The 71,673-nt window shown below is 44.0% G+C and overlaps 3 protein-coding genes, 1 long non-coding RNA gene and 1 pseudogene across 5 annotated transcripts; 4 read left to right on the top strand and 1 right to left on the bottom strand.

The window, feature by feature from the left end:
• Positions 1 to 1,626: 1,626 nt before the first annotated feature.
• Positions 1,627 to 6,573, top strand: LOC109780616 (MLO-like protein 1). 2 transcript variants are annotated; one of them, XM_073498353.1, is made up of 15 exons: positions 1,629 to 1,847; positions 1,944 to 2,407; positions 2,541 to 2,598; positions 2,951 to 3,189; positions 3,914 to 4,030; positions 4,119 to 4,173; positions 4,353 to 4,444; positions 4,631 to 4,705; positions 4,782 to 4,870; positions 4,976 to 5,025; positions 5,440 to 5,480; positions 5,568 to 5,777; positions 5,875 to 5,942; positions 6,039 to 6,099; positions 6,191 to 6,573. In XM_073498353.1, the coding sequence occupies exons 2-15, from the start codon at positions 2,279 to 2,281 to the stop codon at positions 6,404 to 6,406; spliced, it is 1,500 nt and encodes a 499-aa protein (XP_073354454.1). In that variant the 5' UTR covers positions 1,629 to 1,847; positions 1,944 to 2,278; the 3' UTR covers positions 6,407 to 6,573. The 2 variants fall into 2 exon arrangements, with proteins under 2 accessions (XP_020194785.1, XP_073354454.1); XM_020339196.3 differs by having other exon boundaries at positions 1,627 to 2,407.
• Positions 6,574 to 34,808: 28,235 nt separating this feature from the next.
• Positions 34,809 to 37,698, top strand: LOC109780610 (MLO-like protein 1; annotated as a pseudogene).
• A 3,250-nt stretch (positions 37,699 to 40,948) lies between these two features.
• LOC109780614 (GDSL esterase/lipase 7) lies at positions 40,949 to 44,826 on the top strand. The gene is made up of 5 exons (XM_020339193.3): positions 40,949 to 41,339; positions 41,632 to 41,789; positions 41,951 to 42,190; positions 43,891 to 44,146; positions 44,267 to 44,826. The coding sequence occupies exons 1-5, from the start codon at positions 41,048 to 41,050 to the stop codon at positions 44,494 to 44,496; spliced, it is 1,176 nt and encodes a 391-aa protein (XP_020194782.1). The 5' UTR covers positions 40,949 to 41,047; the 3' UTR covers positions 44,497 to 44,826.
• LOC109780615 (calcineurin B-like protein 7) lies at positions 44,776 to 47,021 on the bottom strand. Its single transcript, XM_020339194.4, has 9 exons — positions 46,836 to 47,021; positions 46,546 to 46,702; positions 46,349 to 46,431; positions 46,199 to 46,258; positions 45,903 to 46,011; positions 45,661 to 45,713; positions 45,319 to 45,399; positions 45,119 to 45,231; positions 44,776 to 45,033 (listed from the first exon to the last, which is right to left on the bottom strand). The coding sequence occupies exons 2-9, from the start codon at positions 46,622 to 46,624 to the stop codon at positions 44,970 to 44,972; spliced, it is 642 nt and encodes a 213-aa protein (XP_020194783.1). The 5' UTR covers positions 46,625 to 46,702; positions 46,836 to 47,021; the 3' UTR covers positions 44,776 to 44,969.
• Positions 45,208 to 45,674, top strand: LOC120962916 (uncharacterized). The gene is made up of 2 exons (XR_005754212.1): positions 45,208 to 45,420; positions 45,504 to 45,674. It is a non-coding gene; the product is annotated as an uncharacterized lncRNA (long non-coding RNA).
• Positions 47,022 to 71,673: the final 24,652 nt, after the last annotated feature.

Below are 71,673 nucleotides of genomic sequence, written 5' to 3'. Positions count from 1 at the left end.
TAATAAACCAAGGTGTACATTAAGATTTTTTAATAGAAATGTTGCATATTTGAGGGAATTTCCTATGTTGACGTTTTTACAATTAAATCATACATGTTTTTTAATGATTCATTTGCACCGACGGCTCCTAAAATCGCTAATCACCGTATCAATTGTATACTTTATAAGGGATTTTTGTCCTAATTATTAGTTTGACTACAATTTAGAGAAACTTATCCTTCCACTCATATCTATTGATAAAAATATTTTGCTTCCGCTCGGCTTTCTGTTAATTATCTTGGCAATTCTTTTCTGTTTAATTAATCGATGACGCAAATCTTTCGTCTCCATTTAAAAAAATAAGAATTGATGTGGACAAAATCATGTTGGATGCCAATTGGTGTGACACTGCCATCATGTGTTTTGACTATTGCTGCACTTTTTGTAACCTCAAAAATATTGTAATCTTTAGAAGCTTATTCGATGTGGATCCTTATTTCTTAAATCCTCATCCACATGGCATCGGTTATCATAACGCGCAACCAAAACATCTCGTACAAAACCGCAAAATGGACGTGGTCTCTAGTCCTTTGAGAATCCCAAACGTTGTGCTTTGCCAATTGGCACTAAACCAAGCCCCGCAAATGCTGGCACGGTCAGAATATGGCCATGCCAGCGATGAAGTGCTCCAAAGCAACAAATGGAGCGTCAGGAGGAGTACGTAAGGGCATGTCCAACGCAGGCGCTAAGGGAGAGGCGCCAGGATTAATTTCCCTGTTAATTGGCAGTTACCACGGCTATTCCCAGCGCCTGATGCCACATCGATGCAAACAAAGGCATGGAGCGCTTGGCTATTTTCCTACCGCGCGAGTAGAGAAACGAACGCCGGGCCTCCGTATATTTAGAGCCCGTGATTAGCGCCTGGCGTTGAAGGATATAAAGCGCCTAGCTCTTTTTCAATTTTCTGCTATTTATTTTTTCACTGTAAGCGCCTGCTTAAGAGTCTACCAGTGTAGATGCCCTAAGTTTCGAAACGGAGCGCCTTTTATTTCTGCTTTTCTGTCGTCGTATACAAATCACAAAGCGGGCCGCTCCGCCGCGAGCCGGTCCAACCCGCGGCCGCCACGCGCCCTGGCCGGCGGGCGTCCAGTCCAGTCCAGCCACACACCAGCGGCGGTGGACTGGTCTTGTCTCTGGTGGTGGTAGTAACAGCGATCGGCTGGGCGTTGCCTGCCAACATCTGTTCCGCTCGGCGTGTCCCCGGTCGCACGCTCGACGGTCCGTGACGCTGGCCGGACGCGTGCCTGTCAACCATCCCGTCCCGTGTGTCGCGTGCACGCGTCGCTGCTTCTGCCCTGCGCACGCTGACGCTGCCGCTCCGTCCCCACCCGGCCAGACGGCTGCCCCCCATCCACTCGCTCCGTTGAATGACTCGGGGGTGTTTGGTTCACGGACTTTTTAGTCCCAAAGACTAAAAAAGTCTCAAAAAAGTCCCTAGGAATCAAACGGGAGGGACTTTTTTACAAGGACTAGAAAAAGACTCTACTAGAGAGTCTTTTTTGATTAGTCCCTGGGACTAGAAAAAGTCCTAGGACTTCTGAACCAAACACCCCCCTCTACTACCGGCGGTGATCGATCAACACATCTGAGGAGGCCGCAACTGGCTCAGCCGAGAGCTACGTTGCCAGTCGCCGGCCCCGTCGGCACGGCAGGGTCACGCGCGCAGCGACAGCCGCAGGTTGCTGTCTCGCGCGGACTAGACTAGCACCACCACTCCAATTCAAATCAACGTGTCCATCCACGGCGTGGCCTGCCCAGCTCGTTCCACTGATTTTCCACTGACTCCTACCTCGAGCAGGTTTAGGAAGGTAATGAAGGCATACCTTTGACGTTAAGCTTCAGCAGTTCAGCCTCAGGCGTGTGGCACACTGTTTTTCTCGCTAACTTTAGCCACGAGCATGCAGATTCAGGAAGGAATTGAAGGCATATCTTTTAATGGCATCCACGGTAGTACCACTATACGTATCATGCGAACTGAAGAATTAATGGCGGAAACGCCTACCGCCAGCGCTTAAGAGCTAAGCAAACGACGGCTACCTCCCCCATCCCTCCCCACCCCCACCCCCACCACCACCCCGCCGCGCCCAGCCTCCTATCGGAGACAAACTGCTGCCGTGCCACCGCTATAATAAACTACAGGACGCGGCGCCCCTCCCCCAGCCCAGCTTCTTCCAGTACTTTCTCTAACGTCTCTCTCTCTTTCCTCCGTCGCCGTCGCGGAGGGTGTGGGGGGCGGATCATGGCGGAGCACGGCGAGGAGGAGGCGGCGACGCTCGAGTTCACGCCCACGTGGATCGTCGCGCTCGTCTGCTCCATCATCGTGCTCATCTCCCTCCTCGCCGAGCGATGCCTCCACTACCTCGGCAAGGTAACCCGTCACCCATCAGGCGCCCGTTCGCCTGCTTTTATCACCTTCCGCCGTTCCGCTGCCATTCCGCCCCCTTCGATCTCCTCGTACCGGCCGTGCTCGTCCATTGACTGCTCCGCGTTCTTGGTTGCAGACGTTCAAGAGGAAGAACCAGAAGCCGCTCTACGAGGCCATCCTCAAGGTCAAAGAAGGTAATTAATCTCTTCCCCCCGCCCGCCATGGCCCGCATGCATCCTGCTTCATTCGATTGCCAAGAACTGATCTGGAGAATGTCCCACTCAAAAAAGAAGAAGAAAATCTGGAGAAAGTACTGGTATGTCAACAAAATTGTGGTGGTGCGGTCTGTGCAAAAAGCGCATCTCTCTGCATCATGGGTAATTGGGTGGGGTTGCTCTCGGTAGGGACGGTCTCCAACTGTTCCCCTGAAAAATAGCCAAAAGGCTACTAATCATTTTATCTGTCTTCTCTTTTTGAATTTGACGTTTGGTTGTACTACCTGTCTTCCATGTTGGGTATGATCAACTGCTCCTTGGTGCAATGCAGAGCTGATGCTTCTCGGGTTCATCTCGCTGCTGCTGACGGTGTGCCAGGGGAAGATCCAGAACATCTGCATTCGTCCTAGCTGGACACTCCACATGCTGCCATGCCAGGGGGAGGACGAGGTTCGGGCCGGTGAGGCGGCGCCGACAAAGGAGCATCTTGTTACAGCCCAGATCATCGGCAGAATCGGGAGGCGGCTGCTCAGTGGCGGCGCGGCGGAAGTCGACGTCTGCCGATCCAAGGTGATTGGGCCAGGCCACCATTGCAATCAGTACATACTTTGATTTCTTGCCAACCGTGGCGCTCTTTTTTTGCGGGGTGGGGGGAGCTACTGTGCCATTGAGTTGGTTGAATGAGCAGTTGGAGTTAGGTACCATTGGGATTTTTGAGCATGCAAACACTTAAATTTTCTTAGGACTTCGTAGCTAGTTTGGTACAGGGTTATTTGGACCAAACAGACAGAGCCACGGGGCCACCCTTTTTGCCATTCCTGTGATGTTGTCAATCTTAGGATGTGATGAAGCGACGTTGTTCTGTTTTGCTTGTACATTTGCGCTGACTATGATATGAAATGGGAACACTAGACACTAGCATGTGGAAGGAGTGGGCATCACAACTGGGTACCATAAAGCCACAGACAGAAATGGATGGCCGGTTTAATCACATTCTTTAAGATTAGGTCGGCTAACCATATTGTATGGATAGTCATGTCACTGTGATGATTAACTTACAGAGAGAAATTGATATATAACTTAATTTGGTTGGAACATTCAAATGGCTCCGCTCGATGTCTCTGTACAGCATGTTCAATTTTTTCTATGATAATGTATTGCTTCTATGTTCCATTTATCCTTTCCACTCCTTCAGTCTTAAATAATGTTTAGTTTCTCACCATGTGTAAATTGAACAATCTTCAGATTTCCTTTTAATCTATGCTGTTATGAACTCTAGTGTTTGTTTTGACAGGGAAAAGCTCCGTTGATGTCCCTTGAAGCTATACATCAGTTGCATATTTTCATATTTGTGCTGGCTATTACACATGTTGTATTCAGTGTTTTGACGATGCTTTTAGGAGGTGCAAAGGTAAGCCACTTATCAGTTACGGCGCTGCGCATTAGCCACGGAATACCGCATGCTATGGTAAGCTGATTTTGCATATTCTCTTACTCAGATACATCAATGGAAACTGTGGGAGGATGCAATTCAGAAAGACACCGCAGGAAACGGTATTTGAGCCTTTCTTGTTGTTCATATTTATCACAATGCCAGTGATATACTTGTGGGTTAACAGCAGTTTTTCCCCCCTCTTGTGCACTGAAAATCAATATATGTGTCTGATGAAGAAGCAACATTGTTTAGAGCCACTACATTTGTAACAGGATGATTATTCCATAATAAACTGCAGGGCCCAAGAAGGTGAACAATGTACACAATTTCGAATTTATCAGGGAGCATTTTAAGGGTATTGGCAAAGATTCTAGAATATTGAGTTGGCTGGTAAGCAATCATGAGGTCTTCTATCAGACTTAATTTATGCTGCAAAATTGCATGGACTAGTAAAGTTTTCTATGAGATATGCAACCTTTTAGTCTGGTTATGCCTTATAGGAAAGGCTTTATTTTTATTTTAATACTGAAAGTGTGTACTGACGAACTAATTAGCCCGTTTCCATTTCCCATGCAGCATTCTTTTTTCAAGCAGTTCTATGGATCAGTAAGTAAAACCGACTATACCACAATGCGTCTTGGTTTTATCATGGTAAGCATAGCTTGTAATAAGCTGGCCTTGAGTGCTTTCCTCGTATGTGAAAATGAGTTTCATTTTTGGATTGCAGACCCACTGCCGTGGAAACTTGAAATTCGATTTCCATAAATACATGCTGCGGGTTTTAGAGTCTGATTTTAAGAAGGTGGTTGGCATAAGGTGAGCTAAGAGTATCACACAAGTTTCTACTTTTCTATATATAGTGTGCCAAGCTGGTTTTCTATGCAAGTTAGCTCAACTCATGCCGTGTTTATTCTCCTTTAGCTGGTACTTGTGGGTCTTCGTGGTGATCTTTCTGTTGCTGAATGTTAATGGTAAGTTGCAGTCCATCTTTTCTGAACAGCACTTGTATGTTCTGTAATTGCTTTTGCCTCCCTATCACTTAGTTTTTGAAATTTCAGACTGAAGTTCAATATTTTCAAAATATCATATGCGAACATGTTGGGATACACTATAAATCTGCAGAGTTTCATGGAAAGTTGTTCAGTTTGTGGAATACAGAGTAAAGATAAAATGTTGTAATCTAGCAAACGGTAATGGTAAAATGTTTACAAATTCCAAATTTGAATTAGATTCTTTAGCAGTTACGCTGGTAACGTGTGAAAAAACCAGAACCTGTCATGAGAACTGTTTTGTTCTGCAAGATGGTTAACTAAACCTTGTCGGTAATATATTTCATTATTTAAGCTTCTTGAAGCTATCTTACACCACATTTTGCCAATCTGCAGGGTGGCACACGTACTTTTGGATTGCATTCATTCCCCTTATTGTAAGTGCATATATAATGATGTGTTATTTTAAACATTAACTATGGGCCTCTTATACCGCCCTTACTCACTCTCTGTTTTCCCTGCAGCTTCTGCTAGCCGTGGGCACCAAGTTGGAGCACGTCATAGCTCAGTTAGCTCAGGATGTAGCTGAGAAGCACTCCGCAGTCGAGGGCGATTTGATCGTGAAGCCATCGGATGACCACTTCTGGTTCGGGCGGCCGAGGATCATCCTGTTCCTGATCCACTTCATCCTCTTCCAGAACGCCTTTGAGATTGCATTCTTCTTCTGGATACTGGTAAGCATCTTGAGGGGGCCCCAGTTTCAAATTTAAATTACGTTCGGTGAAGATCTAATGACTTATCGAAACATCGTTTGCCCCATTTCTGTTGTAGACCACCTATGGGTTCAACTCCTGCATCATGGGGCAAGTTGGCTTCATTGTGCCGAGGCTTGTTATTGGGTACCTCACACACATCTCCAACTTCTTTTCCCATAGGAAAAAGCGAACATGACCTTTTTCTTGAACTCATGCATCCATGTGTCCTTCTACTTGCAGGCTCATTATTCAGCTTCTCTGCAGCTACAGCACCCTGCCTCTGTATGCAATTGTAACACAGGTGCGACCATTTTTTCGACGTCGTAAAATGTTTCTAGTGTCGTCGACACCGATTATTGACGCATGTTCTATCTCCTCTGTTGTGTGCAAAGATGGGAAGCTTCTACAAGAAGGAGATCTTCAATGAGCATGTGCAGCAGGGTGTCCTGGGTTGGGCTCAGAAGGCTAAGATGAAGAAAGGGTTCAAGAAGAGCAATGGCGCGGCCCAATCGACGAGCCCCGTCGATTCTGTGGGGCCTTCTACTAAGGTTGAAATGGTGAGACGACCGGCGCGGGAAGGCAACGATGCTGGTGAAAGCATAGAATGATGTAGTATGGGTAGTGAGTAGTGTTGTCTAGAGCAATGGCGTCTATGATGTCTATTTTGGCGCTGCAATGAAAGCACTTCAGCATGTGCTACCATTATGCAGAAGTTCTTGCAGCCGTAAAACATTGTGCTGGCAAGGGGTAAAAAGAAATTGGGTCCAGATAGAAATAGTTTATCTCTCACAGCGTCGGTGCCTAAAACTGTCGCTGCTTCTGCCGGTTCTTCTTTTTTCCACTCAAAATGTAACATCAAGCGAATACAAACACGACGATGAACACGTGGTCTTAGCTATGCTAAGATGCACATAGTCAAACAACAAGACAAAAGAGAAAGTTAAATAAAGACAAAAAAATACCGACATAGTGGCAAAAGCAAAGCCATATACCACCAAAACTATGCGTAAGTCAAAGGAGGTGGTGGACCGGTCCGAAGATTATGCCGCCATCCGTATTGGGTAAAAGCCTCTCGGGTCATCCGCTTCAACCGCATACACACTGCCTTGAACAGCGATTGGTAATCCATTCGATGTAGTGTAGACCACGTACGAAGCCAGTGCATACAACGGAAAATAACCTCCAAAGGAGTAGAGTTTAGTGCACTAAAAACAAAATCATTTCTATATAGCCAAAGCGACCATAATAAGGCGGATGCTCCCACCCTTATTAGCATTTTAAACCTATTTAAAATTTTATCCAACCAGTGACCATAAATATTGGCAACACTTGTGGGTGGATACAAATTGGATGCTATTTGGATGACTGACCATGTAGAGCGTGCAGTCTTGCAGTGAAAAAGAGGTGTTTGATTGTCTCATCATGAGTACAAAAACTACACATCTTACTTCCATGCCAATTGCTCCTCTCCGAGGATACCAAAAAAACTTTTAGTGAAATCTTCGACTTCCAAATTTTCTTATTATTATCCATCGGGATATCTGAATGCGTAAGTGCATGGTACATAGAGTCAACCGTGAAGGACCAGATGGTATTTGAGCCTTTGTCTTGTTGTTAATATTTATCACAATTCACAATGCCAGTGATATACCTGTGGCTTAACAGCAGTTATCTTTTTCCCTCTTGTGCACTGAAAATCAATATATGTGTCTCATGAACAAGCATCATTGTTTACAGCCACTATATTTGTAACAGGATGATGATTCCATAATAAACTGCAGGGCCCAAGAAGGTGACCCATGTGTCAAGATGGGTAAAGCGTCTCAACTCCCAACAGGGGAGCCCACATGAGTTTATATTGATCTGGTCGTGGTGATTACAGAAGGGTTTCGGTTAGGACTCCTAACCGAGAGAGAGAGAGAGAGAGAGAGAGAGAGAGAGAGAGAGAGAGAGAGAGAGAGGGAGGGAGGGAGGGAGGGAGAGAGGAGATCTTACAGGAGGGAGATAGAGATAAACCAACTAAATAGCAATAAATGATCCTATCTCTACCAGAACGTGATATACAGGTAATGCGCCATAATATTACTTTAACACCCTCCCTTAATCTAAACTTCTCAAGTTAAGATTACGCTTGAATTCCTCAAACGGTCTTGTGTCCAAGGCTTTTCTGAAGCCGTCTGCAACCTGGTATTTTGAATGAACAAACCAAACTACAACTCCTTGTTAGCAACTCTTTCCCTCATAAAATGATAGTCAATCTCTATGTGTTTGGTTCTTGCATGAAAAATGGGATTAGCAGACAAGGATGCAGCACCAAGATTGTCACACCAAAGACATGGGGTTGGTGTGTGACATATGCCATGTTCCTTAAGCATGGACTTGACCCATATAATCTCTGATGTTGTGTTTGCCAATGCTTTGTATTCTGCCTCAGTACTAGACCTCGAAACTGTGGCCTGTTTCTTTGCACACCATGAGATTAAATTAGGTCCAAAGAAGCTGCAAATCCACCTGTTGACCTTCTGTCATCTATGCAACCTGCCCAGTCAGAATCAGAAAAAGCACTAACAAGTGCGGATGATGACTTGCTGAAGGTTAGGCCAACACTGAAAGTATTTCTCACATATCTCAGTATGTGTTTGGCAGCATTCCAATGAGCTGTAGTTGGTGCATGAAGAAACTGACAAACCTTATTAACAACAAAGGAAATGTCAGGTAACTTCTGAAGGAAATATGCCCTAGAGGCAATAATAAAGTTGTTGTTTATATTTCCTTATATCATGATAAATGTTTATTATTCATGCTAGAATTGTATTAACCGGAAACTTGATACATGTGTGAATACATATATAGACAAAACAGAGTGTCCCTAGTATGCCTCTACTTGACTAGCTCGTTAATCAAAGATGGTTAAGTTTCCTAGCCATAGACATGTGTTGTCATTTGATGAACGGGATCACATCATTAGAGAATGATGTGATGGACAAGACCCATCCGTTAGCTTAGCATCATGATCGTTAAGTTTTATTGCTATTGCTTTCTTCATGACTTATACATGTTCCTCTGACTATGAGATTATGCAACTCCCGAATACCTGAGGAACACCTTGTGCGCTATCAAACATCACAACATAACTGGGTGATTATAAAGATGCTCTACAGGTGTCTCCGATGGTGTTTGTTGAGTTGGCATAGATCGAGATTAGGATTTGTCACTCCGTGAATCGGAGAGGTATCTCTGGGCCTTCTCGGTAATGCACATCACTATAAGCCTTGCAAGCAATGTGACTAATAAGTTACGGGATGATGCATTACGGAACGAGTAAAGTGACTTGCCGGTAACGAGATTGAACTAGGTATGAGGATACCGACGATCGAATCTCGGGCAAGTAACATACCGATGACAAAGGGAACAACGTATGTTGTTATGCGGTTTGACCGACATAGATCTTCGTAGAATATGTAGGAGCCAATATGAGCATCCAGGTTCCGCTATTGGTTATTGACCAGAGATGTGTCTCGGTCATGCCTGCATAGTTCTCGAACCCGTAGGGTCCGCACGCTTAACGTTCGATGACGATTTGTATTATGAGTTATGTGATTTGATGACCGAAGTTTGTTTGGAGTCCCAGATGAGATCACGGACATGACGAGGAGTCTCGAAATGATCAAGAGGTAAAGATTCATATATTGGAAGGCTATATTCGGACATCGGAAAGGTTCCGACTGATTCGGGTATTTTTCGGAGTACCGGGGAGTTACGGGAATTCGCCGGGAGAAGTAATGGGCCTTATTGGGCTTCAGTGGAGAGAGGGGAGAAGGGCCAAGAGGTGGCGCGCGCCTCCCCCCTGCCCAAACCGAATTGGACAAGGGGTGGGGGCGCGGCCCCCCTTTCCCTCTCCCTCTCCCTCTCTTTCCTTCTCTCCTACTCCGAATAGGAAAGGGAATCCTACTAGGACTTGAGAGTCCTAGTAGGACTCCCTATGCTTGGCCCGCCCCTTAGGCCGGCCGCCTCCTCCCTCCCTCCCTCCTTTATATACGGGGGAGGGGAGCACCCCAAAGGACTCAAGATTTGTCTTAGCCGTGTGCGGTGCCCCCCTCCACAGTTACACACCTCGGTCATATCGTCGTAGTGCTTAGGCGAAGCCCTACGCCCGTAACTTCATCATCACCGTCACCACGCCGTCGTGCTGACGGAACTCTCCTTCGGCCTCAACTGGATCAAGAGCCCGAGGGACGTCATCGAGCTGAACGTGTGCTGAACGCGGAGGTGCCATACGTTCGGTACTTGGATCGGTTGGATCATGAAGACGTTCGACTACATCAACCGCGTTACTAAACGCTTCCGCTTTCGGTCTACGAGGGTATGTAGACACACTCTCCCCGCTCGTTGCTATGCATCTCCTAGATAGATCTTGCGTGATTGTAGGTAATTTTTTTGAAATACTGCGTTCCCCAATGGTGGTATCAGAGCCAGGTCTATGCGTAGATGTTATATGCACAAGTAGAACACAAAGAGTTGTGGGCAATAACAGTCATACTGCTTACCAGCATGTCATACTTTGATACGACGGTATTGTTGGATGAAGCGGCCCAGACCGACATTACATGACCGCGTTCATGAGACTGGTTCTACCACCATGATTCGCACACAGGTGGCTAGTGGGTGTCTGTTTCTCCAACTTTAGTTGAATCGAGTGTGACTATGCCCGGTCCTTGTTGAAGGTTAAAACATCACACTTGACGAAAAATCGTTGTGGTTTTGATGCGTAGGTAAGAACGGTTCTTGCTAAGCCCATAGCAGCCACGTAAAACTTGCAACAACAAAGTAGAGGACGTCTAACTTGTTTTTGCAGGGCATGTTGTGATGTGATATGGTCAAGACGTGATGAGATATAAATTGTTATATGATGATCATGTTTTTGAAATTGTCGGCAACTGGCAGGAGCCTTATTGTTGTCTCTTTATTGCATAAGATGCAAGCGCCATGTAATTGCTTTACTTTATCGCTATGCGATAGCAATAGTTGGCGAGACGACCATATGACGACACATTGATAGAGATCAAGATGATAGAGATCATGGTGTCATGCCGGTGATGATAGAAATCATGACGGTACTTTGGAGATGGAGATCAAAGGCACAAGATGATGGTGGCCATATCATGTCACATATTATGATTGCATGTGATGTTTATCTTTTATACATCTTATTTTGCTTAGTTCGGCGGTAGCTTTATAAGATGATCCCTTACTAAAATTTCAAGGTATAAGTGTTCTCCCTGAGTATGCACCGTTGCGACAGTTATTCGTGCTGAGACACCACGTGATGATCGGGTGTGATAAGCTCTACGTTCACATACAATGGGTGCAAGCCAGTTTTGCACATGCAGAATACTCGGGTTAAACTTGACGAGCCTAGCATATGCAGATATGGCCTCGGAACACTGAGACCGAAAGGTCGAACGTGAATCATATAGTAGATATGATCAACATAGTGATGTTCACCATTGAAAGCTACTCCATCTCACGTGATGATTGGACATGGTTTAGTTGATATGGATCACATGATCATTTAGATGACTAGAGGGATGTCTATCTAAGTGGGAGTTCTTAAGTAATATGATTAATTGAACTTAAATTTATCATGAACTTAGTCCTGATAGTATTTGCATATCTATGTTGTAGATCAATTGCTCGCGTATAGCTTCCCCGTTTTATTTTTGATATGTTCCTAGAGAAAACTAAGTTGAAAGATGATAGTAGCAATGATGCGGACTAGGTCCGTGATCTGAGGATTATCCTCATTGCTACACAGAAGAATTATGTCCTTGATGCACCGCTAGGTGACAGACCTATTGCAGGAGCAGATGCAGATGTTATGAGCATTTGGCAAAGCTCGGTATGATGACTACTTGATAGTTTAGTGCACCATGCTTTACGGCTTAGAACCGTGACTTCAAAAATGTTTTGAAACGCCACGGAACATATAAGATGTACCAAGAGCTGAAATTTGTATTTCAGACTCATGCCCGAGTCGAGAGGTATGAGACCTCTGACAAGTATTTTGCCTAAAAGATGGAGGAGAATAGCTCAACCAGTGAGCATGTGCTCAGAATGTCTGAGTAGTACAATCGCTTGAATCAAGTGGGAGTTAATCTTCCAGATAAGATAGTGATTGACAGAGTTCTCTAGTCACTGTCACCAAGTTACTAGAACTTCGTGATGAACTATAATATGTAAGGGATGACGAAAATGATTCCCGAGCTCTTCGCGATGCTGAAATCAGCAAAGGTAGAAATCAATAAAAGCATCAAGTGTTGATGGTTGACAAGACCAAGAAAGGGAACTTCAAGAAGAATGGAAAGCAAGTTGCCACTCCCATGAAGAAGCCCAAAGCTAGACCCAGCCTGAAACTGAGTGCTTCTACTGCAAAGGAAATGGTCACTGGAAGTGGAACTGCCCTAGATACTTGGCGGATAAGAAGGATGGCAAAGTGAACAAAGGTATATTTGATATACATGTTATTGATGTGTACTTTACTAGTGTTTATAGCAACCCCTCGGTATTTGATATTGGTTCAGTTGCTAAGAGTAGTAACTCGAAATAGAGTTGCAAAATAAACAGAGACTAGTTAAGGACGAAGTGACGATGTGTGTTGGAAGTGATTCCAAGGTTGATAAGATCACCATTGCACACTCCCTTTACCTTCGGGACTAGTGTTGAACCTAAAATAAATGTTATTTGGTGTTTGCGTTGAGCATGAATATGATTGGATCATGTTTATTGCAATACGGTTATTCATTTAAGTCAAAGAATAATTGTTGTTCTATTTACATGAATAAAACCTTCTATGGTCATACACTCAATATAAATGGTTTATTGAATCTCGATCGTAGTGATACACATATTCATAATATTGAAGCCAAAAGATGCAAAGTTAATAATGATAGTGCCACTTATATGTGGCACTGCCATTTAGGTCATATTGGTGTAAAGCGCATGAAGAAACTCCATGCTGATGGATTTTTGGAATCACTTGATTATGAATCACTTGATGCTTGCGAACCATGCCTCATGGGAAAGATGACTAAGACTCCGTTCTCTGGAACAATGGAGCGAGCAACTGACTTATTGGAAATAATACATACTGATGTATGCGGTCTGATGAGTGTTGAGGCTCGTGGTGGGTATCGTTATTTTCTAACCTTCACAGATGATTTGAGCAGATAAGGGTATATCTACTTGATGAAACATAAATCTGAAACATTTGAAAAGTTCAAAAAAATTCAGAGTGAAGTGGAGAATCATCGTAACAAGAAAATAAAGTTTCTATGATCTGATCACAGAGGCGAATATTTGAGTTACGAGTTTGGTCTTCAATTAGAAGAATGTGGAATAGTTTCACAAATTCATGCCACCTGGAACACCACAGCATAATGGTGTGTCCGAACGTCGTAACCGTACTTTATTGGATATGGTGCGATCTATGATGTCTCTTACCGATTTACCATTATCATTTTGGGGTTATGCATTAGAGACAGCTGCATTCACGTTAAATAGGGCATCATCTAAATCCGTTGAGACAACACCATATGAACTGTGGTTTAGCAAGAAACCTAAGATGTCGTTTCTTAAAGTTTGGGACTGCGATGCTTATGTGAAAAAGCTTCAACCTGATAAGCTCGAACCCAAATCGAAGAAATGCGTCTTCATAGGATACCCAAAGGAAACTGTTGGGTACACCTTCTATCACAGATCCGAAGGCAAGATCTTTGTTGCTAAGAGTGGATCCTTTCTAGAGAAGGAGTTTCTCTTGAAAGAAGTGAGTGGGAGGAAAGTAGAACTTGATGAGGTAATTGTACCTTCTCTCGAATTGGAATGTAGCTCATCACTGAAATCAGTTCCAGTGATGCCTACACCAATTAGTGAGGAAGTTAATGATGATGATCATGAAACTTCAGATCAAGTTACTACCAAACCTCGTAGGTCAACCAGAGTACGATCCGCATCAGAGTGGTACAGTAATCCTGTTCTGGAAGTCATGTTACTTGACCATGACGAACCTACGAACTATGAGGAAGCGATGATGAGCCCAGATTTCGCGAAATGGCCTGAGGCCATGAAATCTGAGATAGAATCCATGTGAATAAAGTATGGACTTTGGTTGACTTGCCCGATGATCGGCGAGCCATTGGGAATAAATGGATCTTCAAGAGGAAGACGGACGATGATGGTAGTATTACTATCTACTCGAATTGTCACAAAAATGTTTTCGACAAGTTCAAGGTGTTGACTACGATGAGATTTTCTCACTCGTAGCGATGCTTAAAAGTCTGTCTGAATCATGTTAACAATTGCCGCATTTTATGAAATTTGGCAAATGGATGTCAAACCTGCATTCCTTAATGGATTTCTTAAAATAAGAGTTGTATATGATGCAACCAGAAGGTTTTGTCGATCCTAAAGGTGCTAACAAAGTGTGCAAACTCCAGCGATCCATCTATGGACTGGTGCAAGCATCTCGGAGTTGGAATATACGCTTTGATAGTATGATCAAAGCATATGGTTTTATACAGACTTGCGGTGAAGCCTGTATTTACAAGAAAGTGAGTGGGAGCACTACATCCTTTATGATAAGTATATGTGAATGATATATTGTTGATCGGAAATGATGTAGAATTTTCTGGAAAGCATAAAGGAGTGTTTGAAAGGAGTTTTTCAAAGAAAGACCTCGGTGAAGCTCCTTACATATTGAGCATCAAGATCTATAGAGATAGATCAAGACGCTTGATAAGTTTTTACAATGAATACATACCTTGACAAGTTTTTGAAGTAGTTCAAAATGGAACAGTCAAAGAAGGAGTTCTTGCCTATGTTGCAAGGTGTGAATTTGAGTAAGACTCAAAGCCCGACCACGGCAGAAGATAGAGAGAATGAAAGTCATTCCCTATGCCTCAGCCATAGGTTCTATAAAGTATGTCATGCTGTGTACCAGACCTATTGTATACCCTGCCCTGAGTTTGGCAAGGGAGTACAATAGTGATCTAGGAGTAGATCACTGGACAGCGGTCAAAATTATCCTTAGAGGACTAAGGAAATATTTCTCGGTTATGGAGGTGATAAAGAGTTCGTCGTAAAGAGTTACGTCGATGCAAGCTTTGACACCGATCTGGATGACTCTGAGTCTCGATCTGGATACATATTGAAAGTGGGAACATTTAGCTAGAGTAGCTCCGTGCAGAGCATTGTAGACATAGAAATTTACAAAATACACACGGATCTGAATGTGGCAGACCCATTGACTAAACCTCTCTCACAAGCAAAACATGATCACACCTTAGTACTCTTTGGGTGTTAATCACATGGCGATGTGAACTAGCTTATTGACTCTAGTAACCCTTTAGGTATTGGTCACATGGCGATGTGAACTATAGACTGTTAAATCACATGACGATGTGAACTATTGGTGTTAAATCACATGGCGATGTGAACTAGATTATTGACTCTAGTGCAAGTGGGAGACTGAAGGAAATATGCCCTAGAGGCAATAATAAAGTTGTTATTTATATTTCCTTATATCATGATAAATGTTTATTATTCATGCTAGAATTGTATTAACCGGAAACTTTATACATGTGTGAATACATAGACAAAACAGAGTGTCCCTAGTATGCCTCTACTTGACTAGCTCATTAATCAAAGATGGTTAAGTTTACTAGCCATAGACATGTGTTGTCATTTGATGAACGGGATCACATCATTAGAGAATGATGTGATGGACAAAACCCATCCGTTAGCTTAGCATTATGATCGTTAAGTTTTATTGCTATTGCTTTCTTCATGACTTATACATGTTCCTATGACTATGAGATTATGCAACTCCCGAATACCGGAGGAACACCTTGTGTGCTATCAAACGTCACAACATAACTGGGTGATTATAAAGATGCTCTACAGGTGTCTCCGATGGTGTTTGTTGAGTTGGCATAGATCGAGATTAGGATTTGTCACTCCGTGAATCGGAGAGGTATCTCTGGGCCTTCTCGGTAATGCACATCACTATAAGCCTTGCAAGCAATGTGACTGTGTTTGGCGCGCCCCTTAGGCCGGCCGCCTCCTCCCTCCCTCCTTTATATACAGGGGAGGGGAGCACCCCAAAGGACTCAAGATTTGTCTTAGCCGTGTGCGGTGCCCCCCTCCATAGTTACACACCTCGGTCATATCGTCGTAGTGCTTAGGCGAAGCCCTGCGCCGGTAACTTCATCATCACCATCACCACGCCGCCGTGCTGACGGAACTCTCCTTCGGCCTCAACTGGATCAAGAGCCCGAGGGACGTCATCGAGCTGAACGTGTGCTGAACGCGGAGGTGCCGTACGTTCGGTACTTGGATCGGTTGGATCGCGATGACGTTCAACTACATCAACCACGTTACTAAACGCTTCTGCTTTCGGTCTACGAGGGTATGTAGACACACTCTCCCCGCTCGTTGCTATGCATCTCCTAGATAGATCTTGCGTGATCGTAGGTAAATTTTTTGAAATACTGTGTTCCCCAACAACTTCAATGCCAAGGAAGTAATGCAAGTCACCTAGATCCTTGAGAGCAAATTCTGAATTCAAACCCTGTAACAATGCAGTTACTGCCTCATTTGATGAGCTTGTGACAATGATATCATCAACATATATAAGCACAAATATGGATGTTTTGAACTTGTTGTAAATAAACAGTGATGTGTCAGATTTAGAAGGAACAAAACCAAGTGTTTGCAATTTGGAACTTAGACGTGAGTACCATGCTCTGCGGGCTGCTTCAACCCATAGAGAGATTTATCAAGCCTGCACACATGGAAAAGTTTGTTCTTATCTTTAAACCCAGGAGGTTGTTTCATATACACTTCCTCTTCCAGAAAACCATGAAGAAACACATTCTGCCCATCTAGCTGTTTGAGACTCCATCCTCTGGATACGACAATAGACAAAACAAGACGAATACTGGCAGCTTTAACAACAGGACTGAATGTATCCTCATAATCTATGCCATACCTCTGTATGAATCCTTTAGCAACAAGCCTAGCCTTGTAACGATCTATGGTACCATCTGACTTCCTCTCAATCCTGATCACCCTCAATTATTTATTTTTACCTTGGTGTGAAGGAACTAGATGTCATGTATTGTTTTTCTGAAGTGCTTGGAATTCATCTTCCATAGCCTTCCTCCACCAGGGATCCACACTTGCTTCTAGAAAGGTGCTAGGTTCTCCTGTTGAACATGCCAAACCAAATTTAATTTTATAATTCACAGGCTGAATTACCCCTGCTCATAGTCTTGTATGTGGCGGTGTAGTTTGTTGTTGAATTGTTGTTGACGATCCAGGCTCAGGCATAGAAGATCCCGCAGACTGTTCCTGGACAGAGGATCCAGACAATCCCGAGACTGCTGTTGTGACATCTACCGCCGCCGGATCTTCTGTGGCCATGTGTTCGGGCGAAGCTTCAATGGATGGCGCAGAAAATCCAAGCGAGCTAGCCGGATCAAGCTGGGGTCCCATGCCCGCAGCGGGCTAGTGCGCCGCCCGTCTAACGTAGACGCGTAGGGTCGGGCCAAACCACGTGGTCGGCCGGTCCCCTGATGGTGACGCCCGCGAGTGGGAGGATGGCCCCCCAGGCGAGCACATGTCGGGTGGGAGTTGGCAAGCCACCGCGCTTGGCATAGATTCGGTGTTGCAGCGCTCCGACCCTACAGTGGATCGCGCCTGCGCTGACACCGCCTATCCCAAGGCGGATTCGGGGCCAACTCTATCACATAGTGAAGGACACATGAAATATTGGCTGTTTTGGCCATTTTCTTCACCATTTGATGCCAATTTTTTCTGTTGTTGCACCACTGTTCCTGCATCATCACAAGTCTCATGTGCACGGTTAGAAGAGTTAGTCAGGTGGTCAGTACAATTGTTGTCCCCGTGATGAAAACCAGACAAATGATGCGGTAGTAGAAGGATTTCTTGGCGAAGTAGGTCACCGACGTTAGGATGTAGATGTCCGAAAGGAAAAATAGTTTCATAGAAGACCACATCACGAGAAATAAATACTCGACTGGTAGGAAAATCATGGCACTTGACACCTTTATGTTGTGCATTATAACCCAAGAAAACACATTGTTTTGAGCGAAACATGAGTTTGTGAGTATTGTAGGGACGAAGGTTAGGCCAACAAGCGCATCCAAAAACACGAACAGAGTTATAGTTTGGGTGAGTATGAAGGAGTCATTGCATGGGTGTTTCATTGTTGATAACACGACTGGGTAGCATATTGATAAGATGAACTGCAGTAAGAAATGCCTCATCCCAAAATTTGAGACGCATGGAGGCACCTGCCAGGAGAGCAAGTCCTACCTCAACTATATGCCTATGTTTACGTTCGGCGGATTCGTTTTGTTGGTGGGCATGAGGGCATGAAACATGATGCATGCTACTTGTGATATTGCGTTGGTTTTTCGCTTGAAGAGGAAAGGCCGATGCAGCACAACAACAGTAAGTATTTCCCTCAGTTATGAAACCAAGGTATCAATCCAGTAGGAGGATCCACCCAAACTATGTAAGCAGTACCTTCACACAAATAACAAAAACTTGCAGCCCAACACGTAAGAGGGGTTGTCAATCCCTCCTCGGTATTGAGATAGACTAAATTGTATAAGATTGGATAAATAGATCTAACAAAAATACAAAATAAAAGAAGTAAAGAAAAAGTGCAGCAAGGTATTTTTGGATTAATAGGTCTGAAAACAATATGATAGGAAATAGACCCGGGCCCGTAGATTTCACTAGAGGCTTCTCTCAAGAAAATAGCATATGGTGGGTAAACAAATTACTGTTGGGCAATTGATAGAAGAGCAAATAATTATGACGATATCCAAGGCAATGATCATGTATATAGGCATCACGTCCAAGATTAGTAGACCGACTCCTGCCTGCATCTACTACTCTTACTCCACACACCGGCCGCTATCCAGCATGCATCTAGTGTATTAAGTTCATGGAGAAATGAAGTAATGCAATAAGAACGATGACATGATGTAGACAAGATCTATTCATGTAGGAATAGACCCCATCTTTTTATCCTTAATGGCAACAATACAAGTGTGCCTCGCTACCCCTTCTGTCGTTGGGTGAGGACACCGCAAGATCGAACCCATCAAAAGCACCTCTTCCCATTGCAAGAAAAGTCAATATAGTTGGCCAAACCAAACCAAAGTTTCGAAGAAGAAATATGAGGCTATATATTAAACATGCATAAGAGAGTTCAATAAATACTCATATAATATTCGTAGATAGATCTGATCATAAACTTGCAATTCATCGGATCCGAACAAACACACTAATACGTCCATTTTGATTCATGTTTACCTACTGTTATTTATAATGTTTTTATGCATAATAATGCTTTTTGGAGTAATTGTAATGCATTTTCTCTCATAATATGCAAGGTTCACACAAAGAGGGAGAATTCCGGCAGCTGGAAATCTGGACCCGAAAAAGCTACATCAAGCTACCTATTCTGCACAACTCCAAATGAGTTGAAACTTTACGAGCAATTTTTATGGAATAAATAAGAAATAATGGAGCAAATAACTACCGGAGGGGGGCCACCTGGTGAACATAAGACACCAGGGCGCGCCAGGCCCCCCAGGCGCGCCCTGGTGGGTTGTGCTCAACCCAACCCACCTCCGGTGCCCATCTTCTGGTATATAAGTCATTTTGACCTAGAAAAAAAATAAGGGGAGGAATTTCGGGATGAAGCGCCGCCGTCTCGAGGCGGAACTTGGGCAGGAGCACTTTTGCCCTCCGTCAGAGTGATTCTGCCGGGGGAACTTCCCTCCCGGAGGGGGAAATCATCGTCATCATCATCACCAACAACTCTCCCATATTGGGGAGGGCAATCTCCATCAACATCTTGAACAACACCATCTCCTCTCAAACCTTAGTTCATCTCTTGTGTTCACTCTTTGTACCGGAACTATAGATTGGTACTTGTGGGTGAGTAGTAGTGTTGATTACATCTTGTAGTTGATTACTATATGGTTTATTTGGTGGAAGATTATATGTTCAGATCCAATATGCTATTTAATACCCCTCTGATCTTGAGCATGATTATCATTTATGAGTAGTTACTTTTGTTCTTGAGGTCACGGGAGAAGTTGCAAGTAATCATGTGAACTTTATATGTGTTTGATATTTTGATAGTATGTATGTTGTGATTCCCTTAGTGGTGTCATGTGAACATCGACTACATGACACTTCACCATATTTGGGCCTAAGGGAATGCATTGTGGAGTAGTTATTAGATGATGGGTTGCGAGAGTGACAGAAGCTTAAACCCTAATTTATGCGCTATTCCTTAAGGGACCGATTGGATCCAAAAGTTTAATGCTATGATTAGAATTTATTCTTAATACTTTTCTCGTAGTTGCGGATGCTTGCGAGGGGGTTAATCATAAGTAGGAGGTTTGTTCAAGTAAGAATAGCACCTAAGCACCGGTCCACCCACATATAAAATTATCAAAGTAGCGAACACGAATCGAACCAACATGATGAAAGTGACTAGATGAAATTCCCGTGTACCCTCAAGAACGCTTTGCTTATCATAAGAGACCGTTTTGGCATGTCTTTTGCCTCAAAAGGATTGGGCTACCTTCCTGCACTTTTGCTACTACTATCGTTACTTGCTCGTTACAAAATATCTTGCTATCAAACTACTCGTTACTTATAATTTCAGTGCTTGCAGAGAATACCTTGCTGAAAACCACTTGTCATTTCCTTCTGCTCCTTTTTTTGACTATAAACAGTAGGGTAACACCCCACTACAACTTTTATTAAAATAATAAGGCAGAAACAAAGAAGGAGTCTGAAAGGCTTGAGCTAAGCCCAAAGAAAAGAAAAGAAAGAAGAAAGAAACTAAAAAAAGAGCTAAGAAAAGAGCTAAAACAACCTAGAAAAGGAAAAATAATACCCTAGAAAAAGAACAGCTAGAAAAATAATTACAACAAGGTATCCAGCCAAGCAGAGAATTGCATTTTATATTTCTTCTTTATCCTGATTTAAGAAGTTTGAGCTCCTCTGTGAATATGAATTCCCAGCCTCGAAAAGATGGCCTGATATTCTCAAAGATTTTGTTGTTTCTAGATATCCAGATGGCCCATGATCCCAATATGATGATCTCCATGAAGAAAGGGTAGTTGAGCTTATCTTGGTTTCCTTCTGCTCCTCGCCGGGTTTGACACTCTTACTTATTGAAAGGACTACGATTGATCCCCTATACTTGTGGGTCATCAAGGATCTTTTCTGGCGCCGTTGCCGGGGAGTGAAGCGCTCTTGGTAAGGAAAAATTATTACTACGTGCTGAAATTTATTGTCGCTTGTTACTATGGAGAACAATCCTTTGAGGGGTTTGTTCGGGGTATCTTCACCTTGACCGGAACCATAATTAGTTACCCCTCAACCTACTGCACCTACTGAAAATATTGAATATGAAATTCCTTCGGGTATGATAGAACGACTGCTAGCTAATCCTTATGCAGGAGATGGAACCGAACATCCTGATATGCACTTGATATATGTGGAAGAAATTTGTGGATTATTTAAGATTGCAGGTTTACCCGGAGATGAGACTAATAAAAAGGTTTTCCCTTTATCTTTGAAGGGAAAAGCATTGGCATGGTATAGGCTATGCGATGATATTGGATCTTGGAATTGGAATCGATTGAAATTGGAGTTTCACTAAAAAAATATCCTATGCATCTAGTTCATCGTGATCGGAATTATATATATAATTTTTGGCTCGTGATGGAGAAAGTATCACTCTAGCTTGGGGGAGGCTTAAGTCAATGTTATATTCATGCCCCAACCATGAGCTCTCAAGGGAAATTATTATTCAGAATTTTTATGCTCGGCTTTCTCATAATGATCGATCCATGCTCGATACTTCTTATACTGGTTCCTTTATGAAGAAGACTATTGAATTCCGGTGGGATCTTTTAGAAAGAATTAAACACAACTCTGAAGGTTGGGAACTCGACAAAGGTAAAGAGTCAGGTATTAAGCTTAAGTTTGATTGTGTTAAACCTTTTATGAATACCGATGCTTTTGAAAAGTTTAGCACTAAATATGGACTTGACTCTGAGATAGTAGCCTCCTTTTGTGAATCTTTTGCTACTCATGTTGATCTCCCTAAGGAGAAGTGGTTTAAATATCACCCCCCTATTAAGGAAGAAATTAAAGAACCAGTAATAGCTAAAGAGGAAACTATTGTTTATAATGTTGATCCAGTTGTTCCTACTGCTTATATTGAAAACCCACCTTTCCCTGTTAGGATGAAGGAACATGCTAAAGTTTCACCTGTGATCAATACAAGTTATATTAGAACACCTAAACCAGCTGAACAAATCAAAGTAGAACCTAGTGTTGCTATGGTTAAGGATCTCCTGGTTGAAAATATAGATGGGCATGTTATTTACTTCTGTGATGAAGCTGCTAGAATTGCCAAACCCGATGAATAAACATAGACCCGTTGTTGGCATGCCTGTTGTCTTAGTTAAAATAGGAGATCATTGTTATCATGGTTTATGTGCATAGGTGCTAGCATGAGTGCTATTCCCTTTACCTTATATCAAGAAATTATGAATGACATAGCACATGCTGAGATAGAAGACATAGATGTTATTATTAAACTTGCTAACAGAGACACCGTCACACCACTTGGGATTGTTAGAGATGTTGAAGTCTTGTGTGGGAAAATAAAATACCCTACTGATTTTTTTGTTCTTGGTTCCCCACAAGATGACTTTTGTCCCATTATCTTCGGTAGACCTTTCTTGAACACTGTTAATGCTAAAATAGATTGTGAGAAACAAACTGTCGGTGTTAGCTTTGCTGGTGAGTCTCATGAGTTTAATTTTTCCAAGTTTAGTAGAAAGCATCATAAGAAAGAATTGCCTAGTAAGGATGAAATTAGTCTTGCTTCTATTGCTGTACCTCCTACTGATCCTTTAGAACAATATTTGCTAGACCATGAGAATGATATACATATGCATGAAAGAAATGAAATAGATAATATTTTCTTTGAACAACGTCCTCTGCTTAAACACAATTTGTCTATTGAAACTCTAGGAGGTCCTCCTCCACCTAAAGGTGATCCTGTGTTTGAATTGAAACAGTTACCTGGAACTTGAAATATGCTTATCTTGATGAGAAGAAGATATATCCTATTATTATTAGTGCTAACCTTTCAGAACATGAAGAACAAAGATTATTGAAAGTTTTAAGGAAGCACTGAGCTGCTATTGGATATACTCTTGATGATTTAAAGGGCATTAGTCCCACTCTATGCCAGCACAAGATTAATATGGAACCTGATGCTAAACCCGTTGTTGATCACCAACGGCGGTTAAATCCGAAGATGAAAGAAGTGGTAAGAACGGAAATACTAAAACTTCTGGAAGCAGGTATAATCTATCCTATAGCTGATAGTAGATGGGTAAGTCCTGTCCATTGTGTCCCTAAGAAATGAGGTATTACTGTTGTTCCTAATGATAAGAATGAACTTATTCCACAAAGAATTGTTACAGGCTATAGAATGGTAATTGATTTTAGAAAATTCAACAAAGCAACTAGAAAAGATCATTACCCTATGCCTTTTATTGATCAAATGCTAGAAAGATTATCTAAGCACACACATTTTTTCTTCCTTGATGGATATTCTGGTTTCTCAAAAATACCTGTTTCTCAACCTGATCAAGAAAAGACCACTTTTCCTTGTCTTTTTGGAACTTATGCTTATAGACATATGCCTTTTGGTTTATGCAATGCACCTGCTACCTTTGAAAGATGTATGACTGCTATATTCTCTGACTTTTGTGAAAAGATTGTTGAGGTTTTCATGGATGATTTTTCTATTTATAGGAAGTCTTTTGATGATTGTTTAAGCAATCTTGATCGAGTTTTACAGAGATGTGAGCAAACAAATCTTGTCTTGAATTGGGAGAAGTGCCACTTTATGGTTAACGAAGGTATTGTTCTGGGCCATACAATTTCTGAAAGAGGTATTGAGGTGGACAAAGCTAAGGTTGATGCAATTGAGAAAATGCCATGTCCTAAAGATATCAAAGGTATTCGTAGTTTCCTTGGTCATGCTGGTTTCTATAGGAGATTTATCAAAGACTTCTCTAAAATTTCTAGGCCTCTTACAAATCTCTTGCAAAAGGATATTTATTTTGTCTTTGATGATGATTGTTTAGAAGCCTTCGAAACACTCAAGAAAGCCTTAATTTCTGCACCTATTGTTCAACCACCTGATTGGAACTTACCTTTTGAAATTATGTGTGATGCTAGTGATTATGTTGTTGGTGCTGTTCTAGGACAAAGAGTTGATAAGAAACTGAATGTTATTCACTACGCAAGTAAAACTCTAGCAGTGCACAAAGAAATTATGCTACTACTGAAAAAGAATTTCTAGCAGTTGTGTTTGCTTGTGATAAATTTAGATCCTATATTGTAGATTCAAAAGTAATTGTTCACACTGATCATGCTGCAATAAAGAATGTTATGGAAAAGAAAGATGCCAAACCTAGGCTTATTCGATGGGTTCTTTTGATACAAGAATTTGATTTGCATATCACTAATAGAAAAGGAGTGGAGAACCCCGTGGCTGATAACTTGTCTAGGCTTGAAAATATTCTTGACGACCCACAACCTATTAATGATAGTTTTCCTGATGAGCAGTTAGCTGCAATAAATGTTTCTCATCACACTCCTTGGTATGTTGACTATGCTAATTACATTGTTGTTAAATACTTACCACCTAGTTTCACATACCAACAAAAGAAAAAATTCTTCTATGATTTAAGACATTACTTTTGGGATGACCCACATCTTTATAAAGAAGGAGTAGATGATATTATTAGACATTGTGTACCTGAGCATGAACAGGGACAAATCCTATGAAAATGTCACTCCAAAGCTTATGGAGGACATCATGCGGGAGACAGAACTGCTCACAAGGTATTGAAATCTGGGTTTTATTGGCCTACTCTCTTCAAGGATGCCTGTAAGTTCGTCTTATCTTATGATGAATGTCAAAGAATAGGTAATACCAGTAAGCGTCAAGAAATGCCTATGAATTATTCACTTGCTGTTGAACCATTTGATGTTTGGGGATTTGATTACATGGGACCTTTTCCTTCCTCTAATGGTTATACTCATATTTTGGTTGCTGTTGATTATGTTACTAAGTGGGTAGAAGCTATTCCAACTAGTAGTGCTGATCACAACACCTCTATTAAAATGCTTAAGGAAGTTACTTTCCCAAGGTTTGGAGTCCCTAGATATTTAATGACTGATGGTGGTTCACACTTTATTCATGGTGCTTTCCGTAAAATGCTTGCCAAGTATGATGTTAACCATAGAATTGCATCACCCTATCATCCCCAGTCTAGCGGTCAAGTTGAACTTAGCAATAGAGAAATAAAATTAATTTTGCAAAAGACTATTAATAGGTCCTGGAAGAATTGGTCTAAAAAATTAGATGATGCACTTTGGGCTTATAGAACATCATATAAAAATCCTATGGGTTTGTCTCCTTATAAAATGGTTTATGGAAAAGCTTGTCATTTGCCTCTTGAGTTAGAACATAAATCTTATTGGGCAATTAAAGAACTCAACCATTATTTCAAACTTGCCGGTGAAAATAGGTTATTTGATATTAGCTCATTAGATGAATGGAGAACCCAAGCTTATGAAAATGCCAAGTTATTTAAAGAAAAAGTTAAAAGATGGCATGATAAAAGAATCCAAAAGCGTGAGTTCAAAGTTGGAGGATATGTTCTTTTGTACAACTCTCGTTTCAGATTCTTTGCAGGAAAACTCCTCTCCAAATGGGAAGGACCCTATGTTATCGAGGAGGTTTATCGATCTGGAGCTATCAAAATAAATAATGCCGAAGGTACTAACCCGAAGGTTGTTAATGGGCAACGAATAAAACATTATATCTCACGTACGCCTATTAATGTTGAAAGCAATATTATCCAAATTATGACACCGGAAGAACACCTAAAAGAAACCTTCTGGAACACTCCAGAATCATGAAAAAGAGGAGGTACGTGATACGGTAAGTAAACGGACTCCGAAAAATCTGCAAAAATATTTTCTGTCCGTTTTGGAATATAACAAAAATTAGGAAAATAGGAAACAACCAAGAAGGCACCTCTGGTGGGCACAAGACACCAGGGCGCGGGCGCGCCCAGGTGGGTTGTGCCCATCTCGGGTACCTTCCGGACTCCGTTTTTCTTCCGTTTGCTTGTTTCCCAAGATAAAAGTCTTTATATAGCCCCCGAACCTATTGACCTCCGTATCGCGGAGAAATCTTCTGTTTTCTTTTCTCGCTATTTTTGGTCAGATCTGTTAAGCCAGGCATCATGTCTTCTCCCTCCTCCAATAACATAGAAGAGGATGCTTGGTTGATGAAGATCAAGCTGAAGAGAGAGGAGCCCGAAGAACCTCTCGAAGGGAGCAAGAGCAAGGAGGCCATCAGAGACCAAGCGCCGGTAGTCGAGCAAGCCTTGCCAGCCGAGGAGGAAGAAGAAGATATCCTTAAACCTTACTATGATCATCTTAGCCCCACTGAGATTGAAGCCTTTCGGATCATTGAAACGGTTTGTGTGCAAAATAAATATCTCACTCGTGAAAATATTCTGTTGCAAGAGCACATCACCTTCCTCCGGAGCGTCGTCCGTAGACTGGAGAATCTTTTGATCATGAAGGATAAGATCGCTACTTCATCACCACCACCTCCTTCTTCATCACCAAAAGAAAATTGAGTATCAGGTATGGGCACTCCCCTTGGCTTGCGCCAAGCTTGGGGGAGGTGCCCTGGTATCGTATCACCTCCACTATCTTCTGCCTTTGCTTATCTTAGTTCGATCCATAGTTATCTTTTGCTTTAGATGAATAAAAGTTTAGTTTGATCCTTTCTTTTTGAGAGTTTGCTTAGTGATCTATCCTTGTAATTTTGTGCGAGATATATAATAAAGTTTAGTTTGAGGTTTGCTTTCTTTAATTTCATGTTTCAAAAATAAGAAAGAAAATAAATGAAAAGGATCATATGCTAATCTTATGGTAAGTAATGACATCACATAAGGAAAAGTATAAGTAGGAAATTTTATTGGATATTTACAAACATAACATTGGTCAATGATGCAATTCATGAAAGAATTAATAAGGGAAGAGAAGATTCACATGCAAATACACTATCTTGGAAATCTTTTGTGATTGTGAGCCCCCATCCAAATATTATATGCCAAAATTGTTGACGTTGGACAAGGAATACAACTTAATGATTATGTTTGTTCATATTCACATAGAAGTTATATTGTCATAGGTCCTTCAACATGCGGTGCTTGCACCCATATTTTCTAGCCAAAAATTCCGCACCAAGTAGAGATACTACTTGTGCATCCAAAAACCCTTAAACCCAAATCTTATTTTCAAGAGTCCACCATAACTACCTATGGATTGAGTAAGATCCTTCAAGTAAGTTGTCATCGGTGTAATAAGGCAATAAAATTTGCTTCTAAAAGTGTTAGATCATTTAGTGTAAGAGAAAATTGAGCGTTGTACGAACTTGTGATGGCAAAGAATAAAAGCGAGAGACTGCATAATAAAGGTTGCTATCATAAGGGGCAATATAACGTGACGTTCTTTTGCACTAAAGGATTGAGCATACAAGCAAAAAGCGCATGGCAACCTCTGCTTCCCTCTACGAAGGGCCTATCTTTTACTTTCATGTATTTACTTTTATGCAAGAGTCAAAGTTTTTCTCTCTATTCCTTTTCATTTTTCTCTTTTGGCAAGCATCATGTGGTGAGGAAAAATCTAGGCACATATATCCAGTGTGATATGGATAGCATGAGTTATTATTGTTGACATCACCCTTGAGGTGAATACGTTGGGAGGCGAAATTGTAAGCCCCTATCTTTCTATGTGTCCGGTTGAAACATTTTGCTCATGTGTATGCGGTGAGTGTTAGCAATCATAGAAGACTATATGATGGTTGAGTATGTGAGCTTGCCAAAAGGCTCCGATACGTGACCCTTCCTGAAAAGATGACGAATTATAGTCGCAAAGTTGATTGATAATATAGTTTGTTGGTTTCCAATAGAGTTTATGCTTTATACTTTGATGTTGTGAAGGATTGTTACTTATTCATGAGAAGTCTATGATAAAAGTTCTATGATAAAAGTTCTATGTTTAAGTTTGTTGTTGTTATAATAATTCACATGATGCTTCTATGTCTGTATTTTGTTTTTATCGACACCTCTCTCTCTCTAAGCATGTGGACATGTTTTTCGATTTCGGTTTTCGCTTGAGGACAAGCGAGGTCTAAGCTTGGGGAGTTGATACGTCCATTTTGCATCATGTTTACCTATTGTAATTTATAATATTTTTATGCATAATAATTCTTTTTGGAGTAATTGTAAAGCCTTTTCTCTTATAATATGCAAGATTCACACAAAGAGGGAGAATTCCGGCAGCTGGAAATCTGGACCTGAAAAAGCTACGTCAAGCTACCTATTCTGCACAATTCCAAATGAGCTGAAACTTCACGAGGAATTTTTATGGGATAAATAATAAATACTAGAGAAAATAACTACCGGAGGGGGCCACCTGGTGAGCACAAGACACCAGCGCGCGCCAGGCCTCCCAGGCGCGCCCTGGTGGGTTGTGCTCAGCCCAACCCACCTCTGGTGCCCATCTTCTGGTATATAAGTCATTTGACCTAGAAAAAAATAAGGAGAGGACTTTCGGGATGAAGCGCCACCGTCTTGAGGCGGAACTTGGGCAGGAGCACTTTTGCCCTCCGGCGGAGCGATTCCGCCGGGGGAACTTCCCTCCCGGAGGGGGAAATCATCGTCATCATCATCACCAACAACTCTCCCATCTTGGGGAGGGCAATCTCCATCAACATCTTCAACAACACCATCCCCTCTCAAACCCTAGTTCATCTCTTGTGTTCAATCTTTGTACCAGAACTATAGATTGGTACTTGTGGGTGACTAGTAGTGTTGATTACATCTTGTAGTTGATTACTATATGGTTTATTTGGTGGAAGATTATATGTTCAGATCCAATATGCTATTTAATAGCCCTCTGATCTTGAGCATGATTATCATTTGTGAGTAGTTACTTTTGTTCTTGAGGCCACGGGAGAAATCTTGTAACAAGTAATTATGTGAATTTTATATGTGTTCGATATTTTGATAGTATGTATGTTGTGATTCCCTTAGTGGTGTCATGTGAACGTCAACTACGTGACACTTCACCATATTTGGGCCTAAGGGAATGCATTGTGGAGTATGGGTTGAGAGAGTGACAGAAGCTTAAACCCTAGTTTATGCGCTATTCCATAAGGGACCGATTGGATCCAAGTTTAATGTTATGGTCAGAATTTATTCTTAATACTTTTCTCATAGTTGCGGATGCTTGCGAGGGGGTTAATCATAAGTAGGAGGTTTGTTCAAGTAAGAACAACGCCTAAGCACCAGTCCACCCACATATCAAATTATCAAAGTATCGAACACGAATCAAACCAACATGATGAAAGTGACTAGATGAAATTCCCGTGTACCCTCAAGAATGCTTTGCTTATCATAAGAGACCATTTTGGCCTGTCCTTTGCCTCAAAAGGATTGGGCTAACTTGCTGCACTTTTGTTACTACTATCGTTACTTGCTCGTTACAAATTATCTTGCTATCAAACTACTCGTTACTTATAATTTCAGTGCTGGCAGAGAATACCTTGCTGAAAACCACTTGTCATTTCCTTCTGCTCCTCGCTGGGTTCGACACTCTTACTTACCGAAAGGACTACGATTGATCCCGTATACTTGTGGGTCATCACACACCGCAAAAAAGAGTTACATCAAATAGATCTCCTAGAACATCAAGGAAAACATTGTATTGAAGATCAAAAAGAGAGAAGAAGCCATCTAGCTACTGCCTACGGACCCGTAGGTCTGTGGTAAACTACTCATGCATCATCGGAGGGGCAAGGGTGTTGATGAAGAACCCCTCCGTGATCGTTGGCCCCTCCGGCAAGGTGCCGGAAAAGGCCTCTAGATTGGATCTCGTGGTTCTGGAACTTCCAGCAGTGGAAACTCTGATCTCTCTGCTCCCCCAGGGTTTTGGGGATTTTAGAGTATTTATAGAGCTGATAGGCGGTGGAGAGGGGGCCTGTGGGCCCCACTACCCACTAGGGCGCGCTGGTGCCTTGTGGGCCCCATGGGCCTCCCCTTAGGCACTTCCTTGGCTCCCAGGTAGTCTTTTGTCCAGAAAAAAAATCGCCAAAAAGTTTCGTGGCATTTGGACTTCATTTGGTACTGATATTCTGCGAAGTAAAAAACAAGCTAAAACAGCAACTGGCACTGGGCACTATGTCAATAGGTTAGTCCCAAAAAATGATATAAAGTTGCTATAAAATAAATATAAAACATCCAAGATTGATAATATAAAAGCATGGAACAATAAAAAATTATAGATACGTTGGAGGCGTATCAATGCAAAATACCGGACTTTGGGAAAAGGGAAAACAAGTTTAACTTCTCATATTTGCCACCCCAATCAGATTGGACAACAAGGATTTTAGTGTCAAATTGGCGTTCAACAAGTGCTTGGAAATTATTAAAAACTTGGAAAACGTCAGAACATTTTTGAAGAAAGTAGATCCAAGTGAATTTATTGTAGTCGTCTATGAAACTAACATAGTAAGTATGTCTATCAACAAAGGAGGGAGCTGGACCCCATACATCCGAAAAAACAAGTTGCAATGGCTTGGTAGAAATACTAGTGGAAACAGGATAGGGTAATTGATGAGCTATTACTCTTTGATAAGAACCAAAAATAGTTTCAAGACTACGCTCACCAACACATGGGAGCCGATTATTTCTAAGCACTTGTTGAACAATAACAGAAGAAGGATGTCCTAAGCATGCATGCCACCATTCCGATGAAATTTTGATGACACCACACACTTGTTTATTGAATCTTCTGAACCGAGGAATCAAAGGGTAGAACCCATGCACTCTTCTACCTCGGTAATGAATTTTCCTCGTGGCCTAATCACGAATCAAAAAGAAGTTGGGGTGAAACTCAAGAAAAACTTTGTTGTCTATGGCAATGCGATGAGCAGAAAGAAGATTTTTCTTAGTTTGTGGAACATGTAAGATATTTCTAAGATGAACACTGCGATGAGGGGTATTGGCAATTGCATGACCAACATGATCTATCTTCATACCTTCACCGTTTGCGTTGTGGACTTGATCATGGCCATGGTACTTCTCGTGCATGGCCACCTTTTCAAGCTCATTGGTGATCTCATTGTGGCTCCAGATTCAGCGTACCAATTAGTATCAACTCCATAAAATGTATCTGCAACTGCTGCAACTTTCTTGCGTTGAGAATTGTTCTCGGCATAGCACCAATCACAATCCTTTGCAATATTGTTATTTTTTTGCAAATTTGACATTTATTCTCATACTCATCATGTGGAGCATCACGAAGAGATCAAGTGGAGCATCATGAAGAGATCAAATGCTTGAAACTTGCCATCAATTGTGGTGACAATGGACTTGTGAAGATGTTCGAAAGAGTGGCTCACCCATAGTGGAGTATGGGGGAGCAATCAACTAGTCTTCATCGAGCCAACACAATCAAGAAAGGTGGTCCAACTTGAGGGAGTCAAGATCGTCATCATCTAGCTCAAGTGGACCATGTGCAAGGCAAATGTTTGCCCTTGATAGATTTTCTATTTTATCAGTCTGATGGTGGTAGTTGGGAGACCGGGTTATAGGATCGATTGCCGTACTATCAAGGGGGGCTCTCGATGAGTAGCTTGATCGTATCATTCATAGAAAGCTCAAACCATTGCATCATTGCATCATCTTTCTTGGTTCTTGTTTGGTTCTCTTTGTGAGTCTTAGATCTTTTGGTCATCTTGATGACAAGCTCGAGTTCATTGAAAACGGAGTTCACATGCATCTTCTATGATGTTTTCGATGTTGGAGGTTATGCTGGTTATTCTCTGTTGGAGAGTTCACTCCTATATATGTTAGGCATACCTCCCCTGCCTCTTCTTACTATAACCATTCATCGTTTTGATGCTACTAGTCGTCTTGTTTCCAACAATCTTGAGTTTGCTCGACTCAGAGCTCATTTGCAGAAGTTATGGCAGTTCTGGTTTTCCTTGGAGTTTACTTGTTTTCGTGGTAGTGGCATATGGATGGTGCCAGCGGTAGTACCGCTGGGTCAGAGCGGCAGTACCGCGTATCGCCACAAGCGGTAGTACCGCTGTCTCACAGCGGTAGTACCGCCCATGGCCATAAGCGGTAGTACGGCTCCGGTTCCGCGCTGGTACCGCCTTGACTTGAGATGTGGTTTTCTCATGTCGGGTTCAGCAGCAGTAGTAGCGGCAGTAGGAGCGGTAGTACCACTCGTGTGCAGTAGTACCGCGACTACCACCGCCCCTAGTGCCGCTCAATGGACCTCCTCCCTGTGCTCGTGGTAGGCGTTGTGCGCGGTCCCAGCGATAGTACCGCTGGGCCAAGCAGCAGTACCGCTGCGGCCAACGGTAGTACCGCTGGCTCCAGTGGTAGTGCCGCTCATACGGCTATGCCTCGCCCTCTGTTTTGCTCTGCTCTCTGTGTTCTACCGCCCGGGCGGTAGTACCGCTCCCCTGAGCGGTAGTACCGCTCGTGCGCGGACTGAGCACATAACGGTTGGATTCGGGAGCTCCTATAAAAGGGGGTCTTCTTCCCCATTGAGCCTTATCCTTTGAGCTAGTGTTCTTCCCCCATTGTTGACCTTCTTCAAGCTTGCTAACTCTCAATCCCTCCATGGATTCTTGCTAGTTTTTGAGGGAAAAGAGAGAGGAGATCTAGATCCACATTTCCACCAATCACTTTCTCCTCTATGTGAGGGGAACCCCTAGGATATAGATCTTGGAGTTCTCCTTCTTGTTATTCCTCTCATTTTCCTCCCTAGAATTAGTTGCTTCGGTGGGATTTGAGAGAGAAGGACCCGGGCACTCAGTGTGCCCTTGCCATTGCATTTGGTGCATCGGTTTGAGTTCTCCACGTGATACGTGGAAGTTACAAGTTGAGAAGCTTGTTACTCTTGGGTGCTTGGTACCCTTGAGCTTGTTCCTCTTGGGTGCTTGGGCGCCCTAGACGGTTGGTGGTGTTCGGAGCTCAATCATCGTGGTGTAAAGCTCCGGGCAAGCATCGGGGTCTCCAATTAGGTTGTGGAGATCGCCCTGAGCAATTTGACAGGTACCAGTGACCGCCCCCAAGGGTTGCCAAAGTGTACGGGTTCGGTGACCGCCCCCAAGGGTTGCCATTTGTACAGGTTCGGTGACCGCCCAAGGGCCCCTTAGTGGAATCACGGGATCTTGCATTGTGCGAGGGCGTGAGGAGATTACGGTGGCCCTAGTGGCTCCTTGGGGAGCATTGTGCCTCCACACCGCTCCAAACGGAGATTAGCATCCGCAAGGGTGTGAACTTCGGGATACATCGTCGTCTCCGCGTGCCTCGGTTATATTGTTTCTTGTCATATATCTTGCTATCTCATAGTTGTTTATCTTGCTTAGCATAAGTTGTTGGTGCACATAGGTGAGCCTAGTTGTTGTAGGTTTTGTGCTTGACAAATTAACCGCTAGGTTTTTTCTGCATTTGTTCAAGCCTAAACCGTAATTATTTTAGAGCGCCTATTCACCCCCCTCTAGGCGACATCCTCGATCTTTCAGTAGTAGTAGTTGTTGTGGTAGTGGCCACCGCCACGGCCGGTGTGGTAGTTATTGCCGCTGTTGTTGTTGAAGTTGTTGACGCCGCCAATGTTGTAGTTGTTGTCGCTGTTGTTCCCGCCATAGTCGCCGCTGCCGCGACCACCACGGCACCACCCTTGCGGTAGCCCTTGGGAGACCCGCCACGGCCTCTGCAGTGAGGTTGGCAGAAGATTTGAAGGCACCTTCCCTCGTTCCTTGGAACATCTCGACGCGCTAGTCGAAAATTTGAGACCATGCCGAAGAGATCATCCACGGTCAGAGGCTCCACACGGACATCCATATCGAGCCCCCCAATGATGAAGGAGAAAAGCTCGTCATCCTTGATGGGTTTTCCAGCTGCAACGAGCTCATCAGAGAGGGCTCGCATGTGACCAAAGTAAGTAGTCGCACTCTGCGAGCCTTTTTGGGCGTTTGAGAGGGCGATGCGGCAATTGTTGGTGTGGGAGTGGGATTGGGCGGCGAACATGTTCGCGAGTGCTAACTAGATCGCGTGAGACTTTCCTAGGGATGCGACTTCAACGAGAACTTCCTTGGAGAAGTTTTGGGGGAGATAGGCAACGATCTGCTAGTCCTGGACAAGCCAGGGATTGTAGCCGGGGTTGGGAACGATCTGTTCTTTCTCGTCGGAACTCTTGGTTATGATGGTCTGGGTGGGTTCGGGTGTGGATTGATCGATATACCCATATAGCCATGCCCCATTGATTTGGGAGCAAATTTGGGCTTTCCAAAGGACAAAGTTGGTTCGATTCATAGGTTCGGATGTGGTGTAGTTGAGGCCATGGGAAGAGACTTGGGTGGAGGAGGACATTGCGGATCAAGGCGGAAGATGAAGGATGATGATTGTTGCGATGGTGAGGGGCTTGCTAGATGTGATGGAAGAAGGAGGCTCTGTATACCATGTCAAGATGGGTAAAGCGTCCCAACTCCCAATAGGGGAGCCCGCATGAGTTTATATTGATCTAGTCGTGGTGATTACAGAAGGGTTTCGGTTAGGAATCCTAACCGAGAGAGAGAGGAGATCTTATAGGAGGGATATAGAGATAAACCAACTAAATAACAATAAAGGTTCCTATCCCTACCAGAACGTGGTATACAAGTAATGCACCATAATATTACTTTAACACCATGTACGCAATTTCGAATTCATCAGGGAGCATTTTAAGGGTATTGGCAAAGATTCTATAATATTGAGTTGGTTGGTAAGCAATCATGAGGTGTTGTAACAAACTTGATTTATGTTGTGAAATTGCATGGACTAGTAAAGTTTCTATGACATATGAAAACTTTTAGTCTAGTTATGCCTTATAGGAAAGGCTTTATTTTTATCTAGTACTGAAAGTGTACACGACAAACTAATTACCCCCCTTTTTCCATTTCCCATGCATCATTCTTTTTTCAAGCAGTTCTATGGATTGGTAAGTAAAACCGACTACACTACAATGCGTCTTGGTTTAATCATGGTAAGCGTAGCTTTTTGGATTGCAGAACCATTGCCGCGGAAACCTGAAATTCAATTTCCATAAATACATGTTGTGGGTTTTAGAGTCTGATTTTAAGAAGGTGGTTGGGATAAGGTGAGCAAAGAGTATCACACACAGTTGCGGAGCTTGATGGGGCCAAATGGGGCCGTTGCCCCCCCCCTACTCGAGGAAAACTCTTAAGTGTACCCCTAATATTATTAGGCTTGAATATCAAAGATTTTTCTGAGTTCATGCATAACTTATCTTCTTTGCCCTCTCAACTCTGATTAGCCCCCTCAAATATCTTCATCAAGCTCTGCCACTGATCACACGAGTTTCTATATTGTTCCAAGCTGGTCTTGTATGTAAGTTAGCTCAAATCATGCCGTTTCTATTCTCCTTTAGCTGGTACTTGTGGTTCTTTGTGGTGATATTTCTGTTGCTGAATGTTAATGGTAAGTTGCAATCATCTTTTCTGAACAGCACTTGTATGCACTGCAATAACTCTATGTTCGACCTAGTTTCAGTTTTTTTAAATGTGGTCCTAAATGCTTCCAGTTTGAAGAACAAAAAACCAATCATGACATGTTTACAGATTCCAAATTTGAATTAGATTCTTTAGCAGTTACGCTGGTAATGGGCGAAAAAACTGAGAACCTTTCATAGGAATTGTTTGGTCCGCAAGATGGTTTCCTAAACCTTGTTAGTAATATATTTCATTATTTAGTCTTCTTGAAGCTCTCTTACACCACATTTTGCTAATCTATAGGGTGGCACACATACCTTTGGATTGCGTTCATTCCCCTCACTGTAAGTGCATATATAATAATGTGTTATCTTAAACATTCGCTATGAGCCTCTTTCTTGGGAATTAGCACACAAATGCACTTGTACTTAATTGAAAACTACAGCAAAAACAAAGTAATCTCAGCACCACATCATGTACTAACTCAAGGATCATTGCTTAGCATGGAAGGAAACATATGCATCAACCATATATGGAGATACTAGGTTGGTTCAAATTGAACCTAGGACATGTCATGGGTGCAACCAGCAGCCAGGCAGGACAAGTACTAGCTGATTTCAGCAAGCAACTAGGACAAGCCCTATGTGCTCTCAACCCAGAATTTCAGCAGCAAGCAGATAGCACAGAGACACCAGATTTACGAACCACCCCCTCCAACTTGAGGAAAAAACCATGGGACGAAGCCACCCAAATCCTCTTCCACTATTATCGAATGTGGTATACAAGAAGTTCTTCTCTAGATAGCACTAGAGGGTCTCATACATCAAGGTTTCTGAATCTTGGATGAACACAACAAGATTTGGGGCTCAAGAGCTAGGGATTGGAACAATCTCACCAAAGATGGTGGAACCGCAACTTGAAGGAGACAAGGTAGTGGATTTAGACCATCACAACCTTGGGGAGGATCTCCCTTTGCTTCTTCCTTCAATCTTCCTCTCTTCCCTTTCTCTCCTGGTTTTCTCTCTTCTTCTCTCTTGGAGGATGAACCGATTTTCGTCACACTTGGTGGTGGCTGCTAGATGGAGGGTAAAGCATCCCCATCCACTCACGTGCAAAGTCCAAAATGACCCTAGGTCATAACCCTAATGGGTAATGTGCTTCTGCACCTCTTTGGGTTGCCTAAAAGGCCTCAAATGGTCATCTCCTCACAGCCCACATGAGGAGGATATCCCAACACTCTTATACTGCCCTTGCTCACTCTCTATTCTCCCTGCAGCTTCTTCTAGCCATGTGCACCAAGTTGGGGCATGTCATAGCTCAATTAGCCCAGGATGTAGCTGAGAAGCACTCCGCGGTTGAGGGCGATTTGATCGTGAAGCCATCGGATGACCACTTCTGGTTCGGCCGGACGAGGGTCGTCTTGTTCCTGATCCACTTCATCGTCTTCCAGAATGCCTTTGAGATTGCATTCTTCTTCTGGATACTGGTGAGCATCTTGAGGGGGCGCTGGTTTCAAATTACGTTCAGTTAGGATCTAATGACTGATTCGTTTACCCCATTTCTGTTGTAGACCACCTATGCATTCAACTCCTACATCATGGGGCAAGTTGGTTTCATTGTGCCGAGGCTTGTGATTGGGTACCTCACACACATCTCCAACTTCTTTTCCCGTAGGAAAAAGCGGACATGACTTTGTTCTTGAACTGACGCATCCATGTATCCTTGCACTTGCAGGCTCATTTTTCAACTTCTCTACAGCTACAACACCCTGCCTCTATATGCAGTTGTAACATAGGTACGACCATATTTTGACATCATAAAAAAATTTGAACCTCAACACTGATTGTTGACACATGTTCTCCTTTGTTATGTGCAAAGATGGGGAGCTTCTACAAGAAGATATTCAATGAGCATGTGCAACCGGGTGTCCTGGGTTGGGCTCAGAAGGCTCAGATGAAGAAGGAATTCAAGAATAGCAATGGCGCGGCAAAATCGACGAGCACCGTCAGTTTAGCTGGGCCTTCTACTAAGATTGAAATGACGAAACGACCAGCGCGGGAAGGCAACGATGCTGGTGAAAGCATAGAATGATGCAATACCGGTAGTGAGTAGTGTTGTCTAGAGAAATGGCTATGATGTCTATTTTGCTGCTGCATGAAAACATTTAGATAGATTTACTTCTTGCAGCCGTAAAACATTGCGGTCATAAGGTCAGAAAAGAAATTCGGTCCAAATTTTTTATCTCTCATAGCCACGGTGCCTAAAACTGTCGCTGCTTCGACCGCTTCTAGCGTCGTTTCATCCCGATTGGTGATAATTTTCTCATGGACCACCTATGTCGGACATCAACTAAAAAATATGTGTTTCGGTCGATTTTCCGAGCCGTCTGATTCTGATCGAGTTCATCTTCCTACTCCCTTTGATAATGGCATCTAACTCCTCCAGTCGCCATCCTTCTATGGCCTAACCGTCTGCTCCCTCCCCCATGTAAGGTGGGTGTTACAGTGCGCCACCATTCCCGGCTATCCCTCCATCCCTAATATGATCTTCATCATCGTCAGCATCCACCCCTACTTTCCCCCTCCCGAGCACCCAAACTCACCAATCTCTTGTTGACACCATTATTTTGGCTTCCATGGTTGCATCCTCAAGATTTTCTCATGAAAATATCGCCCAATGATTTTGCCTTTTGGACCATCTGAGTCCAAGGTCGTATGCAACTTCTATAGCAAAAATTGTCAGGCCTAATATTTTTCTTGACCAAAATTTGGTCGTCTGACCCCACACATATTGATACATGTGTGGTGTGAGGCATGGCATACACCGCCCTTAAGATGGACTCAAATCAAAAAATGCTCAACACGAAAGTTCTTCGTCTCTCATTCAAACTGAATTTTTTCTTTTTAGGTCATGTCCATCTGAATTAATATGCAACCACCAAGGCTAAAATACAGCCATCTGGTCTAGCCATGGGTGATACATGTCTGATATAAAGCATGATATATCAGCTTCAAGAATGCTTCAAACAAAAAGTGTTCAACATGAAAGTTATTCTCCTCGTCGAAACAAACAACTTTGCTTTTTTGGATCATCTCAATCCAAGGTCATATGCGATCTCCACAAGATGCAACGTGACAACATTTTGACCTAACCCACTAGTCCAAACTAGAATTGGAGTCATTTTCTTGTGTGATAAGTCCAACTGCCTCATATATAGATGAGAGGTGATGGTCAATTGAACAACAACACACAATCATCACACCAATCTATCACTTTTATCTTTTACATTTTCTCCTTTACCCTTTTTTTTTTTCTTCCTCGTTCTTCGATTTTCTTTGTGTTCGACCTCGAGGACATAGGGGCAATCAAGCCAACCTAGGGAAGCCTATAGACGTCGTGGGCCCTGACAGGTTCCCTTCCGGGGGTTGGGATGTCTTGCTTACTGCGCTCCCGGCGAGGTTCCTCCAACAACGTGTCTTGTGTACCATGCTAGTTGCAAGGGGTACACTTGTGACATGTGAGAACACAGTTTTTGGCGATTTCATCCGAAACGAAACTTCAAATTATCCATTTTGATCACCGTTGCTATAAAGAGATCGTCATCAAGAGGTTGTAGTCTACAAAGCCAAAAGGAAGGTTATATAGGATGACGATTCGATCCGCAATGTTGTATGGCATTGGGTGTTGGCTGACTAAAAGTCGACATGTTCAATAGTTGGGTGTAGCAAAAATGCACATGTTGAGATGGATGTATTGCCACACAAGAAAGGATCGGGCCTGGAACGATGATATACATGATAGAGTTAGGGTAGCACAGACTGAAGGGAAACTTGTTTAACATCATCTGAGATGGTTTGAGCATATTCAACGGAGACCTCTAGAAACTCCAGTGCATAGCGGGCCATTAAAGCGTTCTGATAATGTCAATAGAGGTCGGGGTAAATCAAACTTGACATGTGGGAGGAGTCCATAAAAGAAGTTTCGAAGGAGTGGAATGTCTCCAAAGAACTAGCAATGGACATGAGTGCATGAAGTTAGCTATCCACATGCCAGAACCATGAGTTGATTTGAAGATCTTATGAGTTTTAGCTCTAGCCTACTGCAACTTGTTTGGAACTTGTACACATGAACATGACTCGGATCCCATCCGACTCGATCAGTCGATAGTGCCTTCCAACAGAAAGTGTCGACTCCCATGTGTGTAAAATCATTTGACAAACCTTGACAATGTGGCATGTGCTATATTTCTTTTGCCTCACGATATATGTTTTCGAGCTCAAGGCGAGTAGTTGTCACCCTTGTTGCTAGTTTCCTTTAAGTGCTTATCTTGTTTAGTGTAGGTTGTTGGTGCATTTAATTGAGCCTAGCATATTTAGGATCTATGCTTGAAAAGTATCCATTTAGTTTAACTCCACATTATGATAAAGTCAAATCCATAAGACTCCTCTAGGCGACATGTAGGTCCTTTCACTTCTAATGTCGTTTTTATACTAGTGTGTGTTGATTTGTTACAATGGCTCTTTCTTTGAAGGATTGTATTTTTTGAAGATTTGTTAAATCTCCTATTCACCACCTCCAATCGATAACTTTGGTCCTACCATAAGCATATTATATGTTGACCGAACAATGAAGAAACCTCTTTTTATCATGGAGCCAAGCCCAAAAATCATTTTGCCTTCTAGTTGGTAGTGGGATGGTCCTCATGTTCTCACCATCCATAGGTAAAATTGCTGCTGCAACTTCTGAACTTCCCACTCGACCGAGGAAGAGAAAATGAACTTGCTCACCATCGCTGGTCAAGCAACGTATCGACTGAAATGCCCCCTTCTAGGTAGCCATTGTTCATTTTTTTTAATACTGTACAATCGCAGTAGACGTTCCCGTGTCCATTGCTCATTCTAGATGTTACTTTGCTCTCTTGTCCCTATCCTCTTAATAAATCGTTGTTGCAGAACACATTTGTCATGCACGATAGCATGACAAATTTGTGTGGGGTGTGACCCCACCTCGAACTATAGAAAATCAACTCTCGGGCAATAGACAACTTTGAGCACCCTAGCACCAATCTATCAGGCTTTTGACCAGTTTTCCTTATAAATTGACCAATTCTCTTCTTCTTTTTGATGGGGAAAAAAAGAAGAGAGTTTCCCTTATACGGTTTTTTTAGACAATTCTTATACGTTTTGTCATTCTTGGAGATCAAGTAAGGAGATGAAACAGGCCAAGGGGCCGTGCATCAATCGGCTGAGAAGGGCCCATTTCCGGTACTGTTTGCTCCACAGCCCTAGCCCACCAAATGGAGGCCTTTTCCTCCATCCTCACTGTGGTTAGCGACTCGAGTCTGCGGCGAGTCCATCCATCCTCTTCCATAAACCAGACCGGTCTTCTCCCCCACCTTTCCCAACCCAGAGCGCGCGAACTCGCCACCGCCTCGCCGGAAATGGCGCCTTCCCTCGCTCACCTCGTGTGCCTCCTCCTCCTCCTCCTTCTCCTCCTCTCCGCTCTACCCCTCTCCGCAGCCGCCTCGACCCCCCGGTCCGCGCCGCCGTCGGCGCCCCCCACCCCGCTCGTCCCCGCGCTCTTCGTCATCGGCGACTCCACGTCCGACGTCGGCACCAACAACTACCTCGGCACGCTCGCCCGCGCCGACCGCGAGCCCTACGGCCGGGACTTCGACACCCACCGCCCCACCGGACGCTTCTCCAACGGCCGCATCCCCGTCGACTACCTCGGTGCGTTGCCCGCGACCTCGGTGTCTCCTCGCTTCTCTCGGTTTCTCCATGGATCATTGGTGCGGTGCTGGTTTCTCGATTTTGCGCGTCCTTGCTTCCAGATGCGGATCGTTTCGGTTTATTAGGCCTCCATGGTTCATCGTGACTACTGATGATTGTTTCTTCTGCTTGATTGTTCCGTGTAATCTTCTGTCGCTGCTGTGGTCTGAATCCGCAGGAGTATGGCAGCCCCATGTGATATTCCTAGTTTCCCTTCTCTTGATTTCTGACCCCTTTTGTTGCTGTACCACAGCGGAGAAGCTGGGGCTTCCCTTCGTGCCTCCGTACCTCGAGCAGAGCATGCGCATGGGCGTCGGCAGCGTTGGCCTCATCAACATCGGCGGAATGATCCAAGGAGTCAACTACGCTTCCGCGGCAGCCGGCATTCTCTCCAGCAGTGGCTCTGAGCTGGTCCGTTCTCCCACCGCTCCCGATAACTGCGTCAATCTTATAACGTCTTGGTGCTGTCGAGAGATCTGTTTGGGGATGATTCTGCTGTCAATCTGTGGTTTCTTCACACCAAATTTGATGCTAATCGGTTGGGGTTTTTGCGATTTTGGTCGCGCTTGCAGGGGATGCACGTGTCGCTGACCCAGCAGGTGCAGCAGGTTGAGGACACATATGAGCAGTTGGCGCTGGCTCTTGGGGAGGCAGCTACAGTCGACTTGTTCAAGAGGTCGGTATTCTTTGTGTCGATCGGGAGCAACGACTTCATCCACTACTACCTGCGCAATGTGTCAGGCGTGCAGATGCATTACCTCCCATGGGAGTTCAATCAGCTCCTTGTTAATGCAGTGAGGCAGGAAATCAAGGTGTGCTTCTTGCTCCTCAGTTTGTTATGTGTACCATTGCTCGCCTCCTTTTTCATTATCAGTGTGTTGTGCATTGTTTTACTTGTGGAGATGCACCACACGTAGTCAGGGATCTCTGTAACTACGAATTTCGTTTTGGACATAACGTAGTTTCTTGTGTGGATACACTAGAAAACCATTATCTGGGAAATTAACACATGAAAGTGATTTAAATGAATGAGGTTTCCTTGTTGGTTTGCAGTTCTAGAACATTAACGGCTTCACCTATGGTTTGCAGTTCACAGATGGAATAATCCCATTGTTCTTACTGTCGAATTTGGGGTTATTTCTTTCAATATTGCACAGGTATTGCGATTGCAAAATGTTTCAGACTGATGTTAGATGCGGCATTTTGATAAAATATGAAATAAAAATGGTTGGATTGATGATCCCGATTCTACAATGAGGTGTAATGGTGTTTGGTTGCTATGTAAGGGTATGTTTGGATGGTAGCCAAAACTTATCTCCAATTTTTTTGCATGCCAATAGCCAACATTGGCCAACTCTAGTTCATTTTCCTTTCCAACATTGGCCAACTCATGGACCAGCACAACTTTGACCAAAATTTTGGCCTAACTTTTTGGTAAGGCAAACATGGGCTCAAACAAAACTGACATTATACTGTCTTAAAACTTTTTTTCTCTCAAACGCACACTTAAATGTGTGTTGTTGTATATTAGAAGAAAGCGTCATGATGATGCAAAGCAAAGCAAATACAACCCTGAAAAGCAGAAGTCCTAAACTATTGAAAACGAAGCAATACAAAAGGCAGCCCAACTGAAAAACTGAAACTGCACAAGGTGCTACTCATGCTACCCGAGCTACACCACAGCATACTATCTTAAAATGTGATATATTCTGAAATGCTCAGGCTGCACTTTTTTTTGTGCTACCATCTGTTTTGGGTTCAAGTTAAGTCTGTTGTACTTTCAGAGTTCATGGATGGAACCCTCGTTCTAGGATGCAGTGTTTTATCTGTGGAACTTGATGTATTTTCACTGGTCTGTAATTTCTGGAGCTCATGCTTGATCGTCGTGTTTGATCTGCCTGCGTGCTGTTGGTTCCTGGTAGTTGCTTTACCTGTATGCTTGTAGGTTTAGCTTCCTGTTTTGTGTCTTTAATGTTTCTCATACTCTGTAGAACTATGCCGGTTTCTTTAATGGAAATCGATGAGGAGGCTCGTTGCTTAAAAACTAAAAAAAAAAACAGTCTGTTGTACTTTCAGCTATAACTGTATAACACCTTGCACATTTATCTCGCTGCATTGAACTGTTCATGATCTGACCATGGTACAAGTGTGCTTCTCAGTTCATGTGTCATGGATCATTTGATTCTCTATGCCTAATTTATCTCTGTTACCTAATCTTGAGCAGAACATGTGATGCATGGTGATTGAAGATGCATATACCAGTAGTTTGTTGTATGTAGAAATTTTCTTTGTGTTTATTCCATAATCTCATTTATATGCTGATGCAAATTGTAATGGATTGCTTCGGTTTCTTTATTCTTCGCAGTACCGTAGCAAATTAATTGCCATTTTGCATCCATTACTGTTTAGTTCTATACATGTGGTTCTTGTCAGATTACTCCACTTTTGATGTCTAAACTAGTTCTGGACTCATGTGTCTCCTACTACCTTCTGACAATGATGATTTATGCAGAATCTGTACAATATCAACGTCCGAAAGGTCGTGCTGATGGGCCTTCCTCCTGTTGGCTGTGCCCCTCACTTCCTCTCAGACTACGGCAGCCAAAATGGGGAATGCATCGACTACATCAACAACGTCGTGATCGAGTTCAACTATGGGCTGAGATACATGTCCAGCGAGTTCATCCGCCAGTACCCAGACTCGATGATCAGCTACTGTGATACATTTGAGGGGTCAGTGGACATACTAGAGAACCGTGACCGCTATGGTGAGTAAATGCATCATTAGTATTGCATTTAAATTGCGTGCCGGTTCGCAACTGTAACATTTGTAGTACATTTAAATGGAGTGCTAAGTCTTCTCATTTTTGGTGGACTTGCAACTGCAGGCTTTCTGACCACCACTGATGCTTGCTGTGGGCTTGGCAAGTATGGCGGGCTATTCATCTGTGTTCTTCCACAGATGGCGTGCAGCGACGCGTCAAGCCATGTGTGGTGGGATGAATTCCACCCGACCGATGCTGTGAACCGGATCCTGGCAGAAAACGTGTGGTCTGGTGAGCACACCAGGATGTGCTATCCAGTGAACTTGCAGGAGATGGTGAAGCTGAAGCAGTAGAACCAACCTGGATCGTCATTGCAGTTACTTGCTCAACTTCTGTGTTTTCATTTTCGACAAAGAACTTCTGCGAGTCGGACAGTGAAATGTGTGTCAAGAGTCATGGAGTTCAATAGTCAAATTTTGAGTGAAATGTATATCGAGAGTCACGGAGTTCAGTAGTCAGATTTTGACAGTTCAGGTTAAATGCACGTATATTCGCCTGTAAATGCACCATGAAGAATCTATATGGCCAAACTGTTAGATACTGCAAATGTAAGTATGAGAGAGATCAGCCCATTCGGTGACAAAAAAAATAAAATTGCCCAGCTGTTGAGCTGATGTGTACCATTTCTCAGCGCACATTCTGCTATTGCAGTTTCTGCTACAAAGCGGTGTTTCATAATCCAAAAATTTGTACTGTGAACATGATGCTGTATGCCTGAGACTTGAGAGGTCAGAGTCACAGATGCTTGTGCAGATGGCTGCTACTGCTACAACTCTTCGTCGCCGGCTCCAGAGTAGACAACAAAGCTGGGGAATGACATGGTTATGTCCCTGCATCACAACATGCTCAGCTGTCAGTCAAGAGTAATGTTCTCAGGCATTGTTTTCCAAAGCTGAAAAATATAGAGCTACTTACTTCAGGTACGGGAGAGTCATGTTCTTCAGCAAGGCTGGATTCTTACTTGCAAACTCTTTCCATTCGTCGGGATCTATCCTCCCGTCGCTGTTCAGGTCTGCCTGCTTGAATGTCTGTCAGAATTGTAAGTTAGCATAAATGCATTCATAGTGTCAACGATTCTTGCGCAGCAACATTTCATCTGGATGTGGTGTATGTACCTGATCTACAATCTGTTCGACAGCATCATCAGAAAGAAGTAGGTCTGATTCATTCAGGATTGCAAGCACCATTTCCTTCAACTGCATGAACGACCAGTTTCGGTAAGTGCTCAAACTGTCAAATTGTGAAGGTAGTGTGCGTGCTATACTTGGTGCATATAATTGGTTTTGTGTTATTTTTCCAGTGAAACAAAATGTACTGACAGAGCTCAAGGATAAGCATCTAAATCGGCAAATCGAGTGTGTGGTAGACTGGTAGTATGTTAAAAACATCTTGAAGTAGTATGTTCAGTAGACAAGATTATGTGCAGAATAATTCAGTTCAGTACAAAAGATGCAGACCTCTTCACGTTCAATGCTGCCGGTGCCTCGCAGGTCATATAGTCTGAATGCAACTGCGAGAAGGAATCCTTCAGATGTCAGATAGGAGAAGCATATACAGACAGAAGTCCTCCCAAATATATATACCAGGCTACTGCTACTGAATCACAGCCGGAATTTATGAAATATGCCAGTCATTTCTTAAAACATTCACACACTCACACACAAAAGAACATTGGGAGGAAAAGGGGCTGGCTTCGTACATGCAATCTTGTCTGCCATGGGTGTATCCGGGTGAAAAATGTGGAGGGACCGAACAAACTCCTCGAATTCAATCACACCATTTCGCTTCAGATCAAACAGATCAAATATCTGCACTAGTCAAATACAAATATAAACAGGTCGGTCTGATCCGAGATATTTGTGCATAAGTTTGGAACAATTTTACAGTCAGGCAGGTAATATTCAGGCTGTCACGTCAAAGTTAAAGGACACCCAAATCGCCCGAGCAATTACAGCTATTCGGAGCGTTGGAGTGGTGTGAAAATTATAGACTGACCCGATCAGCGAAAAGGTTCTTCCGGTTGCTGTTCCTGAAGAGAGCAAGTTGGAACTCCTCCTGTTGAACAAAATGGCAGTTTGCAAATTGACCACATCGTGAATTTGCAGCCTAACTAAAAGAAGATGATGAGCAAGACAAGATAGGTACCTTGTGAATAAGCCCATCCTTGAATATAGAATAGCTAATCTTTTTGAACAACTCGTAGAGGGCCTCCACTTCATTCAAAGAAACTGCGTCATGCATGCGGGAAGAAATTAATAGAAATTAAACGGCAGCGGAAACGTATGCTGGGCTCATTTTTGCACTGAACAAATAAATCAGCAGAAAGAAAAACAGAAGCTCACATGTGGTCTCTTTGGCCAGAAGAGCCGCATCCTCATGCGGTGGAGCTCGTCTGAACTGCTTTGATGATGCACATCCCATACAGACCAGCTCACAAGCCCAGCCTTTTGCTTACAGTTAACAATCGTCTTTCGCAGAAAGGGGATGAAGAAAACACACCTAGGACAAAAGGGCAAAGACATTGGTATCAACACAAAACCAATCTATTATAAAATTTTACCTGGAAAAGGGAAATCCAGCGAGAGCGAAATAGCCAAGAAACAACAGGGAAACACCAAGACACAAAGCTCACCTGGGAAACAACAAACAAAGGATACTTATGCTTTGTTCGATCCACACTGGTAAAGATCTGCAGGTGGCTCGGGAGAAAGATTGACGGGGAAGGAGGAGCTAGAAGAAGGACAACCATATATTTATGCGCGTGCGCAGCAACAGCCAACAGGGACCTACGTCACAAGTGCGGCACAGAATATTGTAGTACTGACAGGTGACAACACACAGGACAAGGCGAGAGTTGACTTGCATGCAGCAAGATCATCACATCCATGCATTCCCTCTTTTCACTATGGAATACAGGCCATATAAGTAGTACTCCATCCGTTTCAAATATTTCAAGTTCTACTAGGTTCCTACTATATGTACTCCCTCCGTCCCAAAATACTTGTAATCCATTTCACCGACGAGTATTTCCGGACGAAGAGAGTATTTGAGGTTGTGGATATTAGTAGTAATTCTTTCTATAAACTTGGTCAAACTTAAAAAAGTTTTGGAACGGAGGAACTATGTGTTAAGGCATCAACCATGAGGGCAAGAATTGCTAGTACCACTGTCGAACCACAAAAGAGAGAGAGAGAGAGAGAGAGAGAGAGAAAGAATTACGTATACCACTGTTAAACCAAAAAAAGAAAAGAAATACTCGTAATTGCTTGTACGCTAGGCTTGGCCTCCCTACCCAAGATGTCTACAAGACTACAACTACCATGAGGTGTACTGCTCCATACAAAAATTGTCAACGTCGGCTTGTATCTATCAAAAGCGTGGGTGACGCGTGCTGTTTTGTTCAGGTCATAAGATGGGGAGAAAATCAGTTTGTATAATCCGACGGAAAAGAAAAGGTATGTGCAGTACAACCGTGCTACTCCTTCTGCTCTAAAATAATTGAAATTCCAGGATTGTCTTAATTCAAACCTTTTAAAGTTTAACCAAGTCTATAAAATCTGCTAAGATCTACAATGTCAAGTGTTTTTATGTTGTACAGTATACATGTTAATATATTTAATATAACCTTTTTTTGCGAAAGATATTTTAATATTAACTTGATTAAACTTATTTTGAAACAGAGGAGTGATAGAGAATGTTTACTTAGTCCTGTCAGCTGCATCCAGAAGTCGTTGACAGTGACGAACTGTGACGGTTACATATGCCTAGTGCAAATTCATTGGGTTGGTGAGAAATGTTCTTCTTCTTCCGAAATGGAGACATAAGCTTTGCCTCATCTATTAATTAAGAAAAAGGAAAATTTAGTTTGTTTGTGTTACAACTGTCCCTCATGCAAACATCAATGATTACTCTCGCAATATAATTGTCACTAGCTTCTTGGCATCCGCGGTGATCCAAAGGTTTGCCTCGCACATAATGATGGTGAGCAAGATTCAGTCAAATTGGAGGTCCACCTTCTTGAGTTGCCATACCGAAATAGGAAGGCCCAAATATCTCAATGGGAATGATGTTCTAGTTGCTGACAAACTTTGAAGAATATTTCCAGTGTTTAAGTGGTTGCAACAAATGGGAACCACCGAGCTTTTATGGAAGTTGGTGCATACATCCGTGACCTTACCAAAACCTTTCAAAATGACCGAGTGATTGTCAATATCTCTCCTAATTGGTGACATGAACACCGCCACATCATCCACATAGAGGGAGGATCTCACCATGTCACCCCTCCCTCGAAATCTTGTGAAGGAGCCCCTTCCGCGTTGCCAATTCGAGGATTTGTTGTAGAGGCTCGATCGCGATGATAAAGATGAGGGGGAAGAGGGTGCACCGTTGACGAAAGCCCCGCCCATGTTTAATGCGGAGCCGACCACACCATTCAAGAGTATCCTCGATGAGGAACTACAAAGTAGCGTCGTGATGCAATCTCTAAACTTGCTTGGAAACCCTCTCCATTGGAGGAGATCTAGGATGTATTCCCATTTGACCGAATTGAAAGCCTTGCGGATATCGAACTTGAAGAGTACGGATGGAGTCTTGCTCCAGTGAAGCCGACAGACAAGGTTCCGAACATGCATGAAGATGTCATGAGTACTTATCCTCTTGATAAAGGCTCTTGGATGTTGGAGACGAGGGTGTTCATTTGTGGGCCAAGATGAATGGAAATCACCTTCACAATAATCTTGGGAATCACATGGATAAGGCTAATGGGTCTATAGTCGGAAATCCCCTCCACCTCTTCCTTCTTGGGCAAGTGCACAACATTTTGTGGAGTTGAGCTAATGAAGATTTGAAGTGTGGAGTGAGTCAAAGAGGTGTATCACCCTCATGATGCCACACTTGGTGGTATCCTAACATTTCTTGAAGAAGACTCCTTTCATGTAACCACATACGCCTTTCATGTAGAGGTGATACCCAGGTGCCTTATCACTTGGCACTTGATCGAGCTAAAGAGTGCCATGATGACGGGCCAAGACACTGAGAGCCATCCGTCAAGTAACCACATACGCCTTTCATGTAGAGACACTCTTCTTGCTTTCTCCTTCAAGGTGGGGTCGAGGGCTAGCCTCGCCTCTCTAGCTGTTATCCGTGATGGTGTTCCCCTTCAAAAGACAACCAATCATCTGGTCCGATCCAAGGTTAGCATCAACCAAAGTAGTGAGGAAACTACAAATCTGTTTTCCAAAGAGAGCCACGGGCACAAGTAACAACACTAGGATGCAACAACCTCGTAACCTACAGAAACCACGAGGTGAGTGAGAGACTACTGTTGGGAAACGTAGTAGAAAACAAAATAATTTGCCCTACGATCACCCAGGAACAATATGAAGATGCATAACAGTTGTGATCAATGATCGTTACCGACTTCGAGACTGCAGCGGAAGTAGATGAGTCGGTGTAGATCGTACTTGGAGTCCCTCGAACGTCGATGACGATCCCGTGAACCACCCTCAGACGATCCCTCGAATAGAAGACCGAAAGCATGACCTCTCTACTTGGTTGCAAGCGTATGGTCTTCACAATCCGACAGCGCTTCGCCATCCAGAGCTAATCGTCGCCGGAGAATTAGAGGGAGGAGTTTAGAACCACAAGAGGCTTCTAATTATGAGGATTAGAGGTGGCTAGGGCTTGCTCTAATTAGTCAACTAGGACCAACTAGAACGTGCACTAGATCAACTAGAGGAGGCTCCAAAACTTGTGTGTATCAATTGGGCACCAAACCTCCACTATATATAAGTTAGAGGGGAGAGAGAGGGCTGCCACCAAGGAGGGAAACCCTCCTTGGGGCGTCCAACTAAGGAGAGGAGGAGTAGGACTCCTCCCCTACTCCTATTCGGCCCCCTTCCTTAGGGAAGGGAGGCACTTTCCCACTTCGGCCTTTTTGGCTCAAGTTTCCTTTCACCTCTTGGCCTTATTAGGCCCATTGATATTAAATTAAATATGTATTTGTTCTAAACATTTTCAGAGCATTATATATATAATTTAACATCAAAGGAAGGGAGACACTTTCTTACTTGGGCCTTTTTGGCTCAAGTTTCCTTCCACCTCTTGGCCTTATTAGGCCCATTGATATTAAATTAAATATATATTTGTTCTAATCATTTTTAGAGCATTATATATATAATTTAACATCCCCGAAACATTTTCCACCTATATATATTAATCGGTAAATACCCGGTATTACCCGATATTCACTGAAAACCTTCTCATGACCCCAAAACGCTTCCGGAACCTCTCGGAACTATTCCGGATATTAATGAAACAATTCCACAAATATATTCTCATTACTCTTGTCCCACTAACACTCAGCAGATCGTGATTACCTTAAGCTTGTGACCCTGTAGGTTCAGTAAACCATAGACATGAACTAAACCCCTTCGTTCAATCACCGATAGCGGAACCATGGACATCCATATCGGTCCCTATGATTACAGGAATGATATTCGGGTGAACCTTTGGTTATAATGTGATGTTCCCTTTGCTTCACGATACTTTACAAAACCTGGTGTGCATCGGTATCCTCCTGAGTCATCACCATGCTCACTATACCGTTGCTCCCGTTACCGGTTTTGTTCTTCTTTCTTGTTGACATGTTCCGGCATCCTCGTGACGTAGTCACCTGTGTCTGGCTAGACGATGATTGATGCCGTCACACCGAGAGGGGCCTAAGAATATCTCTCCATCGTCGGAGGAGCAAATCCCACTCTTGAGCTATCCGGTCACTTGTCAAACTTTCCGGTGAACCTGAAAGTTTTCGTTATGGTCACCTTGTTACAAATGAAGTTTGAGCAACCCCAAAGCCCACCGTCTGGTAGGAAGTGATCGAGATACTCTCATGGTCAGAGGAACTAAAATGCATGCTAACACTCTGTGTTATAACAAATGATTTTAGATGATATAATCACAAAGTATAACAAACAAGTATTGGGTCGATTCAATATGATCGTTCTTCTAACGTCATACCCTCAATGTTGTTTTAGGACTATCGTTACACTGAACGATATTCTAAGATCCAGAAAACATGATCACCAAGAACACTTGAGCTAGTCTTAGAGGCGAGACCGAAAACCTATTGTTACCGTTTATCATTCCACACGTGCATATGAGTTTTCAACTGAATCACATATTCCAAGATCATAGCAGTATAACATGGAATATAAACTCTTAACTATGAATATGGAAATATAATAATACAATATTATTGCCTCTAGGGCATATTTCCAACAACTACATCATCCTAATCATCGCTCTCCTCGAAGATGAGCGCCTGGCTGGGCCGTAAAAGCACAACGGAGATATCGAAGAGTGCACCTTGACTTGCTCGATGAACAGAGGCAGAACCGGTTCTGCACACAACCCTGAAGCTCGAGCATGATCTGCAGCACCAGAGCCACAACCACATCGATAGCCATACCCTAAAAGGAAGACGACAATGAGATGGCCCGAGAGTGAGGGGAGAAATGATCATGAAGCCCTACTCCACTAGTGGCCTCATATAGCGAGCCAGTACGCCCACAGGGAAAGGCAGGTAGTGACAACAAACTTGCCCCAACACGAGGGGAGAAGCGATCATAGAGCTCCAAATCCCTCTGGTCATCAAAGCCAACCTCGTGCTCTACAATAGGAGGCAACACATGTGGGGTCAACATCACCTCAAGTACAAGAGAGGGTGAAAAGATCGATATAGTTGACTAGAGGGGGGGGGGGTGAATAGGCAACTAACAATTTTTAGCTTTTCTTTACCAATTTAAACTTTGCAACAAAGTAGGTTGTCTAGATGTGCAACTAGGTGAGCAACCTATATGATGCAACAACAACAAGCACACAAGCAAGCAAGGGATATAACACAAATAAGCTTGCACAAGTAAAGGCACGAGATAACCAAGAGTGGAGCCGGTGAAGACGAGGATGTGTTACCGAAGTTCCTTCCTTTGAGGGGAAGTACGTCTCCATTGGAGAGGTGTGGAGGCACAATGCTCCCCAAGAAGCCACTAGGGCCATCGTATTCTCCTCACGCCCTCACACAATGCGAGATGCCGTGATTCCACTATTGGTGCCCTTGAAGGCGGCAACCGGACCTTTAAAAACAAGGTTGGGGCTCTCTCCACAACTTAATTGGAGGCTCCCAACGAAACCACGGAGCTTCACCACAATGGAATATGGCTCCGAGGTGACCTCAACCGTCTAGGGTGCTCAAACACCCAAGAGTAACAAGATCCGCAAGGGATTAGTGGGGGGAATCAAATTTCTCTTGGTGGAAGTGTAGATCTGGGCCTTCTCAACCAATCCCTAGAAAATCAACAAGTTTGATTGGCTAGGAAGAGAGATCGGGCGAAAATAAGCTTGAGGAGCAACAATGGAGTTTTGGGGGAAAAGAGGTAAGTCTTCTTGGAGAAGAAGACCCCTTTATATAGTGGGGGGACACATCCAACCGTTATGCAGCCCGCAACCCGCATCTGGGCGGTACTACCGCTGCCGGAGCGGTACTACCGCTGCCACAACGGTACTACCGCTGTGGCAAGCAGGCATAGGGCAACTAGGGCTGAGGGAGAAGAAGTGCACGCACTAGGGCGGTACTACCGCCGATAAGCGGTACTGTCGCTCCCTACAGTCGCTGGAAAACAGAGGAGGGCAGCGAGCTGAGCGGCAGTTGGAGCGGATGTAGGAGCGGTACTACTGCTAATAAGCGGTACTACCGCGCCCTACTGCCGTCCCTACTACCGCTCCCCTGCGTGGTCCTTTGCGGAAACCCGACATGAAAAATCGAGACCACAGTAGGGGCGGTAGTACCAGCGGCACTAACAAGCGGTACTACCGCCGATAGGCGGTACTACCGCCCTGACCGCGGTACTACCGCTTAGCACACATCACCCCTTGTTTTGCACATCACGGATACTCCAATGAAGCAGGAAGAAGGCGAGGGTGCAAGGAAAGTGTGTACGTGATGATTCCACCCATACTCTTCCGAAACTGATCCCCTCTTGATAGTACGGTTATCCCTACGACTCAGTTCCACCGAAAAGAAACGAGGGAAAATAGTTCGTCTAAAGTGAAGTCCTCGAGGGGTAACAATCGCATAGTGCCCTTATATTAGATCACCTGAAAAGCTTAATGCACATGATTAGTCCGCAAATGTATTGTCATCAATCACCAAAACAAACCAGGAAAATTATGCCCTAACAATCTCCCCCTTTTTGGTGGATTGATGACAACACGGGATTTGCACAAAATATAGTAACTGGAAATTAAGCAAACCAACTCCCTACAAAATATAGACGGGCTCCCCCTAGAGGTGTGCACCAAGGAAATTAGCATGAAAGGCTATGTGCACATCTTTAGGATCAAACTCCCCCTATATTTTATAGACGGGCAACATCCTTGCATATAAGAATAATAACAAGTACAGCTAAGCAAAGACAAGCATGAGAGCAATAATATAAGTGCTTGTAATGATGCATCTCACAAGATAACAGAGAACTTGAGACTAAAGTAGATAAGATAGGGGGGTTCACATATGTCTTACACCATATGGTCTCACTCACAGCCGAACAGAGTACAAAACAAGAAAGCGAACGAACATGAACGAACACAACGAACACGAACGAACACGCAAACACAAAACCCAAAGCAAATCCCTAACTCTCCCCCTTTGGCAGCAAGACACCAAAGGGAAAGGGACGACACGAGACACGATGGTAGTAGATCTCCATGGCATCACCAGTCATGTTCCTCCTCCTTCTCAGAGTCCTCTGCAGCATGGGGAGAAGCGCAAACTCCGGTGTCCTCCTCAGTGTCAGACCACGGGCAGTGCAGTCTGATCCAAGACTCCTCATCAGTGATCCGCTCCTCAGAGCCATCCGCAACCTCAAGGCCAACCTGTCTCATAATGGCCTTGTCACGACGACGAGCCATCTTGGCCTCCTTGTGAGCCTTGTACTGGCCCTTGGCCTGAAAGCAGAACAAACGCTTCATCTTCTCCTTGAGTTTCTACGCCCAAGAGGGCTCCTCAGATGGGGGCACATACTCCTGCCCATCATCCTCCTCATCATCGGCATCAGATAATACTGTCTCCTGCACTGGAGGTGCCGGAGTAGACGAACTCCACTTCTCCTTCTGACGCAGCTCGATAATATCATGAGAAACCATATTGTCTGTGACAAGCTCCTCATCTGGAAACTTGGCTACCCAAGTGTCCTCGATAAGCTACATAAGATAGGGTCCATAAATGATGCACTTGCGCTGCATGATAGCAGAGTGAAGTTCAGACCACATCACATGTGACACATCCAGCACCTGCTGAGAGCCCTGCTCTTCTTGACAGAATAGAAGCAAGTCAACAAGGTAAGAGTGCACCTGATCCAAGTTGCCGACCCGAGGAAACAGGGTGTTCCGGAAAATCCGAAGCATGGTGTCTAGGAAGGGCCAGAGCTCATAAGAAATCTTCCCAGTCTCAGATACCTTCCTGGTAGAATAAGGCCAAAGCTTTTCCTTGTGAGTAGCGGCAATCTCCTTATGAGGGCGAAACCCAAGTGGGGTCTGGGCACCCTTATCATTGTACGATAAGCTGACCATGAAGTCCTTCCATGGTGCGGGCAGAAGACGACCATTGGTCATCCAAGTCAGAGTGCGGGCCGGATCATGCCCAAAGTGAATGGTGGCAAAGAACCGGGCCACGAGCTCGGCATCAAAGTCCTTGATGAAAGAAATGATCCTCTTGATATCCAACTCCTCACACCTCTGCAGAGCATTCCCAAAGTATTGCAAGTCCTTCTCCATGTGCGAGAGATCGACAGACTTGACCTTCACAAACAAGTTCTTCTTTTGCTTCAAGACATCGTGATAGATGGACTGCTGAAACCTGTTCCAGAACGGACGGCTTTGAAGAGCAGGCTCCTGATCCACATGGTAGGGATTGTGCTTCCTCTTGGTACAGAACTCCATTGCAGACATCTGATTAGCACACTTGGGCCCAGCGGAGGTCTTCGACGTTGGAACCTTGGCCTTGCGTTTTGGCGGCTCAGACGAGCCACCCTCAGCAACAGTAGCAGTAGCCTATGGTACATCCGAAGAGCGATAACGCTTGGAACCTGTTGCACGGTCTGGATTCTTGCGGCGAGCCTGATGCCCGGAGCTACTACCACCTGAAACACACACACATACAAGAACCACAAGAGCAAGAGAGCATAAGCCAAGGAAAAACAAACACCAAAGATGGAAAATTAGGTAGGGACACATGGGCATTGGCATCTCAGAGCGGTAGTGCCGCTAGGGTGCAGCGGTAGTACCGCCGGAGCGGTTGTCAGCGGGCTGACACCTATCGCGGCAAGATCCGGTACTACCGGAGATGCAAAAGTCCATATTTCGATACCTAATCATCAATCTACCTAGTCTAGCAGTCTCCCAAGTCCTTCATAAGCCTCGATTCAACAACCAAATCGAGGAATGCAACGAATATAGCCCAAAACCTAGATTCAAGAAAGAGAACCAAGGGAGAGAAGAACGAGGGAAATACCGACATCCATGGCAAGAGGAGAGGGTGGGGAACGATCCCACCGGTTGGAACCGAGGGAGACGGCCTGGATCCGGCGGCCTGGCGGTGGACCTCCGGTGCTTGGGGAGTCACCTGAGAGAGGAGAGGACGAGGAGATGGGGCAAACTGAACGGGTATGGGGGAGTGGAAACTCCCCCTGCCCGATAAATATCCCACACACCCAGCCCTAAGCGGTAGTACCGCACAGGGCACGGTAGTACCGCTTCGGTGCAGATCTGAAGCACAACGCGCCCAGCTGTACCGCTCCACGGTAGTACCGTGTCGGCAGGGCGGTAGTACCGCTCTGCTGCTGCGGTAGTACCGCTCAGGCACCCCAAAGCAGGAACAAGGGGGAAAAGATGGCTTACGCATGACTAGCACACAAGACACAAGACAAGCAAGACAAACCCGAACACGACCACACCAGAGCACAACCACTCAAAAGAGAGAAGCACCAGCGAAAGGAGACAACACACAGACAAACTCTCGAGAAGAGAGGGCAGTGGTCGAGACCACCTATGTTTGAGCTATATGGTATGGCGCCACGAAGATTTTAACCTTGGGCCCATGACCAACACTCATCTTTGAAGCACAAGTACCATAAAAAATGGCTAATGTGAAAGACTTGATCAATTTATGCATAAATGGGGGGAGGAAGAGTTCACTGAGAGAACACCACTCCCCCTATGTCCATGCCTACATCTAAACAAGACAACAAGTTGAATATGGTGGGGTGTGCAAGGGTTCAAGCCACATTGCTCGAATCAATGATATTTAGCTCATGCCTTAACTCGCGAAATCTTGCTTCATCCAAGGGCTTCGTGAAAATATCTGCAAGGTTATCATGAGTGTTGACATAGTTGAGCTCGATCTCCCCTCGCCTAATGTGATCCCGGATGAAGTGATACCGCATCTCAATATGCTTCGTCTTGAAGTGTTGAACCAGGTTGAGAGAAATCTTGATGGCACTTTCATTGTCACACCAAAGAGGCACTTTGTCACAAATGACACCGTAATCCTTCAAAGTTTGCCTCATCCATAGAAGTTGTGCACAACAACTACTGGCAGCCACATACTCCGCTTCGGTGGACGAGAGAGACACACAACTTTGCTTCTTGGAAGACCAACTCACCAAAGAGCAACCAAGAAATTGGCACCCTCTGGAAGTGGACTTCCTATCCACTTTGTCTCCCGCCCAATCGGAGTCCGAATAGCCCACAAGGTTGAAGTTAGATCCTCTTGGATACCATAGGCCAAAGTTTGGGGTATGAGCCAAATATCGAAAGATTCGCTTGACCGCCACAAAGTGGCTTTCCTTAGGTGCGGCTTGAAACCGTGCACAAATTCCCACACTCAACATGATATCCGGTCTAGATGCACAAAGGTAAAGCAAGGAGCCAATCATGAAGCGATATACCTTGTGATCCACCGCTTTACCATTGGGATCTATGTCAAGTTGGCATTTGACGGGCATTGGAGTGGAAGCCGGCTTAACATCACTTAGCTTGAATCTCTTGAGCATGTCTTGAGTGTATTTGGCTTGGTTAATGAAGGTTCCTTCTCTTCGTTGCTTGACTTCGAACCCGAGAAAGAACTTCAACTCTCCCATCATGGACATCTTGAACTTGGAGGTCATGAGTACGGCAAATTCCTCATTGAAAGCTTTGTTAGGGGAACCAAAGATAATATCATCAACATATAGTTTGCACACAAACAACTCCCCTTTGACCTTCTTAGTAAAAAGAGTGGGGTCAATTTTCCCAATTTCAAAACCGCGATCTTGCAACAACTCGGTAAGGTGGTCATACCACGCACGTGGGGCTTGCTTAAGGCCATAGAGTGCCTTATCGAGTTGGTACACATGATCGAGAAAATAGGGATCCTCGAACCCGAGGGGTTGCTTGACATATACCAACTCATTAATAGGACCATTGAGAAAATCATTCTTCACATCCATTTGTTGCAACTTAAAGTTATGATGAGAAGCATAAGCAATCAACATGCGAATGGATTCAAGGCGAGCAACGGGAGCAAAGGTTTCACCGTAGTCGATACCCTCGACTTGGGAGTAGCCTTGTGCTACCAAACGAGCCTTGTTGCGAATGATAATTCCATGAGCATCTTGCTTGTTCTTGAATATCCACTTGGTTCCAATGACATTATGGTTCCCTGTTGGCCTTGGCACCAATCTCCACACCTTGTTGTGCTCGAAGTTGTTGAGTTCTTCATGCATGGCATTAATCCAATCCGGATCCTCGAGCGCCTCATAGACCTTTTGGGGTTCAACACAAGAGACAAACGCGTGATGTTCACAATAGTTTGCCAATTGTCTACGAGTGCTTACCCCCTTTCAAATGCTCCCAAGCACATTTGTCATGAGATAATCCTTGGTTGTGAGCTTGGATGCGATCTTGGCGGCACGATGCTCTAATTCCTCCTCCGGAGTGAGTTGAGGAGCGGTCACTTGATCATCTTGAGCGTCATCTTGAGCTTGTTCTTGATCTTGAGCTTGCTCTTGATCTTGAACTTGCTCGGATGGAAGAACTTGACCTTGGGCATCACTTGGTGATTCAACACCATCTTGAGGTAGATCTTGCCCTTGGTCTCGTTCATGAGTTTGAGGGCCTTCACTTTGTTCTTTGGAAGCATGTGGGCCTTGGGTTGGTGATGGCTCCACTTGGGTGGATCATTGTCCTTCTCCTTTGGCCACAAGGGGTTCCTCAATGGGTAGGATAAAACCAACTCCCATTCTTCTTATGGCTTGGGGAGGAATTTCATCACCTACATCACAAGTGCCACTTTGCTCCACTTGGGAGCCGTTATTCTCATCAAACTCCATGTCACACGTCTCCTCAGTAACTCCCGTGGACTTATTGAGGACACGGTAAGCATGAGAGTTTGTAGCATAACCAACAAATATGCCCTCTTGAGCTCTAGCCTCAAATTTAGAGAACCGAACACCTTTCTTGAGAAAGAAACACTTACACCCGAACACCCGGAAGTACTTGAGGTTGGGCTTGTTACCGGTGAGAATCTCATATGGAGTCTTGTTCAAGCCTTTGCGGAGATAGAGCCGATTGGATGCATGACACGCGGTGTTGATGGCTTCGGCCCAAAAGTTGTATGGAGACTTGAACTCCGCCATCATGGTCCTTGCCGCATCCATCAACGTCCGGTTCTTTCTCTCTGCTACACCATTTTGTTGAGGGGTGTATGGTGCGGAATATTGATGCTTGATCCCCTCATCACTAAGAAACTCATCCAAGGTGTAGTTCTTGAAATCGGTGCCGTTGTCACTTCTTATTGTCAAGATCTTTGCATTGTGTTGACGTTGGGCTTCATTTGCAAAGTCAATGACGGTTTGTTGGGTCCCGCTCTTCCTCTTGAAGAAATATACCCAACTGTATCTTGAATAATCATCCACAATCACCAAGCAATACTTTCTACCCCCAAGATTATCAAAGGATGGAGGCCCAAAGAGATCCAAATGAAGGAGCTCCAAGGGCCTCTTCGAGTAAATGATAGTCGTGGGAGGGTGAGCCTTTTCATGTAGCTTTCCTTCGATACAAGCACTGCAAGCATGATCCTTAGCAAAACTAACATTTGTTAGTCCACGGACATGGTCCCCCTTGAGAAGACTTTGCAAAAATCTCATATTGACATGGGCTAAACGGTGATGCCAAAGCCATCCCACGTCAACTTTAGCCATTCGGCATATCGCGGTCTTAGTGGGTCGCTCCGAAAAGTTAATCACATAGAGACCATTCTCGACATGCCCAACAAAGGCTACTTTAAGAGTCTTGCTACACAAGAGGGCCATGGTATCAATATCAAAGAAAGTGGCAAAGCCCATGAGTGCAAGTTGACGAATGGAAAGTAAATTGTATGCAAGGGACTCAACAAGCATGACCTTCTCGATCGTGAGATCATGAGAAATGACAACCTTGCCAAGTCCCAATACCTTAGAGGACGAGGCATCACCCCACTCGACATTGGTTGGCATAGATGGAATCTTGTGCACGTCCACCACCAAGTCCTTGCTTCCGGTCATATGATTAGTAGCTCCACTATCGAGCAACCATGATCCCCCACCAGAAGCAAACACCTACAAGAGATCAATGCTTGGTTTTAGGTACCCATTTTGTGATGGGTCCTTTGATGTTAGTAACAAGGGTCTTAGGAACCCAAATAGACCATTCAATGTACTCATAAGGAGAACCAACAAATTTTGCATAAACATGCCCATCACTAGCACGGCACAACACATAAGAAGGGTTAAAGTCTCCAGCTTTATTGGAAGGGGTGGCATTGCCCTTCTTGACACCACCACCCTTCACATTGTTCTTCTTCTCCTTGGAAGCACCCTCTCCCTCCTTCACAAAAGTTTGCTTGAGAGGAGGAGGTCGTTTGGTCTTTTCATTCTTCTTCTTGTTCTTGGGCATGGGTGCGAACCCAATCCCTTCCTTGGCCACAACTTCCTTTTGATTGCTCAAAAGGTCGTTGAGGTTCTTCTCACCTTGTATGCACGACACAAGGCCTTTCTCAAGTTGCTCCTTCAACTTTGCATTCTCCTCAACAAGATGCCCATGCTCACAACAAGGGTTAGTAGCATTTTCATTATCAATTAAACCCATGTGAGGAAAGGTGGCTTTCTCCTTGGTTAGCTTCACTTGAAATTGATCATGAGACTCCTTAAGACTAGCATGAATACCCTTCAAGGCCTTGTGAGCCTTGTCAAGTATATCAGACTCCTCCTTGAGTCTAGCAAGATCAACCCCAAGTTTGGCCTTCTCGGAATTTAGCACACGAGATACAACAAGAGCATGATCAAGATCTTTCTTTAGTTTAGCATGATCATCGTTGTATGACTCCTCAAGAGCCAAACAATAACCACACTCTTCTTCAAGAGCGTTAGAGAGATCCGATATCTCATCGGCATAGTCAGGACTATGCCCCTCCATCTTAGAGATGGTTTCTTCGTGAGCCTCAATCATGTCATTGGCTTCACCAAGTTGTTCCAAGAGAGCAACAAAGTGCTTCTTGGATTTACCCTTAAGCTTACTCATAAAAGACTCAAATTCATTTTCCTCCCCATTAGAACCCTCATTTTCATCAATGCAATCCATCAAAGAAGGATTAGTAATGATGGTAGTGTTGATGTTGGGGGTTACCTTGTTGGTGGCTTTAGCCATGAGGCACTTGGCAGTGATGTTCTCATTGGGTGAGTCAAAGAGAGACACCCTTGGAGTTGTCGCAATGGCAACGGAGGCCATGGCAACCGACTCACCGTCTTCATCATCATCATCATCATCCTCATTGTACTCTTCTTGTGCCACCAATCCCTTGGGAGGAGTCTTCTTGGTGAAGTTGCTCTTGTTTGGGAAAGACTTGGCCTTGTCTTTTCGGATGAGCTTGCCACCATTGTCTTCCCTCTTCTCATCTGGGCATTCCGCAACAAAGTGGCTCACATTGCCACAATTATAGCAAGTCCTCACACGTTGCTTGCCCTTCGTGCTACTTGAGTTGCTCTTGTTGAAGTTGGGCCTTGAGTTCTTCTTGCTCCAAAATTGCCTTGAAGCGAGAGCCATGTGCTCATGATAAGCATACTTTGTATCTTCGGGGTTGCTCTCCTCTTCTTCCTCTTCATCCTCTTCTTCCACACTAACCTTGGCCTTCAAGGCAAGGTTGGGCTTCTTTGCTCTTTGAGAACATAACACCGCATTGTCGGCGGTCTTGTCCAAGATACTCATAGCCACAAACTCATCCAACACTTCACTTGAGGACAAGGTGTGGAAATCCGGCCTTTGACGAATGATAGAGGAGATGGCCTTGTGGTAAGGCATCATGGCCTTGAGGAATTTGCGCTTGATCCAATTTTCATCCGTATCTTTGCTCCCATGATCTCGGAGTGAGACCGCGAGAGTAGTTAATCTCCGATAAAGCTCACGAGGTTCTTCATCTTCTTTCATTGCGAACTCATCAGCTTCATCTTGCACCACTTCATAGTTGGAGCGTTGAATGCTTGTGCTTCCCCTGTAGAGGGAAACAACATGGCTCCATGCATCCTTGGCCATGGTGAAGGGTCGGAGATGAGCAAGATCTTCGGGTGGAATTGCATCTTCGATGATGAAGAGAGCATTCTCATTGATTTGATTATCCGCGGCTTCTCTAGGGGTGAAGTTGCTTCGACCATGCGGATAGAAACCTTCTTCAATGATTCTCCAAAGGTTAGTATTAACATGGTTTAAATGACGCTTAAAGCGATAAACCCAATAATCAAAGTCCTCATTTTTCACAATCTTGGGGGGAGGACCGGCATGATTCAAATGAGTTGAAGGAATCGGTCCACCATAAGTAAGCGGAGGTTCCACATGGGCAAAGATGTCGGTGCCATTTTTACCACTAGAAGAAGGAGCCTTTTCACTAGTAGCTTCCCCCTTGTCGGAGTTAGCATCCGTCACCTTGTTAGTGGGATCACCCACTTTCATCAGTGCGGTGGATAGTTTAAGCCCTTCTAGGAATTTGTTAAACATGCTTTCAACCTCGGTCGTCATGGAGGTTTTCAATGTGTCCAAAGCCACATTGAATTCCTCACGAGAGACCGCGGTTCCCCCATCGCCCGTAGACGAGAACGGATTCACACCAGAGTGCTCTTCCCCACCGTCTACGGTCTCAACCATACTCTTCGGACGGCAAAGTCCTTAATAAATAGACGAGGCTCTGATACCAATTGAAAGGATCGATATAGTTGACTAGAGGGGGGTGAATAGGCAACTAACAATTTTTAGCTTTTCTTTACCAATTTAAACTTTGCAACAAAGTAGGTTGTCTAGATGTGCAACTAGGTGAGCAACCTATATGATGCAACAACAACAAGCACACAAGCAAGCAAGGGATATAACACAAATAATCTTGCACAAGTAAAGGCATGAGATAACCAAGAGTGGAGCCGGTGAAGACGAGGATGTGTTACCGAAGTTCCTTCCTTTGAGGGGAAGTACGTCTCCGTTGGAGCGGTGTGGAGGCACAATGCTCCCCAAGAAGCCACTAGGGCCACCGTATTCTCCTCACGCCCTCACACAATGCGAGATGCCGTGATTCCACTATTGGTGCCCCTGAAGGCGGCAACCGGACCTTTACAAACAAGGTTGGGGCTCTCTCCACAACTTAATTGGAGGCTCCCAATGAAACCGCAGAGCTTCACGACAATGGAATATGGCTCCGAGGTGACCTCAACCGTCTAGGGTGCTCAAACACCCAAGAGTAACAAGATCCGCAAGGTATTAGTGGGGGGAATAACATTTCTCTTGGTGGAAGTGTAGATTTGGGCCTTCTCAACCAATCCCTACAAAATCAACAAGTTTGATTGGCTAGGGAGAGAGATCGAGCGAAAATAAGCTTGAGGAGCAACAATGGAGTTTTGGCGGAAAAGAGGTAAGTCTTCTTGGAGAAGAAGACCCCTTTATATAGTGGGGGGACACATCCAACCGTTATGCAGCCCGCAACCCGCATCTGGGCGGTACTGCCGCTGCCGGAGCGGTACTACCGCTGCCACAACGGTACTACCACTGTGGCAAGCAGGCATAGGGCAACCAGGGCTGAGGGAGAAGAAGTACACGCACTATGGCGGTACACCGCCCTGAGGGCGGTACTACCGCCGATAAGGGATACTGCCGCTCCCTACAGCCGCTGGAAAAATAGAGGAGGGCAGCGAGCTGAGCGGCAGTTTGAGCGGACGTAGGAGCGGTACTACTTCTAATAAGCGGTACTACCGCGCCCTACTACCGTCCCTACTACCGCTCCCCTGCGTGGTCCTTTGCGGAAACCCGACACGAAAAATCGAGACCACAGTAGGGGCGGTAGTACCAGCGGCACTAACAAGCGGTACTACCGCCCTGACCACGGTACTACCGCTTAGCACACAGCACCCCTTGTTTTGCACAGCACGGATACTCCAAAGAAGCAGGAAGAAGGCGAGGGTGCAAGGAAAGTGTCTACGTGATGATTCCACCCATACTCTTCCGAAACGGATCCCCTCTTGATAGTACGGTTATCCCTACGACTCAATTCCACCAAAAAGAAACGAGGGAAAATAGTCCATCTAAAGTGAAGTCCTCGAGGGGTAACAATCGCATAGTGCCCTTATATTAGATCACCTGAAAAGCTTAATGCACACAATTAGTCCGCAAATGTATTGTCATCAATCACCAAAACAAACCAGGGAAAATTATGCCCTAACAGAGGGCTTGCCCAGAGCAACCTCTACACGCTCTAGAAAGCTCCCAACCCAAAGAAGCAAACCTTATATAGATCCGATGACGTCAAGGGGAGGGTGGACCGCCTCCTTCATCTCAAGTGAAGCCAATACTAGCAACCGAGAGTGTAGTAGTTTGGCCCGCACAACAAAGATGGACCACGGGACCAAATTACTTGGGGTTGCCGAGACAGTGGGAGAGAAAATGACCGACATCCATGAATCACGATGAATCGCCTTGGAATGGGCCTAACGTAGAGATGGACATTGAGGATGCTTGACAGCGAGGCAGGATGGTCGTGAGGCAGTAGGGTTTTCCAATAGGCTGAGAAGATGCCAAACGTCACGACACTCACATGCCCAACGGTCGTTCAGAAAGCAACGAGGGAACCTAAAGGGACCTCTGCAATCTGACGTGCGGTGCCGAGAATTGAGACATCTGTAGCATCTACCATGGAGCCATGAGGGGAACGTAAGAGAACCCAAAGCTAAATTTGGTGAAGTCAACGACATGGGCTATGGTGCAGCATCACGTCCCGCCAACCGCCACATGCTCCCTCCTTGCGCCCCATGCACGCTCTCCAGAAATCAATGGCATTGGTGGAAGCCGATCGTGTTTGGGGACTAGCTCCCCCTCGTTGTCAGTAGTAGAGGCCCACAAAACATGTCGCAACACGTAGAACAACTCATCTGTGACGCCATTGGCTGGGGCGATAAGACCTGGGCACACCACAAGTTGTGACACCCAACTCGCGGGAGCTCAAAAGATGTCACCTACTCAGACTTGTAGTCGCCAACTTCAATGGGGCGCGGAGTTGTAGGCGGCGGTGTCGTTAGGAGCTATGGAGGTGGAGGCGGTGGTGGCGGAAGTTGTGGAGGGGCCAGGAGCTTCGGATTGGAGTCAAAGCCCATGGAAATGACGAATGATGGCCGAGGGAGGGCCATCTAAGGCTCGCAGGTGGCCGTGAAAACTTAATTGTGTGGGATGGGTCGATTCCATGTACTAGTAGAAGAAAAGGTCAGGACATCGTCGATGTAGACCAGAAGATGCATGCGGCCTCGATCTATGTAACAAACCATCACCCCGGAGAAGACGACACTGAAAAGATCATGTAGATACTCCAAAGACCACGAACGCATACTGAATCCATAAGGATTCACCGGAGACCAGAGCCGACTGGATCCAGGAGGATCCGTCGGTGGTACACCTCCACATGCCCCTCCCACGACGCAAAGCGAACCAAAAACAAGGATAGGATGGGAGGACATTATTCCTAACTGGGGATGCCGCCTCGCCCAAGACACACCGACTCCCTAAACCAGCCTAAATCAAGACGCCCACGCCGTTGTACACCAATCGGGGCTAGAGGTCAAGCCCGCCACCACCTAGGACCCCCGTTTTCAGGGACCTTCTGTCAACACAGGCAACATCGCAAGCGAGTGTCATTGATCCAGAACTGCCACCTCCTGGCCAAACATCCGCCGTCGCCAGCAGCCCCAATCTGCTATAGCCGGCCAACCCCGCTGCACCAAACTCCTTTGTGGACAAATCCTCACTGCCTTTACTGGAGCCACGCAGTCTTGGCCTGGCGGTGATGAGAGGGTTGGAAAAACCGGTGGCGACAGATAGGTTTGACATGTTGTGGGTGGCTATGCGTGCAAATTCAAAGAAATCATGAGTAGGACTACTAATTGACTAGAAGAGAGTTTTCTCCTTTTTATCTTGTATAAGGTGGACTGGACCAAAATCGTGACTCGTAGTAGAAAAATGCCGATTCGATTGAATTGTTATCAAGACAAAGCAATATTACTATTTTCAATAATAGGAATAATTCCAAGCAGTAGCGTCATCAGGATTAGGCCAGGCCCTAGGCAAGCCCTGAGCCAAATACACGCTATAGTGCCAAACAGTGTTGAGGGCTCTACAGTCAGCAAAGAGATATGACATCATGACCCATGTGGCCGCCTAGGAAGTCTGGGACCTGGTTACACCACTGATTCCAGGTAATCAATACAAAGATTTTCCCAAGGCACCGGTTCCGGGTGGAGTGCGGCAATTTGGCGCACGGGCCATAGATATCCCATTACCTAGGTCAGAGGAAGTAGCGCTGCGGTAGAACAAATTAGGCACTCTTTGATTGGTATGATTCTCAAAATGCGGGAATAGTAAATTACAGAATTAAATTGACATGCCCATTTGAATCCTATAAGATTAACAGAGAGTGTTTGATGCCAATAGGAAAAATAAAGGAATTTGAAAAGGAGGTTGGAGTGAATGTTATATTTTCTATGAAATGTAGCACACATAATTTCATAGGAGAAAACCCTATATGATTCAATCCTATGACTTGAAATACCAACGTAGAAAAAATTCCTAAAGATTATAACTCTCCAAAAATCTTATGAAATTCCTTTGATTCAATGGAGCCCTTAGGTGGAAATACTGCGGGAAATACCACAAGTCCATCTGTGGGCACCGCATAGGTTACATTGCATGTACGTGTGCGGAACAAGATGGACTGGCTCAAAATTTTGAATAGTGGCCTAGGGCTTGGTCTTCGAAAATGATTAAAACTCAAACTTCCACCAATCCCGATTTGGCACTTTTGATGCCAGCTTGCTATTGTTTTTTTAGAATTACTTGCTATTGTTTCTGCAACCTACTGTACACCCTCCCGTCGACGTGGGCTCGGCCCATTTACCTTTTCTTTCTTCCCATTTGAACCATGGGTTGACACATGTCGAGCAAACACCCACCCCCTTACGCTCGATAAGTAAACTGTGTCGACTCAACGCGCAATCCCTCTTCCAATTTGGGAACGTTCTAGAACATTCACATACTGGGTTTTTCATTTTCCTTTCGGTTTTTTATTTCCATTTTTATTTTATATTTCCATGTTCTATTTTATTTTATTTTAGTTTTCAATTTTATTTTTTGGGTTTTTTGTTTTCATGTTTGTTTTAAATTGTGAACATTTTAATTCATCAAATTCAACTATTGTTCACTGAATTTAACAAATTTCATCAATTCCAGAAACTATTCATCAAATAAAAAAATCATCGTATTTTTCTCAAAATAAAATAAAATGGATACAATATTTTTTCACGCAATTCAAAATTTCTTCGTCAAATTTACAAAAAGTACATCAAATTAAAAACTTGTTCATCAAATACAAAATCTTAATTTTTAGAAATTTGCGAACATTTTTTTGAAGCAAGGAACATTTCGTGAAATTTATGAAGTTTTTTTTCCAAATTAGTGCATTTTTGTGAATAATTTTTAAAATTCGTGAACATTTTTCAAAATCCGGAAAAAATGTTTGAAGTCATTAATATATTTTAAATTTTTGATATTTAAAATTATGAACATTTTCAACATCATGAATATTTTTGTAAATACGGAATTTTCGGTAATAAGCAAAAAAGAAAAACGAAAATCATTTAAAAAGGAAAAAAAGGAAACGAAAAAGGGCGCCGCACACCGCACATAGGCCGGCGCAAAAGGGTGCGCATGGGGACCTAGGGGTGAGCATTTAACCACTTTTGGTTATTTTTTTGTTTTTCTACATTTTGTTATTTTTCTGTTTTATAATTTGATTTTTTCTAAATTCTTGAATTATTTTCAAAAGACATAAATGTTTTAAAATTCTCATTTTAAAAAATTTACGGAAGTTTTTCAAATGCACGAACTTTATCAAATTCGTGATTTTTTTTGAATCTGCAATTTTTTGTGATGCAGTAAGGTTTTCAAATAGGCGTACTTTTTCAAAAAAATATTCTTTTTCAAATTCATGAAATTTTTAAAACTCACGATTTTTCCCAAATTCATGAATGTTTTCAAAATGTATAAACTTTTTTCAAATCTGTGGACCTTGTTTGAATCTGTAAACATTTTTTAAATACACAAACTTTTTCTCAAACCTACAAACTTCTTTTAGAAATGTCAATGGTTAAGGCGGCTTGTGAGGTGGTTGAAAAAAAAATGAAACGAGCAGAGGGAGCTAGCGAGAGCGAGGTGGGCGAGCGAAGGGAGTGTTAGTGGGCCTCGGCCCAGAATATCCATTAGTGGGCACGAGGGATTGAAACTAGCACCAATTAGTGCAACTACAACACTGGGTTTTTTTATTCAGCAACTCCAACACTGTTCATCAAACGAACGACACAAAATGTCCATGGACATGTGCGAACCAGACTTCCCAGACACCACAACAAAAGAGGGCCAGACATGGGCTAGACGGACCTAAAGTAAATGGCACATGAGCTATCAGGACATGTGGTCCAACTGTCAGTAGGCCAAGCGGATTATCCGGACTCCCCCGGAGCTCACTTAGTTTGTTCCATTCCCCAAGAAAAGAAAACCTAGTTTTTTCCGCAGTCAGGTCAGTAGCTGCTGGAGTAATTTGTTAGCTCAAGTTCCCGTTTTGTATGGCTGCTCGAGGGCGCCGCCTCTGCACTCCCGTGCGGCATCACCGTGGGCATTTTCGCTGAATAAATAGAACAAAAAACAGAAAAGAGTGCCATTTTCGACTACACTTGCTAATGGAATGTACTTACAAAATGAGGTTTACACTTGGACTTTGTAGAGCTACAGGGTATATCTGACAAGGGGCATGCTATTCCCCAACCAGTAGTCAGTCTTGAATGAAAATTCTGAGTATATATATCCTAAGAAAGGTATACAAAGAAGTTAAAAAAAATGTAGCAAAACAGGTGTATATGTCAATTCAACTACACCTCCCCTCAGCATGTTCCCTTCTAGGAGGCACCATCTTGGAGTCCTTGCTCCATTGTTTTCCGTCTCACCTTTCCTCGGAGAATTGGAGGTCTCTGTGGCTCCAAGTGGTTCGTCCTCGCACATATGTAGTGGTTTGGTAGTCGTTAGGGTGGTGTGGCGGTGATCGGCACCTTTGTATCTTGCCTTGGGTGTGTGTGTCGTGTGCGGTGGTGGCGTGAGTTTGTATCGTGAAGCTTGTGGATCGTTGCTTTATATATAAAGCGGGGCGAAAGCCTTTTTCGGTAATCTTGGGATTCGACCTAAGTGTTCGCAACAATAGTCGGTTGCCCTAGCCAGCCTCTTAGGTCACTCATCTCAAGTGGCTCTAGAGCCACACCCTCCTCCCCGCTGAAAGGACCACGATGTCGCCTAGAGGGGGGAGGGGTGAATAGGCGTTTTAAAAACTTTTACGGATTTGGCTATATCCTAATGCAGAAATAAACTAAGCGGATACTTAAGCACAAATCCTAACTATACTAGGCTCACTAAGTGCACCAACAACTTAACATAAACAAGATGAGAGCATCGAGGATATGAGTAAGCACAAGTAAGTTACACAAACTTACTCAATGTATATCACGAGATATGGAAATGAATAATACACACACCCACAAGTAGGCAATACAAGCTTACACAAATTGTATCACAATATATGGAATTGAATGATACACGCAAACTCAAGTAAGCACTACAAGCTTACACAGGTTATGTTACAAGATATGGAAATGAATGTTACAAGCTAGCAATTCACACTAAACACAAGATAGAACAATAGTAGGAAGTATGAATTGCGGACTATAAAGTGTTGGCCTAAATAATCTCTACGATATGGTAACCAACACAATATAATGAGGACAATAAGAATAGTGAATGCACGGTCAAGTGACCAAGGTAAACCACAAGTAAGGAGTTAGGGTTAGGGATAACCGAAGTCACGGAGATGATGATGTATCCCGATGTTCACTTCCTTGGAGGGAAGCTAGTCACCGTTAGAGAGGTGGATGTTACCACGAAGGCACACCAACGCCACGAAGGCTCACCCTATTCTCCTTGAGATATCACCACGAAGGCGATTCCCAACCACTAGTGGTAGACCTTGAGGCGGCCTCCAAACCTTCACAAACTTTCTGGGGGACAAATCACAAGTTGATTCCTCACCGGAGCACTCCTACCGCCTAGGAGTCTCCAACCTCCAAGAGTAACAAGATCAAGGGGGAAATGCTCAAGACTTGCTCAAATCATGAATTCCTTTGGTCAAGAGAGGGATAGGGAGTGGATCTTCACTTGAGTGGAATCTCTCTCAAGAACTCTCACAAATCTTTCCGGGATCTAAGATTTGAGATAGGAGAAAGGAGAGGGAGCTTTTCTTCAAGTGTGGGTCAAGATAGTTGTGTTGCTCAACCCCTCCACGAAGTAGTGAAGGGGTATTTATAGTGTGGCCCCAAATGGCTGTTGGGGCGGAATTCTGCTCATGAAAGTGTCGGACGTCTGGTGGATTACCAGACGTCCGGTGGCAAAACAGGCACCGAATGTCCGGTGGAACACCGGACGTCCGACGGCTGTAGCACGCCATCAAACGAATGTAGCAGGATATTTGGGAAACAGGTTTGTCGGACATCCGACACTTTCCGGACGTCCGGTCGGTAAGTACGGGAAATCCGTCCGTTTGCTGCTGGATATGGCCACCGGATTTCCGGACGCAACCGGACGTCCGGCCAATAAAAAAACAGCAGGAACCCCAAAACTAAAACATGCACAACTTTTTCATATGGACTCCGATTTTGATGATATTGGGCTCGTTTTGAAGCTATGAAAAAACTCCAGGTCCTCACATAGAGAACCACCCAAGATAAACCAAAATGGAGGGTGCAAAGTATGCAAAGGTTAGATCATATATTTTGGGAAACTATTTGGCTTTGGCGTTTCTTTGGTATATAGGATATGAGTGGAATTGTGTATAGAAGATGTTGACTTGAGCAAATCCATCACAAACCCCTGTGATCCCCTCTTAATAGTGCGGGATCCCTATAACTCAAGAATCATAAAATAGCTACACTACATAGCTATCGAGAATCCATTCTTGAGTGTATATGTGTCTTTGGTGGTCATCACTCCACAACACTAACGTCAAAGGAACTAATACCTTTGACACGAGCCGTTCACTTGAGCTTGATGTTGATGTTTCTTCTTGGCTCAAGATGAAGGCAATACATTGGTGAAGTCTTCAAGTCTCTCCCCCATACACAATGTGGGAAGCTTTGCTTTGTATTCATCTTCACTTGTCCATCATGGGATCATCCACAAGCTTCAAGCATGTAATCCTTTGGGATGGTTATCTTGAACTTGCCCTTGTCAACCATGATCACCAACACTTGATGTCAACCTCTCATAGACACTTGAAACCACTCTCTCGATGCGAGCCCATGAGAATCACCTAACCCTCAAAAACATAGACAACACATAGTATGGGTTAGTACATAGAGTGCAATTGATAATTTCTTATCATACCACAAGATCCTATGTGGTGTATCATTTGCGCTCGTGTGTTGACCATTTAGAGTTCGATCTTTGAGCTTCATCTTGGTCAACCTATATCTCTACTCCATGTTTAATCTTGATGTCTTGAAGGGTATATTGAATTCTTCACTTGAATATCTTGCTTGAATACTTGATCAATCATGACTCAACACATGAGTCCCTTATGATCATATCTTTGAGCCACTCCTAGAATTCATCATTCAAATCATCCTTTTAAGATCTTGATCCATTATGGCTCAAACCATAGCTCTAAGCATGGCAACCCCTAAGATACTCAAATGAACTTCATTTTGATCATCTCAATGTAATTGTTGCTTCAA

Source organism: Aegilops tauschii, chromosome 1, assembly GCF_002575655.3.
Source record: "Aegilops tauschii subsp. strangulata cultivar AL8/78 chromosome 1, Aet v6.0, whole genome shotgun sequence".
NCBI lineage: Eukaryota > Viridiplantae > Streptophyta > Magnoliopsida > Poales > Poaceae > Aegilops > Aegilops tauschii.
This window is presented reverse-complemented; position numbering and strand designations above follow the sequence as displayed.

Bases quoted from the DNA above. Each gene is read 5' to 3' on its own strand.
- LOC109780615 (XM_020339194.4), bottom strand. From the start codon at position 46,624: ATGGGATGTGCATCATCAAAGCAGTTCAGACGAGCTCCACCGCATGAG. The intron at 46,259-46,348 runs GTACCTATCTTG...TTTGTTCAACAG, and splicing joins AGGATGGGCTTATTCACAAG to GAGGAGTTCCAACTTGCTCT. The intron at 46,012-46,198 runs GTCAGTCTATAA...TGACTAGTGCAG, and splicing joins AGAACCTTTTCGCTGATCGG to ATATTTGATCTGTTTGATCT.
- LOC109780614 (XM_020339193.3), top strand. From the start codon at position 41,048: ATGGCGCCTTCCCTCGCTCACCTCGTGTGCCTCCTCCTCCTCCTCCTT. The intron at 41,790-41,950 runs GTCCGTTCTCCC...TCGCGCTTGCAG, and splicing joins CCAGCAGTGGCTCTGAGCTG to GGGATGCACGTGTCGCTGAC. The intron at 44,147-44,266 runs GTGAGTAAATGC...TTGCAACTGCAG, and splicing joins AGAGAACCGTGACCGCTATG to GCTTTCTGACCACCACTGAT.
- LOC109780616 (XM_020339196.3), top strand. From the start codon at position 2,279: ATGGCGGAGCACGGCGAGGAGGAGGCGGCGACGCTCGAGTTCACGCCC. The intron at 2,599-2,950 runs GTAATTAATCTC...GGTGCAATGCAG, and splicing joins CATCCTCAAGGTCAAAGAAG to AGCTGATGCTTCTCGGGTTC. The intron at 3,190-3,913 runs GTGATTGGGCCA...TTGTTTTGACAG, and splicing joins TCGACGTCTGCCGATCCAAG to GGAAAAGCTCCGTTGATGTC.